Source organism: Vanessa cardui, chromosome 6, assembly GCF_905220365.1.
Source record: "Vanessa cardui chromosome 6, ilVanCard2.1, whole genome shotgun sequence".
NCBI classification, from domain to species: Eukaryota; Metazoa; Arthropoda; class Insecta; order Lepidoptera; family Nymphalidae; genus Vanessa; species Vanessa cardui.
The window spans coordinates 9,592,458-9,643,390 of NC_061128.1; the positions used below are offsets into that span (position 1 = coordinate 9,592,458).

Sequence of the window (50,933 nt, forward strand, 5' to 3'; positions counted from 1 at the left end):
TCAAATAAAAGCTAAGACAATTTAATAATTTTGTATACTTAATATATAAGTTAGTTCTTTATTAACATAAGAATTAACAACATTAAATGCTTAAATATATATATACAAATATGAACTAAAACTAGTTACTGTATAAATCTTGACCGCGTGGAATGGTGGCAAGAATGCTAGCAGCATTTCCCCGTTGAATCGCAATTCCGATCCTCTGGGCAAAAAACGAACCAGCCATCCTATCACCAGTGGAGGCAATGAGGCGAGGTGTTATACTTTTGATGAAGCTTTTTGCACCACTACTACTTAATATATTCGTTTATAAAGTAAATTTTTCACTCGCCTTAAATGTTTCATAATTCTATGCAGAATAAATTATTTCAGATATAAAGGTGTCAACAACAAACAAGCACTCGGGTTTGTTATATTTTCGTAAATTTTCTTAGGTGAGTTTAAGCCTTGAGCGCAAATTAAATATAGGTACATGTAGTGGACCCTGCACAATTATAACCTATTGTTGTTATAATCGTTATTCTAGCGCTGGACCTCATGTCAAAGTTGTATTAATATCAAGTTTGTTGAAGAGTCAGATATAGAGTAATTTCATAAGAATTATTTTTATAACATAAAATAAACCTTAGTACAGGGCAAACTGCATTCTTGAATTTGAGTTCAATTAATCTCTTTTCGTTTGGGTTACCTGGAAGAGATGGCTAATTAACCATAAGGCCGCCTTTTGTACAACACTTTAAATGCATACTATTTTAATTTTAAGATTTTATATTTTGTATGTGTGGTGTACAATAAAGAATAAATAATAATAATAATAAATTCAACTGGTTTCTTGGCGAAGTTTTCCCTCATCAGTAAGCACGAGATTAATAGTTGTGTACATTTTTTAGTCATTGTTAATATACATATATTGTCAAAATCATCCTTGAAATGCTTTATACAATAGACTATTAGATTCATTCATACATTTGCTAATAATTTAGAGTTCAACGCTATTTTTATATTAAATAATTATATAATATTTTCTTTAATTATTTCTATGTAATTACAAAATATTTTAAAATTAGTTTACAAGTTAAAATTTGTAAAAGCAGTGTATGTTTTTGATTAATATACATATGAATAAATGTTACGATGTCTATCTTATTCCTATGTAACGTTAAATAAATAAATAATGAAGTAATAATATACTTATGTTCATTGTTAAAGTAATTGTCAATTAACCACAGTTTTGATTTTTTGTGACGTCATACACACATCGTCCTTTCGTCCTATGACATTTGCGTAATTTCGACAAACATAACGACTGCTCATTCATCAAAACCGATGAAGGTGTTTAAGCTCAAGGCATTCATACATAAGGTTAATATATTATCATAAATAGCTGTGACTATGTCAGGTAATTATTTAAAGAAAATGATACGATATAGTTCATTTCCATATTTAGGTTGGTGTTACATCGTAATAAGAAACTTTCCTGGAAATTGTTTTTGGTGTCATAATATACATATATTATCTACATCTTAAAAAAAATCTATGACTTTAGATTTTACTTTTAAGATGTATGAAATGCAGAAATGCCTTAAAATAAATAAACGGATTTTCATCAATTTCAGTTTGTTTCAATAATTCAAGTGCATAAACATTTTTAAAACGTATGTAGTGTGAGTTGTTATTTTATTTCGTAATTAGTTATTTCTACATACACAGTTTGTAACTGTATATATCTACATTTCAGTTATTACAGCTAACACAGCACTTATGTTGTTTATCGAAGCATTAACCTTCATACAGTCTTCGGGTCAAATTTGACCCACTATAAAAATGTAATTTTCTCAGAAAATAAGCGTTCAAGAAGTTTGATATTCTTCAATGTACTTATATTATTGGAATAAAATGATCAAAAATGAATAAAACATAATGTCGATGAGATTTTTTTCCAGTAGAGTAAATAAGCAAAGTGATTACTTACCATTAATTTCACGATTTGCTCAGTTGTCTACCTATTGTCTTCGTATTTAAAATAAAACAGCACAAATATTAAATGCACATTTTTGTAGCAATTCTTCTAGTATTATTTCAAATTCGTTTCGTTATGAACGATATTGTTTCTTATTTTTTAACAATAACATTCAAGTAAATGAAAATCGTGTCCATGTGTGTCCATGTGTCGTGTCTATGTGGAAACCAGTCAGCGAGGGGCATTTATAAAGGATATTTAGCAATAAAATAAATCTTCTCGTCAACATTAGTCAAGTTTTTACTGGTACTTGATTAAAATGTGACATGTAAATGACCAAGCGTCGACTCTGTTTGATTGAGTTTCCAGTGTTGTTTGTGACCATTTTACAAAGTTATTTCATTGTTTTCATTTTTATTCGATTCAAGAATCTATGGACATCTATTAATAATAATGTAATTAAATTAAATAATGTTTTAATAATAGACTCATTTTATTTTATTTATAAGCTCTACTTATAAATATATAAATATACCACCTACCTTATATTCTATGACCTATCCTACACCTGTTGGTTGCCTGGAAGAGATCGCTGTGTAGCGATAAGGTCGCCAAAATTGTACGCCTGTTATATCTAGGCCATACCTTTGTCATATGTACCTATTTTTATGGTGTACAATAAAGAATAAAACTAAACTAAACTAATTGTATGTAATTATTAATAATCTTTGGCATTATCGCCCGGCTCCGATAAAGCTTTCTCACCTTTAATGAAGAAATTTTTGTGTTAATCCTGTCATGTTACTTCACTATGGGTTTTTCTATACGTATATGATAGATTTTCCTTCACTGCTGAGATACGAAATTTTTTATAATGATAAATGTAAATGAGTATATGAAAATCAGTGGATTTGAGCCTTGCTGGTATTTTTATTGCGATTCATTCCCACTGTAAAAGCCATTTACTTTCTATGTATTTCCACTGCACTTGTCATCTATTTAAGATTTGACTAGATCATACCAATACAAATCATTTCTTTGTCGATAATAAAAGCGAGCTGGCAATTATAACGCACTTTATAGCTCATTTATTTCTTTATAATTAGTCAAGTTATATATACTTCATTTACTGCCTTTAATAATAATTATATTTGCTTAAAGGTTAACTGGTAGAAAATGCCTACAGATATTACGTTTTATTCCAACAGTATTAGTCACTAAAGTATAATAAATAAAATTAAAATCAAATGTATCAACACAATCTATTTTTAAAAAACTCCTTTTTTAATTGATATGCAGATTTAACAATTAAAAGACTAATTAAAATTTGTTTATAACCATCAATCAAAAATCATCGCGCGACACAAATTTATTGCTTTATTAAGATAACATTAATATACAACGCCTAGCTATAATATGATATTAAAACATTTTGCATATACTTCCGAACAACTATTTCCATAAGAATGATACTTAAATTCTGAATCAGTAAATATACAAATAAATTATTGTAATATCGTATTTAATGACCTTGAACCAATTTAATATTAAAATAGAATTTCTTATTTCGCTAACGCATACAGCGTTTAGTTGTTTACCTCCTCGTTTAGGCTGATCGACTATCAGATGCGGAGCTTTATGAAGCGTAAAAAAAAGATGATATAGGCAGAAAATGAGCAGGAGGTCCAATTGATGTACTCATAAAGTGACTACAACTGGCTACGGACATCTGCAACACAGGGGGTGCTGCAGACATCAGTTGCGTTGTCGGCCTTTAGGTGAGATGAACCGAGCCAGGGCCGTATTTAGGGGAGGGCAACCGGGGCAACTGCCCTGTTGCCTCCACATTAGTGGGGGCCACAGTTTTCAGCAAGTTAACAAATATAAATATAATAATGTTATTATTTAATATTTTAAAAGTTACCGATATAAGTTAATAAATCATAGCTTACTGATTGAAATAAAAAAAAATTAATTCATGATAATATAATTATTAGTTTGTTCACGCTTCTGTTTGTCTAGGGCCCCCACTGCTTTGTGGCCCGGGGGCCTCCAGACCTTTAAATCCGGCTCTGAACCGAGCGGTGGTAAGTGATATACTTGTCGTTGTAATACGTGAAGTGGGCTCGCTTTTCCCTTTTGAGACAGCCTGATAGAACGGCAGTCCGGAATAGGGCAGTCCTTGCGCTACTTTGAGAATTATAGAGGAGTGCAGGATCTTTGTCTGGTAAGTGAAATTATTCGCCTGTTCTGCGTTGAATAATGCCTTTATAATTAAGTTTGATATATTTATCTCTCTTTAACTCATTTTGTATTTTTTGTTAGACTAATGATTGTCAATAACGATAGTGGATACTCAACATTATACGTATTGTTAAATTCCAGTTTAAAAAAGAGATAACGTGTTAAATCCCAAGGTTGGTGGCACATATGGAATGTTGACCTGTTAATAATTCATTGATAGAAAAATTGTTTACAAGCCAACAAAAAGATGAGGCAGTTATTCATTTATAGAACGCACGCTACTGATTTATTATGTTATGTATATTTATGCTAAGTCACCATTAAGCAATAATATATCCTTATTAAATGCATGACAAAATATGCCTAAACATTTTTGACTAATGTTAAGACATCCGTAAATATATGTATATTTAATTGAATTCGTACCTATTTATTTATACTAGTTATACCACTAAATTAAGCGCTTTCTTGCCGTACTACATTAAAATGATGAACAATTACATGATATAAATTATTATTAAGCAATAACCAAAAATGGTGTTCCATTGAGTATACAACTTATTAACAAAATGTTTTTTTTACAAAGTCGGCAACCTATTTGGGGAAACCGAAGGTTTTGTCTGTGCGATTATGGACGAAGTTATCATGACGAACAATTACCGGAAGTATATTGTAAGGGATGGCACGGTGGACATATGTCGGGCGTGTCACACTCCGGGCGAATCCCTAAGACATATTATTTCCGGTTGTTCTCGTCTTGCTAATGGAGAGTATTTGCACAGACATAATCAATGGCCTCCAAGATTATCCATCAACAACTTGCACTTTGATACGGTCATGTGGTATCAGATGTACCATACTACAGGTATGTGCCCGACCCAGTTCTTGAGAATGGTCATATCACATTGTACTGGGACCGATCTATAATCACTTAAAAAGTGAAAGTATAAGATATATTTCTACATAGAACACTATTATAAAATCTAAAAGTTAAACTCACTGATTTTATGTGACTACAGCCCGTTTTGAAATATTGGAAATATTTATTTTAATGCAATTTGCTATGGGATGGGCATACGGTCACTTGATGCTTTGTAGTCTTTGCCACCCATGGAAAACACGTTAATATCAACTGTATGCTTTCAATTTCGGTTTGTGGGTAAATATTTTGGCGAACTAAAGGTATCCTAAACGATGCAGAACATGGTTATTAAGAAAATCAAAATTATATAATAAAGTCAAAGTAAATAATTTTTATTTAATATATAAACAATTACACTTATTTATTCTAACGATCCATCCTAATCCAAACAAAGAGTGGTGGTAATTCCTTGCATTTTAAAAGTCTTGATAATCGAAGCGATATCCATGAATTATACGACAAATTGTATGAATTGCGTATGGTGATTTTATTTGATAATACAAATTGACGCTATCAGATAGCTAGTTTATACTATACAGCTAGAGTTTGAGTGGAGGAAAGCACTAGTCTGAGGGATATGAGTCTGTTTGTTACAAATATATTATAAAGATCGCTTGCCAATCATTTTATCTTTTACTTATACATATAACCTTATATAAGTAGGCCATATTATATACATTTTTCATCACAACTTTATCAATTCGACTATTGCTGTTTTTTTGGTCTAATCTGGCAACTGATTTGGAAATTCGATATTTCAAGATCGGTTATATTTTATTAAAATTTTATATTATTTGAGACATTTTCTTCTCACGGTAGAATGCGTAAGCGATCCCGTGATGCCCCCCGTAGAGACGGAGTCGGTACCGCTGGTTTTTTAGTGGGTATTCCGGTGCCTTCAGCGCCGGCGAGCCCCACATACCCCCCCGCAATACAACATCATGTGGGGGAAACGTGTAAAGCGTTTTTACAGCGAAAAAAAGACGTTTTCCTCTGAATATATATTATTCAGAGGAAAACGAGCTATCATAATTCTTGAACAATTCCAGCGAAAATAATTCTGTACTCATCAATCTTTACTGTAGCATTGACACCAAAATTATTAAAAAACAAAACTTCTTTAGTTTAAATTAAATTTCGCATTTTTCGTAAATGTTTATGAATAATCACAATAACAATACGACGTAGATATTTAAATATTCATCGGATATTTTGTTCTTATGAGATAATACGGTATTTAACAAAATAAAAAAATCGTAGTTTTATGCTAACGGTCCAATTCTTGTATCAGATAGATAACCAACCAATCTAAGGTAAATCTAAGGTTCTTTAGTTATGTTATGTCCCTTGTACTTATAGTTACACTGGCTTTTTCACCCTTCAAACTAATTTTGCGTATAAATAACTATATAGAGATACGAGCTGAGATGGCCCAGCGGTTAGATCGCGTGCATCTTAATCGATAATTGTGGGTTCAAACCCCGACAAGCACCACTATATATATATGCTTAATTTGTGTTTATAACTCATCTCGTACTCGGCGGTGAAGGAAAATATCGTGAGGAAACCTGCATGTGTCTAATTTCACTGAAATTCTGCCACATGTCCATTCCACCAACCCGCATTGATACAGCGTGGTGGAATATGTTCCAAACCCTTTCCTTAATGGAAGGGGAGGCCTTATCTCAGCAGTGGGAAATTTACAGGCTGTAACTTTACTTTTTTTACTTTACCTATAGACTACTACACTAGACTACTAGACTAGATACACTCATAAAATATATCCAGCGATAATGATCTGCTCTGCTCAGTAAAGCACCGAAATATAAAATATTTTTTTACAACAGGAGTATTTGTATATTATGATAAACATTCAAGACTAATCACGCTTGTTTCTAGAATCAAGTATAAGCATTTTAATAATTAGTTACGGTATTTAAGGATCCGTTGTAAAACACGGAAACCTTTCGTAAATTCCTATGACGTCATTCGTCATTTATGTAGTTTCATACGTTTTCTATTAATCTACATGAATTAATTTCTTATATGTAATTATATAATAACCTTTAAAGTACTTTCAAATATTAATTTATATAGAAGTAAAATTAATTATTCATTAGGTTCCGTAAGCCCCTGTAACGATATACAAAATGTGAAGAAACAAATATTTCTATTAATAAAGCCTCTATAACTTCACAAAATCTAAGTACAAGAAAACTTAAGTACACATTATTAGAATATTAAATTCGAAAGAAAAGTTTTTTTTCTATAACTTTGTGGAGTACGGAACCATGATATCTAGATAAGATATAAACTTGTCGAAGTCATTATGTTTATCATGTATATATTAATTAATTTAAAAAATATTTTCTTAAAGTGATAAATAATAATTTATTAATTATTAATTGATATGGTATCAACCTTCTGGTGTTTTGTTACCAGATTTAAATAAACGATCAAGATTGAACGGTTGAAATAATAGTTATGCTAAATATAAATATACTTATATATATTTTTTAAATTTTAATCTGATCAAAACTTGTAGCAAAAAGAAGTACGCCGTATTACAAATCGAATGGAACTTTCTTCTTATTTTCGTCGTTTATGAAATAGTTGAACAAAGTAATGGTCCTAGCATTTTAGTCATGATATGTACAGTATTGTAAATATGAGCAGAGGTGCACGTCATATTTAAATTAGTTTATATAAAGTAAATAACAATCTTGCGAAAAATATAAAAATCATTTTAAAAATTTACAGCTAAACACTGTGCGTTATAATTGTTTAAAGTGTCACGGGTACTATGACGTTACACAAAACAAAGCTTCAATGCTCAGGCTACAACAAATAATTGTTAGCCTGTGCCTGTTACGCGGCGAATTCGAAACGGCGACCTTTCGCACAGAAGTCGATTGCAGAATCTATTGGCAGCTATTGTATTTTTGTTTTGAGCGGCAGAAATATGTAATAAGTCACGGGAAAATTTACAACTAATTAACGAAGATTATTGAATAGATATAATTGTATAGGGAATGATGTCATTTTTTTAATAGAACGTCTTTATTTTTTAAATTATTATAATTATTTTTGAATATACATATGTGAATTACGACACTTTAGAATTGAATCATTTTAACTAATATACGCCAGTTTTATAAAATTGCACCTGCGGCATTTCCAGCTAGAAATTTATAAAAATATGCCTAGAGCACACAAACAACCACTTCTTATTTTACCCTCTCGAGGGGTAAATTATAAAAGACTATGTCCTTCCCCGGGACTCAAACCATTTTAAATGTCATCTAAGTCGGTTCAGCAGTTTAAACGTGAAGAGGTAACAGACGGATTTACTTTTGCATTTAAAATATTACATCTTTGTGAGATTAAAATTTCCAACATGTATATTATATTTCAAAGAACAATAAAATATTTTTTTTATTAAAAAAAACTAACACTAAACACGTTTGTACGTACGTACGTACTTCAACAAAGCTTAAAAACATATTTGAATTTTTTTAACGAAAAGTCTTTAATAAAAACCATTTGTGAAATTGAATAAGTTGTTAAGGTATTAGTTATATATGACGGGTGTAAAAATCAAACTGAAAAAATACTGACCGAAGAACGATCATAGTGGCGTGCAATTGGAGAGGCCTATGTCCAGCAGTGGACGAACATGGGTTGTTGATGAAAAATCAAACTGGGTGCTATTCCAGACTATAATCTATCACAGTGCCAAGTTTCATTCAGATTTGTTTCGTCATTCTATCTATTGGTAAGATTGTAATTTAAATGTTTATAATACTTATTCAATAATACAATGGAATAAGTTCTCAGAGTCTACGAAAAACCTGAGGACTTCCATTTTCTTTACTGTACAATTCAATATATATTTTTTTTCGGGTATAAATGTTTCCTTGGCTATATAATACAAAAAAAACAAGACGTTTATTTCAATGATCTAAAATTGGTAAATTTATATTAATAATATTTTAAACGAAAACTCTCCGAAACGCGTCTTACGTGCCCTACGCGAAATTTTTAGGCATTACAAAAAAAACGTATACTCATTTATTAGGATGGATTTAAAATGTTGAAAATTTATATTATTTTTATGTACCTACACATAACTTTTACTTTACTACGCATCAATGTATTATTATAAGTGGATCAATCCTGTGACCTTGCAAAAGTTAACCTTGCTGACCTATTTCTTATAAGACCTATAAGGACATAATCACGCAAAAATACGTAATTAACCAATTTTTTTAGAGATGTTAATTGATTATAACATCTAAAATAATATACCAATGAATGACCAATGTAAAGAAATCTAAATATTTGGTGTGCAAAGCTATATATGACGGGAGGATGCGCGCGCAGGTCAAACGGGTTGCGTCCGCGCACGGTTTGTGTTGTGTGTGAATATGCAGTGAGTGAGGACAGCTCAGGCGATATGGTGAGCCTATTTTTTTTCTTAGCTACAAGTGACTTAGTGCCTTATTTAATTGATTTTTAAGGTTGAAATTGTGTGTTAAAAAAAGTACATATTTGATATATATTTTTTAATCTACTAAGTATATTACATTTACATTTCTATGTATATTGCTATTAAATATAAACGACTTTAATAAAACGTTGAAGGTCACCATTAAAAATTATATTTTATAATAATATTATGAGAAAAACAATAAAATCTTGGTCCAATACTCTATTTAAATACCTAGAATTTTATTATATTTTATTTTACATGGATTCCAACTGTTTTGTATGCATGAATTCGATACCTTTTAAAATTGATATTTATACGCTGTAAAATATTAAAAATGTAAAAAAAATAATAAATAAAAAAAGGTTTTAAGGTCAAACTTTTCAGTATTTTATAAAAAAATATCTATAATTATGCGCATAGGAATTCGAGACTTTAATAATATATTTCTGGCCTTTTACCTGGCCTGTGGTAGACATTCGTATTTGAACCTAGGTCAACGATAATGATGGCGCTCACAGAAGATGAGCTGCATTAAAATTAATGTTATTATTGCTATTACGAATGTAAAGGAAAAACGTTTTTTTTTGGAAAAAAATATCAAGTATTCGTTATAATATATTTAGAGAACGTGTGCTGATATCGCATGCTAAGTTATTTTTGTAAGTCAAGTATTAAGTAAGTATGACAAGTGCCCGTAAATATTGGAAATTTGCTAGAAATTTACTTCGCAAAGTTTAAAGTTATATTCATTAAAAGCAGGTTTCCCAAGATATAATTGTTATTTTAATTTATTCATAAATATATATTTGGCATATGAAAACTCATTGGTGGTCGTTCAAGTTAATTATTGAAAAAAAAAAACATACATTTCGAGTATATGTCCGATCGAAACACGAATTCCCTTTTACCCAGCGTGCGATGTTCCTCTTGTTTCGCGACTGTCATTTCGAGTACAGAAAATGTCAATACACGAAACGTAATTACATATTCAAATGTAAGTCTATCTCTTCTATAGAATTACTTAAGCATCTGCCAAGTTTACGTTACAATGCTTTATATCACTTCGTTTAAACATTTTAATCGTATCAGTTTTATATTAGTTATTTTATTTTTATACGAATCACTTGACTTAGTTTCGGTTTCAAGGGTTAAGCTTAGCATAATGTGTTAAAATTTGCAAGTGTGATGCCACTCTCGTATTTAGCTGGTACGGCAATCCAATATAACTAGACAAAGATCACTATTCACTCTATTCATTCTATCAGATTACTAAAACTTTCTTGTTAGAAAACCGTTTATTTTTCCGACTCTGGATATAAACTCGTGACCTCTTTACGGCGTAGTAAATAGCAAAATTATATTACTCCTCTATGAGTTAAATTTGAAATATTCTAAGATATGGTTCCAAAGAATAAATGTATAAACTGTTTTTACAATAATAATATGACAATCATTATCGCGTACAGCGATCTATTCGTACTCAAACGGCCTACTGGATAATGTTAATACATTCTACGGCACGTCTTGTGTTTTTAGGGGCTCTTACAAACATACTGCTAAGATTATTTTGCGAAGGAGAATATGTGGATAAAGATTTTACCGATACCGTTTTAAAAATAATTTGGTTACATCGAAATTTTATCCGAGTCCACACTTAAAAAAGCTTCATAGATATTTCTTGTGCTGAATTTAAAAACAATATGCCACGTGTGTATGTCTGTCATCAGAGAAACATTTAAGACCTGGTACTATAAAAATATAGCATATATCATCGCAATCGTTCGAATGTCGTAGGTCTCGTTATAAGGTTAATTGTTGAAGTAGCGACGAAACACTTTCATTGATCCGATGTTATTCAAGAGACACGCAGATGACATCTTACAACTCCAATCAATGTTATATTCACTGTTACCTCACAACAATGCGTCAATACCTTTACGAAACATCGCGAGATTATTTTAAGTAAAATCTTGTTTTGTCAGAACTGTTGTTGGTTAAGTTGTATTTACTAAAATATTTTTTTTTGCATGATATGAATAAGAGTAATTATTAATTAATTAAAACAGGAGTCGATATTACTACTAGACGTGAAATTGTTAAAATTATGTAAAGAAAATATAGAGTCAAGTTACTAAGAGGAAAGGTTTAGGAATATGTGTGTTGTGAATGAAAAGAACTAGACACATCATATAATTTTGACAGGACTGGATCTGAAGGTACATGAAATTGTGTTTTTAAAGAGGTTTTATTGACATATACAAGAAAGGTAAAATTTTGACCGAATACAGATTACACTTCATTAAATGAAATTATAATATTTTCGTTTAAAGAGTTATTTCTCCATTCAAAATCCTCACAAACTTGTTACACTAATATGTGTATGTACTTATAAAAATAATAACTCATCACCGTTGACAGTTTAAAAACGCAAAACATGTGACTTTAATTATAATTTCATTAATTTCACAAAATAATATAAAACCGCATGCCTTGTATGTCGTTTTTAAAAAAGGGAAGTTCTCAAAATTTCTCTCATTATTATATAACGAAGACCTAAAAGTAATTATATTTTGAACGTCTGGACAGCTAGATTGGTATAAAGCTTGTACACATAAAAAGTTATACGACTTTACGATATGGTAATACGTGAACAGAAATACAAAGTTAAAGTCGTTTGACAATTTAACGAATGTTGTAATTTTGCCATAAATACTTTTGAGTATTACAAAAAATATTATTTGTAACTAAGCAAAACTCTATCCATCGTTGATAACTTTTTCATCTCACCGCTCTATATAAGTATACTGACTCGTTAAATCTTGAATTTTTTTTAATTACATTGCCTATTTTGTATCCATCTATTTAATTATCTTTGTTCGTAGAACTGGTAATGTATTTAGTACAAACTACTTCTTTATCTTCCAATATTCCACCAAACATTTTTCATCAAATATTTTATTTGGGTCTATAATTAAACTGACCCATTCACTGTTCATAATAAAATCCAATAGTACACTGTATTGATGTTTGGCGGTTGAATAATTGATTAGTAAACTGTATAATCAGCGAGGTTGTACTGTAATTACCATTCGATATAAAATTATAAATCATTTGATTTAACTAGCGACAAGAACTATATTATTATGATATTTACTAATAAGAAGATACATTTGATGTATTGATGATATATAAATTGTTATACCGGAGTTATTGCAGTGAGCGAAGGTTTAACAGATCACTGGGATGTGTGACGTAATAAAGGCCGTTGTGAAAAGGTTACAGCGACTTCGAGTTGTCGCCTCACGGACTCAGCAATTTCGATCTTTCATTGTAATTTCTCTTTAAATTACTTTAACAATAATTTTTATTTCATATTGTATTGTATCTCAACGTAAATAAGATAAATATTTACAGATAAGCTGATTTAATTGACCCTAAAATCGTTAATAGTAAATGTCATTCAGGATATTAACTTAGTTTTTTACATTTGTCGACGTCTTCGGTGAATGATTACTGGATCCACTTTGAAGAATAGTTTTAGACAGTAGATCAACTAAATGACGATTTCGTTTAAATGTCAATTACATTAGTTGACCTTTTTCAGTGAGCCTTCAACTGACAACAGTGTTGCCTCTTCTAGATTCTTTCACATAATATATCTTATTTTAACCAAGTATTTGCATCTAAAAATATTAATGACGCAATCCGAATTCTTCTATTCGTCAATTCTTCTCAAAATAATTAAAGAAGTGTTGATTTTTTATTTCGAATTAGTATGACATTATTTTAATAAGATCCTATTGGTTATATATGACTGCCAAAGCTAAGAATGCGTCGAATAAAATATAAGCTAAAAGTTGCTTGTACACACACTAGTATAATAGTGTGTCACTGATTCTAGACGCATGAATAACCTACTAGTGTACTTCTAGTCCTTTAAATTTTACGTGTCTCTGTATTTGATATGACAATACGTTTTTAAACAATAAATGTTATTAAAATTCCTCGCTAATTTAACTTTACTTTAATTTCCCATTCAATATTTTAACGGTCTAATTTATACGATTGTTATTTGTTCAAGTATTCTGATCTTTAAATTGATACAACAACCTATCCGAATTTCAGTCGTAATATATATTTGACACAAATCGATGCTGTTTTTTTTAAAGTATGGCTATAAATTCAGTTTGACAGTGCAGTAAAATTGTTATTTCTAACTATACATCGTATTGAGATAGATAAAAGTAACCGCATGACGACGGAACTCTAAAAGGTGTTTTGAAACAGACCGGCTCATCGAAAATTTCACTGATTAATTTTACCCAAACCGGAGTTTATTAATAACCGGAGAGTCTACCAGTCTTTAACGAAGTTCAAGGACGTTTAAATCCGGGAAAAGTTTATGTGAGAATTAAGGTATACTTTTATATAATTCGTCTTTTACTCTGAGCAAAAAAATATCCTATACTAGCAAATATTTGCTTAAAATAGAATTCATGTAATGTTCACAAAGGTTTTAGTACTACAATCATAAGCAAAATATGTTCACGTTGTTGTCGAATATTGACATAGAATTTTTTGTATTTTTTCCTGGAAAATCTAATGGCCAGGAATTTATGAATTACATGAAAGTTTTAAGTGGTCTCGTGTTTATGTACTATCAAAACATGCCCTTTGCAGTTAGCAATTATTATTATTAGCCAGTGGTTTATGATAATAGTGGCCAAGAGTGCTGGAAATATTGGACCAGAAATTGCTATATTTATTATTCCACTGACGAACTTACCCTCCAAAGCACATTTTTCAGCTTGTCTGTATCTTTACCTCATGTGAGTAAAATAGCAAGATGCGTTTGAAGAAATACCTATTATTATGCTCTAATTACTAAACACGTAGGATTACTAATCAATACAAGGATACAGCCTAATTTTTTTACGTATAAAATCAACCATTGAAATCGTTAACAATGATCAATACATAAAGAACATATTTTTCCTATCAATGAACACGTGGAACGTATCTTCTTCAATAGAACAATGATTTGAATACGTATCTGTGAATCTGCCTCGCTTCAGTTCAGAGCGGCAGTCTTGCGACACGGTCGATACAGTTTGTCGATTGTTGGCTGTTTGAGACTAATGGCTTCTAGATGACTACATTCACGACAATCAAGCAGAGAAAGATACGCAAATGTCCTTTATAAGTCGTTTTGCCCATTGGGCCATATGCGCTATCTTAACAATATCCATTGATATTGCTAACATAGCCTTTATGGCCTAGTTGAATAGAAAAGGATCTTAATCGGTTTTTTATTTAAAGTGTTGCGAATTAAAAAAAAAGTATATTATTATTAATATTGTCACATGTTTGATGCGGCGGTTAAGGTATTAAAGGGTACCGATCACACCTACCCCCTCATGTCCTTTTCTTGCATTGACATATATTATGAGTGTAGTATTTAATGATGATCGGTTTATTAGTTAACACGTGACAACAAAAAAAAAAAAACACGCTCAAACAAACTAGCTCGCTTTCGCATTTATAATATTAATTAGGATTACGATGCATATAATAATATGTACTATAAGTAAAATAATTCTAATTGGTCTCATTAATATTGTACTGCTGTTTGGCGTTGACAAAGTTAGAAGTCAATGATTCCTATATATCCCTAACTTATCACCAGAAACTCAATGTTTATTGATTGATTGAATAATTTCTGGTGATAAGTTTTGTATTGTTTATGTATTTATTTTAAAATTAAAGAGTACATATTGTAAGTACATTAGTATTATGAAACTATATAGCAATATTTTGCTTAAAGCATATTATTTCTGAAACATGGTTTATTCCTCAGCTTTCATTCGAAACACTTTTAGTTCAAAACACCTACCCATAAAATAATAAGTGACAGGTTTCTATGAGGTCGTTATGAGCTTGTTATTATTTACTAAACGGTTTTATTTTAATTAAAATTAATTATGTTAATCAGTTAAACTTTAAAATATACCTAACAAAATCTAATCAAAACAAGTATATATATTATATGGAACTTGATGAATATTCAAATAAAAAAAATATTGGTGTCAATGTAACGTTTTCAAGTTAAAAGTAATCGCTTATAAATTATACTCATAGTTACAAATTATTCACAAAATAGTTCTTAAACATTACGCAAGATGGCACCTTGGAGATGACAGCTGATTGATATGTAAATAATATTCAAGATGGAGGCGTATGAAGATGTCGTCTTTAATAAAATCGACTTCTAATTAAATTGTTGTAGCAATGGACATTCGGCCTATACATTATCTACATATAGTGTTTCTTTATTAAAATAATATAAGTATAATGATACCGTTCCCGACTTCGTATATGTAATATTCATCGAAAGTTGTTCTATTTCCTCAGTTAGAGTAAAAATGTTCCAGAGGTCCTTTCTTAGCGAATTCTAACGTTGTAAAATAAACCTGTATTCCAAATTCTCTAGACTCAGAAGTTTAGGTAAAGCATACAACTTCAAAAGTAGGCATGTATAATAGATAATATATATGTATATTGCATATATTCGTATTAAATTTTATAGCATATAATGAGTTTCTTAATATTCTTTGATTTATTATAGCCATGAAATTAAGCGATCAACTTTTCCTACAGGTTTTTCGAAAAGTCTGAGTAATTAATAAAACTATTCAAAAATAAATAGATTTGTTGTAACATCCATACAAATAAACAACCTAAAGTCATGACTTCGCCGTTTACTAAAACTTAAAAATTTAATGGAGACGGCTCAAACATTTGCACCTATTTTAAAATATTACAGTTCATTTCAACCACTATTATTATTATTCAAATTATTATTTTAGGTCACGCTGCTGTGTTTAAGTTTATAATTACAATACAACTATAAGTTATTATAAATTATTAATGTGAATTTAATGATGCTGCGTGCATTCAGGTGCATTGAATCTTTACATTGATGTACATAATACTGAGGTATTATAAATTGAACTAAAACTGCAATTAACGCTTCATTGTTCTACTCGTAACAACTGATGACTACATATTATTGTATTATTCAAACATTTTGTATTTATATTATGCGTGTGTCAGTAAGGCAGCTGGTAAGATAGCATCTGTGTTAAATCTGCATTGACGATTTTAATTTTTGTTGCTACAAATTTTAATGTGCTACTAATACACATTTACACTTAAAAATAAAGATGATATATATTTTTCATTTATTGTATTCAATTTAGCCATAGCTAAAGCAGCGGTCGTAATTTAGCGATGAACTCTATAATAACAGCGCGTTGATGTCTAATACTGACAAAGACCAGAATACCTTTATAAGTTTAAGTTTTTATGTATATAGAGTTGACGAAATTGTAATGGACTTTCATTTGTCGTATTTATTTTCAACTAGTATAGCATCGTTTCGAATTTATACCATAACCCTTTTTTACTTATTTAGTTGATTATATGTATACCATTGTAATACTTAATAATACAAATATATAAAATGCTCAGTGTCATCCGTAATTTCGTTGTCTTGTATAAGACATAAAAAGTCCGCTATGTCCTTTCTTCCTGGGAGTTGCTCCTTACTAATATCATCAAATTTCTTTCAGATGTTCAGCCGGGAACAAATGACAGATAGACAAATTTATTTTCGCATTTATATGTAGTTATTAGTACTGATATATATTTTCAATTCAATAAATGACTGTACTAATTTAACATTATTAGAAGGTATTATTTATTATTTCCGTCTATATGAGAATACTCGTCAAAGCCGTTTTATTTTATAATCTAACTCAGAAACCAGATTCTTGTTTTTAACATTCGAGTTTTATGAACATTTTTTTTATTTCATTTTTGATAGGTATGTTATTAACACAGCCTTAAAATATTCTTAATAGTTATTAAGGTTTATTTAATTTTAATTTTAAAAGCATTGTATATGGTTTCCATGTCCACTTCGATTGTAGTAGTTTGTTATAAGTAATATTAGAATTTTTTGTGTAAAATAGTTATGTGGACTGGCAAATTGACAATTGACTGTAAAAAATATTCCTCATATTATACCTACTTATCGCCAATGCGCCACTGATATTAGTTTACTAACCAATCGACTAAGATTTTATATCTCTTGTTCAATCAAATCAAATCAAAAAACTCCTATAAGTACACCAGTATTATAAAGAGTATTCAGATTAGTTTTTACTGGTATAAAACATAGTTTAGTAACGTTTAAGAAACATGCACAAGAGGCAGCACTATAGAGGTAGAGGAAAGAAACAGATGTATAAAGAGGTGTTCCTATAGCTCTACTCCTACTGGCTTCATTCATTATTTAAGCCGAAACACAACCATACTAAGTATGGATGTTAGGCTTTAAAATTTACGAGCACTCATCAGATAATCTGACTGGCTATGCACATAGCCCTCTTAAATATCACTTGGTGGTACAGCTTGGTGCGCAAGACCCACTGCAAAATATCTTTTATTAAATCTACTTATATTAAGTTCAGCTAGTATAGTTATTAATTATGATTAAGAGTTTATCATAATGAGTCTTAGCGTGTTTCTGTATCAAATTATATTATTTTTAACGTATCAGAGTATTGCACATTTATTAAAGAAATATTTCATCTTAATGAGTCACACAAGATGATCTTGATGTTACTCAACATCGAACTGGTGGACCTTGTGGGAGGGTATCCATCAATTTTCGGAAATCACTTTCTCAATATTGCAAAACACGTTTGAATTTTATTAATGTGACAAAATACTTTAAGGTCAATGATAAAAAATTAATGAGTTAGTTGTGTTGCGCCTAAAGAACGCAAAATTAACATGACAATTATTTTCCTGCAATGGAAATGATTATAAAAAGCAAACAGTCGATTAATAAATTAAAAATAAAGATATGAGTTTAATGGAACTTTAAATAAAAAAAAATCTTAGCAGTTACAGATTGCAGATACAAGTATACCTACGTCTTACTATAGACGAAACTCCCTCTCCATCAAAATATCATTCACAATTATTTACAACCAGGATTTCCGCAAAAACATTGCAATGCACAATATTTACTAAAAACATAATTACACTTAATAGTTCTTATCGCCAAACACATAACAGTCACATTCGAAATTAGCTTATTAATATGAAAAATTATTCAAAGATTTCAATGTCAACGCCCATACAACGCCACGAGATCATCGCAGTGCGCATAAACCGGTTAAAATATTTCACACCACTTTCGTTCTTAACACGTACATCGTAAAAGCTTGTATTTCGTGTACATAATTGTTGACAAGAATAGTTGTAGATTTAAGATATAGAAGCGAATATGCCAAAGGTCGCTGAAGAGTCTTATAAGGAAGAATAATACGGATCTTTGGGTATCCGTGTTGAATAAAAAATATCTTTACTTACTTTATAATCAGTCATGTTATCAAGTGTTTTGATTGACTTATATGCTATTTTTAAAATGTCATATTATTACAAGACTTTTGTACAAAAATATTGTCTTCTTTCTAAAGTATTTGTTTCTCATCACATGACAAAAAGTTAAAGTTTATTAAATATAGTTAACAATAAATATCTCAGAACAACAATAACTATATAAAAACTTTTAAAAAAAAATATATTCAAATATATTTTTTAAGTAACCATTCTTTATTTAAATTTGTCTTCTTAAATGCCAATACTTGATTACATACCAAATGGTATTTAAAAAAAAAAGTATATAAGTTATTATTTTTTGTTTATAAATAATACACAATAACAAAAATAAAATCAAACTTCGGTCAAGGTCAAAATAGTTTATATAAATTTGTTTCGAATTTAGACCACTTCCATATATGGTATTGATGTTATCATCGTATCCGCAACAGCTCTATTAAACAAAGATTTTAACAATAAATCAACTGGTATTGAAGAATACCAAAACACCTACATATATTATAAAATTGAATTGGGTCCTGGTGATTTTGGACTAATTTTATATAATACATTCTAAATTGACTATTAAAATGAAATTATAGATCTTTCTTAATTTTCGTTTTTTATATTAATATCGTGACATTTCCTCACGATATTACTTTAAACCCTGAGGACAGCATATATAGCTATACATACAGATTATAGTCGAGAAGAATATTATTCAGAGTTATCAATTTTATTCTGAGATAAAGACAGTATTAAGTTTTGAGATTAAATTAAATAATATATCATAAATAAACAATCGTCACCGTATTATATATCGTGTACGTCTCGTATGAAGAAAGCAGCTCTAATTGATTGTATAATCTTTGGATCCTTTGAGTGTTTAAATGGCAAGACAGACTTGACCGTGCATGCTGCTTATATAACTTTATTGCTTACCCACTTTTATCTAAATATCACTTACATGTGTGTGCAACTTTTCTGTATGCATTTTGCATATGTAGTGTAATGTACAAAAACGATATTTTCTCACACATACGTACAATTTCTTGTTTGAATTCGCTTGTCTCTTACTATTAATGATAAAGAAGCATATTCTTTAGTGGTACCTTATAAAATAGCTAGAAATAAACATTTTTTTTTTTAAATATTCTTAACTCCTTTCTTTCAATTGACCTTCTGGCTCAGCTGATAAAACACTAGATACGTATTTTGGCTCACTTATTGCTTATGCCTAAGTTCGAGTAACGAAATTGAAGAAATATACATTTAGATAATTAGTTTTCATTATCAACAGATATATTAAAGACAAAGCTGCAACGAAAATTACGGACAAATGTCAAACCAATTCAAATATTTCAACTTATAAGCTATAATCATGCTTTGGATCATTATGCCACCATTTTATTAATTATTTTTATACATCTGGTATTTTATTATTAGAAATATATTATTGTTCACCGTATTAGACATTAAGAATAGTTCTAATAAAACTGTGTCATAAGTGTGACAAGCTACAAATTAAAAAAAAAACAATTGAAATCTTGATAATTCCACATCACCAATTAAAATATTCAATTATTATTATCATACAAATGGCAAGTTAAACGTGTTCTTATTGTTTTTATAAAACGTTTATAGATATTTTATTGGATCGTTAAAACGTATTGAAGAACACATTGAAGTTTCAAGTGCGGACCGTGAGTGTCCTTATATTATTTTATATATTTAGATCTAGCGTCAACAATGACTATATCTTTATTATTATGTAAAGAGCGATTTTATACACAAATACTTCAATCTCAATGAGCATAGCCTTTGTCCGTCTCTATGCATCAAAAACAATGATTAACCTTCATTTTATTAACGTTTTAGAAGAGAACAAGCATAAGTATGTCTCTTTCACTTACACATTTATAAGGAAATTATTTAATTAATTAATGTATTAGAACCTAAAAATATTTATGATAAGATACTATCTATAAAATATATATTAAAGAAGCCTTTGCTGACAACGGTCATAGAAAATATTCGTCGCAGTTTAATTAAAAATTATAAACCTTTTTTTTTTAAAAAAAATATTTGTATTGATGAAGAAGAAAATTTTATCGTGAGAATATATTAATTAATATTTTATGTTAATTTATATTTAGTTATTTTTGAAGTCGTATATTATGTAGAAGTTATATCACGATTCCATTGTCATTATAAATTAAAAGTGAATACAGCATCTGTTAATGTTTAATTAAATTATCATAGAAGCGGAAGGCAAGATAACAATACGACGTGAATACAAAACACAACGTGCCAACACCCACGTGACGACATAATTAAAAATACTTTTAAAAAAATTGTTACTCAAATGGTAATTGAAAATGACATGTGTATTTATCTGTTTATTCAAACTTCAAATATAACATTAACCTGTACGATAAAAATATCAATATTTGTTTAGAATTGAATTTGATTAAGATTTAATAATATCTTACTAGTTGAACGTACCACATGTATACGACTTTATTTATTTGAAAATAGTTAACACACCGTTAATTTTACCCTCCAATTGGGTGAATTAAAAAGTAAACTTTCCTTTCCCGGGACTCAAACTATCTCCACAGCAAATTTCAACTAAATCGGTTCAGCAGTTGATGTGCGAAGAAGTAACAGTTAATTTCGCATTTATAATATTTGTATATATTGTGAAGAATATTCAAATCCGCTTATAGCTCAGGATCAATATCAATTTGATTTCAAAAAATCTTTAAATGTAGGTGCGTTGACGACCTCCGTTGTGAAATCACATTATTCGACGATAATGTGATTTCACAACGGTTTTGGGTTTGGGTACGCCAATCCCAGATCCCGGGTTCGATTCCCGCGCCGAGTCGATGTAGAAAATTAATTAGTTTTCTATGTTGTCTTGGGTCTGGGTGTTTGTGGTACCGTCGTTGCTTCTGATTTTCCATAACACAAGTGCTTTAGCTATATTGGGATCAGAGTAATGTATGTGAATTTGTCTAATATTTAAAGGTGCCATTTAATAAGTTAAACTGCTTATAACAATTATACACAAGTCTAAAACCACAGCAACTGCTCCATTAACATTGGTGAGAAATAAACATCCCTAATGGAACAGTTTACAAGCGTGATAACTCGCACAATGATATCCTATTTGTTATCTAAATCATATAATATTAGAAACACTATATCCTAAACTGTCTGAAACCACAGACTGACCTCTGACCTGTATCCGACGCTTTCAAAACGTTGACTTGAAAGAGATCGTCTCTAATATTTCCTAATTCTAGAAGGTCAAAGTGAATTTTTATCATCATTTGATCCTAAGCTCAATTAGAAGGTCATCAGTGTAAGCTATTAATAATAATTAGCAAATAATATTAAAATGAATATTTTTCGCAAATAATGTACCTACATAATAAGTTGCTGTTTATATACATTGTATTGTTTTAATGGATTTTCATGTTTGACAGACAAATGGCCTAGTTGAAGGCAGCACTTTGTGCAAGCCTATCTGATACGGTATTACAAACAGTAAAGATGGGTGTAGATTCGTTCTACTTCGAAGGGTGATTGAGCCAGTATAACTATAGTTGCAGAGGATATATAATACAGATCTTTGTCCTCAAGGTTTTTAGCCTTGATTCGTTAAGGGATGGTTAATATTTTTTATTTGGCCCATCTCTATGGTTAGTTGATACAGTTTACCTTCAGGTGGTCTATCGCCAACCTGCATTGGAACAGCGTGGTGTAATATGTTCCAAACCTTCTCCTCAAGCGGAGAGAAGGCCTTAGCCCAGCAGTGGGAAGTTTACAGGCTGTTGTTGTTTTTGTAAAATAAATACAGGTAAATCGTCATACCTGCCTATAGACTTTTTCAAATGGTTATTCGTGGAATTTATTTAAATGAACTTCACTTTCCAAGCGCTTTTTGTCTCTGCTTTTTGTTATTTATATCTCATTCGAAGTACTAAATGGTTCATTTAATAAAAATAGTTTACCTAGGCTGTATCGTATTATCGCGTTATTATTTTAATATTCACAGGTTAAGTCTTCATAAGTTCAATAATTAATGTAAATAAACAAACTGGATTGTCACTTAATATGCTTAGATAATAATTTATAATATTGTACACACATACATAGTAATTTTATAGTGCATGTATTTAAATAACATAATACATAAAATAAAGCAAAAAAAAACAGGGAAATAACACAAAATAGCAGTGATAATAACTCTCTGAAGATTTGGATTCCGGTAAAGGCACCAATGCTCGTACCCAATTTCAGAACACTGGAAAAAAAACAATTGACAACCTACAAATATTTTACTAGCTAGCGATGTAAAAAGATTTGATGCTGACCACTTGGGGTATTATATTATTATATATTGTCTTTCATACTAGCTTTAAGCTATAAGAGGGATAAATATAGAATAGGTTATACGATTTATTCATATGTGTAATGTGTAACACAACCAAGCGTACTTCACATACCAGTACGATTGGCTCAGTTGATAGACCTATATGGTCGTCGCTACTCAGATTCATGGCGTGAAGTTATCCTATAATTATGATTAATTACTTAAGTAAATAGTTAAAAACTCGTACTCGTTCCAAGTATAACTAATATACGAAGTATTTGAAGTTATAAACTTTACAAAATATGTCACGTATCATGTACGAAACTTGATGAACGAAAACAGTGTCAGGTGCCTAAATATTTATTAATAAAATAGTGTTACTGTTCGCGAAGTATAGCCTAAAACTTTGTGTATCATTTTAGGCAGGCTACCTGCTGGGCCAAGGTTAACGGATTTGGCGTAAAATGTCAAGGACTTTAAGGAAACTTCAGATTATAGTGACTTAAATATCAATGAAATTTCGATTACAACATAGTTTATTTAAATATAAAAAAATTAAGCAATAAGAATTCCATAAACATTTATTTTTCATTGAATCATACATGTGTTACATGGTGAAATAAATTCATTCGAACAGCCTATAAATTTAACCCTGTTATTCAAAAGCCGTTCAGCCTCATTCGTCGCTTAAAGAGATTCGGAACTTTGTTTTTTTTTTTTTTTTTTTAAATAAATATATGTACGCCTTTATTACAATATTTTAAAAATATCGATAGCAAGAATAACGTTATAAATAATATAATATTATAACGCTACGTAAATGTACGAGTAAAAACACAACCCTTATGATTTTAAAACTGTAATTTGAATATGAAAATCTAATTCTGTTTATAAATATTTATGAAAATAACATTATGAAGTGTTTGAAAGAAAAACAGTTTTCAGTTTAATTACCAATATTCGTGTTTCTGTGTTAATCTAAAACAATAATTAAAAAGTTACAGATATGGGCTTGATTATATATGATGCAATGACCATTTCCAATCATAAATATAATATAGGTCATAGTTGCATACAGTACAATGTCTTATATACATGTCTAATGATAAAGCATCCGTTGGTCGGTGTATTTCATTCCGTCGACTGATGGTCGGTATTGAGTAACATTGCTAAGGGCCTGCACGGCCATATATGGTCGCGATGACATCGAAAGAGATAGGTACTTATTCTCCACGCGTATTATAGAATTACCGACATTTCTTTACATCGTAAAGCAATTATAGCATTTCTGCTCTTCAACCGAATGAGAAAACGTCAAAAAACCTGTAGGTAATGTTTTAAATCGCGGTGCTAAAATAAGTATTTATTTATAAATGGTTCCTCACTCAGATTCGGTTTTCAAAATATTAAATTGGCGAAAATTGTTGATTATAAACTTTCATGTTATTTTTTGCTTCGAACTTTTATTAAGAAATTAAAAAAATATCTAAATTCTGAGATACAACTGCCAAATGATAACAGAATAATATCCTTTAGTAGATGATAAAATAACTACAGGTGTTTTTAACATTTTTAAAATGAAATGTGATTTGTTTAAGTTTATATTGCTTTGCAAAACTGAATACAATTGGAGCTAAATTACATCTTAAAGCATAACAATTGTCATAAAATCCATTTAGTTTTGGTGTCAAGTGGATATTATGTCACGTCAAACAACGGTAGGGATTGCTCAAGTCATTATTTATATGTCTTTGTTTAATTCGTTACGGCTTGACGTTGGCAGATTCAATTAATTTTATAAATGTAAGAAATAATTAACAGAACCGTGTATTAGCCAAAGTCGACTGTTTTAAATTTTAATTTTTTATATTCGTGTCATTAAAGTAACGTCAACATAACTCGTTTATGAAGGACCTGCTAACACAAACTATAATCGCCTAGATATTTTCCTGACGAATATTTCACATAAAACACTGTTTTTTTATGACTTGGTCTGGGTCTGTAAAAGTAATTAATTTTAATTTATGACAGTGATAAGTTGGACGAAAACAACCTTATGGCAGATAAGGGTTAGTGAAGAAACATAGCGGATGTACGTTCTGAATGTTCTGATTTTATCTTTAACGGAATTAGTTATTATACACCAAAACGAATGTTTCTTAACACATTTATAATCCCATGACTTTCAATAATGAGTTTTGCAGCGTACTACTATGTAATAATTTGGCATCTCCAACTCCAACAACATCTCCATAACAGAAATTCGACACTTAATTCTACCATTTATCAATATAATATATCACCTTTTATTGACGTTTTCGTTTCAACGCCATCTCGATGCGATAAGGATGATCCATGAAATGTCAATTTTTATTAAAAGGTTATGAAGAATAAATATTAACATTTGAAGATTTGAGGTCGTAACCCGATGACTTACCGATACATTTAAATTTGACCTTAGTTTGAAGAGGTTAATAAAATGAAAATGTTTCGCACTTTAAAACCTTGTTTTTAACTAGTATTTTAAATATCACTATAATTAATTTAAAATGACATTAGAATAGTTAAAACGTGTACCACAAACTATTTTATTGTCTTGGATATTTATGCTATTTTAATTTAAATAGTAAAGTTTACTATTTATTAATTTTATTAAAGTTTACCTTAATGCTTAAACCAATTATTCAGTTACATAAAGAAGTCTGTATTAACAACTGTATTATTTCGCTTTATAAAGACGCCCAAACTGTATTTTTTGGTTTTTAACCGATATGGTAACAAAATATACATAAGAATGTGACTAAATACTCTATGCAATAAATAATTAGTCATAATTGTTAATATGCAAAGCAAAACAGAGCTATTTTCACAACCAACTATAACGAAATAAGTCAACAATAGACACAACCCAATTCTTGGACAACCTTGCAGTGAAATGTTTTCGAACTATTTCTCTATAACTTATATAACAAATTTTGCACGATGTAAAATCGTTTTACTAAATTATGCTCTGTACCAGTTTTCTTAACATTCCGTGAAGCGTTTGTTTGTTAGTTTGCGTAATTTTGAGGTCAGGTTCATGAGATTGCATTTACGTATATTTTAAGCAAGCTTAGTGAACTGCATATATTTGACTTTGTTATGCGATAAACACATAGATTTGCGATAAAACATTGACCCCGTGCTTGTGAAATTAGCTTTTGGCAGGCATCCGTTACATCTTATGTAAGATCTTAGGTGTAAGATAACAATACAAATGGTTCGACGCACGTTCGCCGTTTTAAAATAAATAATTCTAGTAGTAATGTCGTATCTTCAGGATTTATGACTATTATTTCTCTTATATTGAAAAAGTTGTATTTTGAAAACTAGTTCTACTCACTGTCAGAAACTGATAAAATATACTCGTTTCGGTTTATTTAGTACAATACAATTAGAAATATCTTATACAAAAACGGAGTCGGATTGATTCGTATATTCTTCAATTTTGGTGACCGACTTTAGTTACATATATATTTTAAATTGTTCTTGTTGTTGTTGTGTTCCTATTGTGATTCAATCAACATTTTTGTTAATTTACAATGATGTAGTTTGAGATGAGAGATGAAAAACAATTTAAAAAAAGGCTTGCTAGATTTTTCATTTGCTAAGGTGAACATACCTACAAATCAAAAAATGATAAAAATTCCCATGAATAGCATAAAACAAATCTCATATATGTTTTTTGTTAATATCAGTCTTATGAAATTTCTAGTGAAAAACAACAAACAATATACCATGGCGCTGTTAATCAATTTGATTTTTTTTTTTTTGTAATAAAGGTCAAATATATGTTTGTTACAAAAATTGGTCTACACTTTGGAATTGTCTCGCTATTTGTAATATACTCACAGACGATGTAACATTAAAATACAACCTTTTCAATGAAGTAACAGACTTCTTAAAATTGATTTATTACTATCTGGAGGGCACGTTTGTCTTACTTTGAAGATCCGCTACTTGCCCTTTGACTTAATAGTATATTAAAAGACGTTTAGTTACTTAATTTGAGATTAATAGCCGACAGCTATGTAACATATTTGTATACAATATATTTATGAATATTTTTTCAACAGTAGCCGCGATATAACTTAAAAGTTATTTTCTCGGAACTAAAAATCGTCGTAAAACTCGACTGACAATAATCTGAGTTGTTAAAGGGTTGAACTAGTTACAATAATTAAAGTAAGGATTCACATACAATACTATTTCCATAAATAATGGCATCAAATATATGAGCCTAAAAACTTTAGGCTTTACAAAGAAAATATGACTCTTTTTTAACATATTAAATCTTTAAATTCAAGACATTTGAAACTAAGGACTGCATGATGATATAGTACATCGTAGCCAAATGTCCGGTCTCAGAGAAGTGTGGCGCAGTAAGCCCCAAAACTTCCGAAATAGAGTTGGTAGCAACGGGATATTTATAGGTAACCATTTATACAGGCACTTGTGGGTGTTAAATAAACTTCGATATGATAACTTCACCATTAAATGTTGTATTGTCGAATTAACAACTGTTCACACCTTCACCTTCACATCATTTAGCATGAGTCTCATCATGTGACAATTAAAAAAAAAATGTAAATGCTGTTACTTAGTCAAGCAACATCTTCATCATAATTTAATAGCTCTTTGTTTTTTTATTTACTCCGTTGCTTTGGATTTTTGCAAGGAATGTGGAAATAATAATTAATTACAAAATATATACAGCAGAGCGGTAAATTACAAATGTAGATGTCAATTGAACATGCGCTTCTCGTGCGCCATTTGCATATAAAGTAATACGCATACTCAGCCAACTACTGTCTAGAATCAACCCACTTATATCCTACTCATTCTTTAAAAGATTTACTGACGTGTTTATCATCAATTATGAGGAGGTGTAATATTTTTGAGTTCATTGACTTGATTAATATTATAAAAGTTAGTCTGATGGTTAAAAATATGAACAAGAAATTTTAATATACATATGTACAGTCAGGGTAAGAAAAGTTTGTCACCTTATCTATTTTCGTAGATCTATTTTCGTGTGCTCAGTATGAGCTATATATATATTCTCGATCGGTAATGTTGATTACATTACCGATCGAGAATATATGACACTGCCAGGTATATTTTGATTGAATTTTGAATTCGGTAGAAGATATAATGTCTAAATTAAATTTTAATGACTGATTACGCCATTAAAAAGATTTCATGTTGATATAAATGCAGGTGTAAGTTTAGTTCTTTAGTTACAAAAGTTACGAAAAGTTTGCGACTTGATAAAGGAATTAATTTAAAAAAACTGACGAAGGTTTTCTTACTCCGACTGTATCATCTAAATTTAAAGAGGTTAAAGTTCTAGCAGTTGTAGTAGCTAATATTATACAAAAAAATTGTCTTAAAATTGGCTTCAGTAATAAATAATGTCTCGTCATTTATCCGTATATTTATTTTTTGCGTAATCTTACGGTGCTGCGCCTGTTAAAAATATTTAAGCAATAACACATAAATAAACTTTTTCTTAACGGCAATAAATTTATGTTTTGTATTTGTATTATGTGAAATAAATTATCTCTATATTCTGAAACGTTAGCCAAACCGGTTGTCTTATATACACTTACATACTTACATTACATAACGGGTGTCATCTACCAGTGGTCTTTTAGATTAAAACCAAATTACCTAGTTAATTTATTTTGATCAGCAAATAAAAGTTAGATACATCGAAACGTGATAGTTATCCTCGCACTTTTCAATTTCTATTGATTTGGTGATTTGATTTTATTGATGGAATTATACGACAGAAAGCTTGCGTTTGGATTTAATAAATGAGCTCGCATGGTGCTATACTTGGCCATCGCATAGCCAACACACGGCCAACTTCCAGCCATTTTCTAAAAGGATATTATTGTTGCTTATTAAAGTTGATGTCAGAATTTACACATGATAATAAGAAAGGATCGCTATTGCATATTTTGGCTAAAGATGGATTATTGCAATTTCTGACGCAAGGATCATTCGTTAAGTTAGTCCATATATTTCTTAAAAATTTGTTCATCACTATATTAATAAACGTATTTAAATATACCTCACGTAACAATTTCGTCACAAAGATGATTAAATATTAATTAGTACCTATTTACTAGGATGGCAGAGCTGATTGGGTAAACTTCTTCAAATGTATGCGTATTCATTAAATATTTTGAAACACGATGCTCAATAAGAAAAATCGATTTAACATACCATTTGTCAATGTCAACAACCGAATTACCCGAAGTGACAACTACGTAAATATACATTGGTGTATTGTATAATTAGCGAACAGAAGTAAACTACATGTTCATGTTTATATTTATCAAATTATTTTTATTATATGAATTAGTAGGATTTTAAATCGCGCTATAGATGTTTTCGTTTTGTTATACCTAATATGTAAGGCATTGTTCCAAATAAAATTAGAGTTTCCTGGATCAATAGATCTTTCATTAGTCATCTAACTCTACAAATATATTTTTAAAAAAAAAACAAGAATCTATATTAATATTATAAATTTGAATGTGACTTTGTCTTTCTTTCTATCTGGCGCTCTTTCTAACTAAACCTCTGAATCGAATTTGTTGAAGTTTGGTATGAAGTAAATTTTAACTCTAAGAAAGTACAACTCAACTTTTTTGCCTTACACTAAACACTAAACACCAACACCGCGAGCGAAGCCGAAGGCGACTACTAGTTTAAAAGACTTAAAGCAAGTGATTAAAAAACCAAAAATAGCTTTCACTTCGAGTTAATTTTAAAATAAATAAATCATACATACTGAAGTAAGCTACTTACTCTGTTAATCTTAGATCTCTAAAATAAAACACACACATTTTAACAAATAACCATTCGCGCCAATCTTGACGTTACTGAACTCGCCCAAAAAGATAATATAACGGCGGTATAATGTAATCCCGCGCGCTTTTGTTTTTTTTTTTCAATTTTTATTTCTTCTAGCCAGTTATGAGGAAAAAGGGATCTTCTAAAATATGTATGGATATTTTAAATATATAATAATTAATTAGTGACTACGAGACGTTAATCATACCGGAGATTTAATTTTGGACCTTAAATTCCTCTTACTGGGGTAAAAGGAGTTTAAGGTCCCTTTTACATTAACAACATAAATAATAACAAATGTTTATTTAATGTATTATCTGTATTAATAATTTTGCGCAGGTTAACAAAAGATCAAAATCTATATTCACAATTATAGATCGTTGAAAAATTATTAATAAGTCGACATGTCGTGATGTCGATATCAATCCATAAAATTCAATGATATGAACTGGCAGCTATGTTTGACATTTACGGGTGTGTTCAGTAAGTGTGTTCCTAATAATAATTGCGTGCACGGGTACATTAAACTCAATATAAACTTAATCACAATATATACTTAATTAACAAATAATATATTTTATTCGTTTAATTAGTTTTTCATCTAATAATAAATAATAAAATGAAGTTCATATTTATGTTAAACTTTTAATATTTATAAATAAGTTAAAAATTCATTAATAAAAATAATCACATACGGAGGAAACATATTTTGTTTGTTTGTTTATTAATTAATACTAAAAACATCAAGTTAGTGTTTGTTGATTTGGATGTGGTATATTTAAAAATTTAATTGAATATAGTTGACGATATAAGTAAGGTATACAAAACCACTGTAAAATATACATTCATATTCGGGGGTAATTGTTTTTTTACTGAATAAAAGAAATATTTTCATTTTATTATTTAATATTTTTACATAATCTGCGTTTCGTCGTTCATATACAAATAGCATTCTAGGATAATAAATAAAATTACTTTTGTTTTCAACGTACGCGCAGCTGATAATGTTCACCTACCATGTGCGTGACCTTAGGTCAGACAATATTTAAACTGACGTTGCAAAATCTAGAGGCAAGCCTTGACCCGTGTTCGCGTATCATTTTTTTCTTAACTATTTAATTTATAATTTATAAATGTTAATTTAAAATTATCCAATTATAAATATCCAACATTGATAAAATATATTAGAAAAAGTACTATTACCAATTTAAAAACATGATATATATTATAATAGGCATGATGACACATTTTGAAAAACTATCTTATAATGTTCGAAAACATACATTATGAATGAATGAATATCATATTTTTGGTTTCAGTTTATTTTTAGTAGGAAAAGAGGACATTTAAGTTTTTAAATTTAAAATTCGCACCAAAACACAAGCCGTCGCCGTGGCGTCGCTAGTGACGTCACGGTTGAGTAGTGCACTAGCTAGTATAAGTGTATTAAGTGTATATCTATGCCACAGAATAAACTTGTACTCAAAGGTAACGTCATTTGCTGCGATTGATGTTTAAAATAATATGGTGAATTGCCAAAATTCGTAGTTTTATTTTATCGAAATATTTATCAATCCAACTCTCAACGAAAGAATAAATAGTTGTTTAGTACTTCATAATACAAGTTTCATTAAATCGATGCAATTGTTTAGTGATTTTCAAATACTGTCATCATGTCTATTATTTAACTATATATAATTATTGCCCCTTCGTAATACTGATCTTATTTATAATTATTAATTGATTAAGGGCCTTCATTTAAATATTAATTGGTATTCATTTGAATTACAGAGGCTGTCACTGCACATCGCGGTGGTCCTGTTCGCGGTGTACCAAACCTGCAGAGCGGACCGGCTAAACCGTGCTATCCCAAGCAATCCAAATCAAAACTATGCTGTCCTAGGTTCACCTATATCGGCGGATTTAAATGAGGATGGATACTTTTACCCTAAGCCGAAAATACCATTCCCACCACCACCACCAGTAACCAGACCGCCACCGCCACCAACAAGACCGCCACCACCACCGACAACTCGGCCACCACCTCCTCCACCACCACCAACAACTCGGCCACCACCTCCGCCACCACCACGTCCTACTCGGCCACCTCCACCACCACCGACTCGGCCACCTACTACGGATGACGGATATGTGTATGAGAAGCCTCGCATACCTTTCCCACCTCCCCCAAAATCTACACTTCCACCGCCACCACCACCCCCACCAACAACTAGACCCCCACCTCCTCCACCTCCACCGACTACTAGACCTCCTCCACCACCACCTCCTCCTACTACTAGACCTCCACCACCACCAACAACTAGACCAACCCCACCACCACCTACTAGACCTCCACCGTCAACAAATGGATACTATTACAGCACTCCGAGAGTTCCATTCCCTCCTTCAACAAGACCACCACCACCGTCAACTCCAAGAACAAGACCGCCTCCTCCACCTACTCAACCACCTACGTATTTACCACCTACTACGAGACGGCCACCTCCTCCACCACCGACAACTAGACCTCCGCCACCTCCTCCACCACCAACAACTAGACCACCACCACCTCCGCCACCACCAACAACTAGACCACCACCACCTCCGCCACCACCAACGACCAGACGGCCACCAACAACAACGACTAGGGCACCAACATACAGTACAATATTAGACAACTTCAGAACAACTGGCTATGAATATCCAACTCCTAAAGTGCCGTTCACGTTTCCAACTAGACCACCACCACCTCCGACTACGCAGAAAACTGTAACATATTTACCCCCAACGCGGCCTCCAACAAGACCTCCACCACCACCCAGTCGTCCATCAACTTATTTACCGCCACCTACGACGAGAAGAACTCCGCCTCCCACACAGCCTCCAACAAGACCACCACCTCCGCCCACTCGTCCAGCAACTTATTTACCGCCACCGACGACGAGAAGACCTCCGCCACCCACACAGCCTCCAACAAGACCACCTCCACCACCCACACGTCCATCAACTTATTTACCACCACCAACTACGAGAAGAACTCCGCCACCTACGCAGCCTCCAACAACACGACCGCCACCACCAACGCGTCCGTCAACATACTTACCTCCTCCAACCACAAGAAGGGTTCCTCCCACACGACCACCGACACGACCACCCGTACCCATAACTACGAGACCACCAACATACTCAACAATTATACCTGACTTTAGAACTACTGGATACGATTACCCAACTCCAAAGGTACCGTTTACCGTGCCAACAAGACCACCTACAACTCGCCCGCCACCTGTTTACATTCCTCCATCAACTACAAGAGCTCCTCCTGTGTATTTACCACCTTCTACAACTCGAGCTCCACCTGTGTATATACCGCCTTCGACAACTCGAGCTCCACCAGTTTATATTCCACCATCAACAACAAGGGCCCCTCCCGTGTATATACCGCCTTCTACAACACGAGCTCCTCCAGTGTATTTACCACCTTCCACTACCCGAGCTCCTCCAGTTTACATTCCACCATCAACTACAAGGGCCCCGCCAGTATATGTGCCACCTTCTACGACTCGAGCGCCACCAGTTTACATACCCCCTTCAACTACAAGGGCTCCAGTGTACATACCGCCTTCTACTACGAGGGTACCATACACGACACGGCCGCCATTCGTTCCCGACCAAGGATACTTCTACGACAAACCTTCGGTACCTTTTGTGTTCTAATCTAGTGTAAAAATGTTATTAAGATGCCATAACTATTAAATAATATTATTATTGTGATACCAAACTGAGTGCTGAGCGCAACATATTGTTGTTGTTGTTTTCATGTACGTAAATGTTGATGTATTGATTTGTTAAATCTAATAGTAAAGTTAAAAGGGATGTTGTTGCGAAATTTATTTAAACCAATGTTGCACTCCTGCTTTGTAAATGTACAAAATATTTCATTAATCTATTGATGTGTTTATGTATAAAATATATATAAATAACTATTATTATAATACTCAAAAGTCTCGAATGCGAAATCGCCACTGCCTTAATCTATTTTTAAGATTGTAAAATTATATTTTTTAAATAAAAATAAATTTTAAAATATTTCTTTTTTTTTACTTGTTACCAACTTTAACATTCTATTCTTTTTAATTTACTTAACATTTACTATTTTTGTTTAAATAATCCCAAAGTCTTCAGCAGAGACGAGAGCTTCAGAAAATATTTTTTACAGTCTACAGAGTTTTATTTTCTTTACAATTATTTAAATGACAACTGCACTTTTTTGACAAATGAATAAAAATCAAAACACATAATATTCTTTTTGATTCATCTATACATATAATGAAATTGGCGTATCTGTTTGTAAGATTAAAATAGCCCTTTTTTACTCAATACATATGTTTGCACGGTACAAAATAAGATTTTTTTACGATTTTTGTCTGTCTATCTGTCTGTTTGTTCCGACTAACCTCTGGAACGGCTCGACCGATATTGACGGGACTTTCACTGGCAGATAACTAATATAATAAGGAGTAACTTAGGCTACAATTATATTTTTTTTTGTTAAATTCAAACGCGTGCAAGTTCGCGGCTAGTATACAATAAAAGGCAGTCATTAGGACTGCCAACATGAGTCAAAATTCAAATCATTGTAATAATTGCATTTAGAATACTAAATTATTTAATTTAATAACTCATTCATTTAATTATTGACGTTACTTTAATTTATAATCTGTTGACATTTTACATCGTTTACATGATGGCTGCGCAACATCAATGTTAACATCGTTACAACTTAGATCAAGTTTGAAAAAAATGTTAGCACACTTTTACACTATACATCGTATTTTTATTTACATTAATAATTATAATGTATTGCTAATTATTAATAATAATTATATAATAATATACATTGTATAAGATTAGACCATTCCTCATCGTTTGCATGTACACAAGCCGTTTACGCGTCGCCATTCTGGTATCGCACGCATCATAGACCGTGTCGCGCTTGTCCCTGGCGAGGATGCACAAGATTGTTATCAACTAAATATTTCATTGCTATTATACTATATATATATTTTAATATATGGCTTTTATTTGTGCCAACTAATATATTCAAATAAATTGTTATTAATAGCCTGACATTTTAGGTGTGATATAAACTAAAAGTAGGTAGTTTTTAAATGTGCTAGAAGCACATAGCAGCTAGCTTTTTTATTTATAACATGATATATAGCCCTTTAGATAGTCCCCTACATTTCATTGACGTCATCCAGCGAACAGTCAGTAGATTATCATACCTAATTAAACCTCGTTTGTCAATTCATAAAAGGTAGGTTAAAAGATATACGGGAATACGATATTGACCCATTAACTTCTTTGCAATCATACTCTGCTGAAATCATAACCTTACTTCGTTAAAAAGCTTATTGAAGTTCATCCAAGTTATTTCAAAAGGAAGATGTGAATTTAAAATTAATAAATTACTTCAACTGTGCATCAAGTCGTGTTAAAGACTCATCAATCAGGCATGCTTTCAGATAATGTCACATCAAGAGGCGATAAATCTGTGATTTGTTTGGTTTTCTTTACAAAAAAACATATTGTGAACGATCCGAGTGATTTTGAATTCAATTACACAAGACTACGATTTTACTTTCAACACTTTTAATAGTTACTTTAAGCCAGTGATTTTACATTTATAAACATAAGAATTAACAACACTAAATGCTTAAATATATATAATATACAAATATGAACTAAAACTAGTTACTGTACAAATCTTGACCGCGTGGAATGGTGACAAGAATGCTAGCAGCATTTCCCCGTTGAATCGCAATTCCGATCCTCTGGGCAAAAAACGAACCAGCCCTCCTGTCACCTGTGGAGGCAATGAGGCGGGGTGTTATACTTTTGATGAAATTAGACACATGCAGGTTTCCTCACGATGTTTTCCTTCACCGCCGAGCGCGAGATGAATTGTAAACACAAATTAAGCATATATATTGCGTGCTTGCCTGGGTTTGAACCCGCAATCATCGGTTAAGATGCACGCGTTCTAACCACTGGGCCATCTCAGCATTTATTTACGTATTTCATGCGATTTGCTAATTACTCAGCTATATAGTGCACTAGTAGTGCAGTTTATCAATTTATCATACATATATCTCTAATTGTAATAAAACACTATCACATTTAAGGACATACTACCATCTTAATTTTACTTCTAAAATTCCGATAACAGTTTCGTCGACGTTCAAAACGCAATTTTTTCGCAAAACCAATTTGAATATTATAGATGAATTAAGGTTAGAATAAAGTATACGTCTCTATTGGATTGCGATAAATTTTTATTTTTTTAGTAGAATTGATGCCTAATTCTTATTTTATGTGCCATCCACGTTAAAGTAATTAATTTATAATAACTCTTAGCCGTCTTAGTCATCAGTGTGCTACAAATGGTCAGATTTTTAGTAAATGAATTAATAAAAATTGTAATAAAAACTGTCTTTACTAAGAAAAAAAGCCAATACAAACCATGTATGACCAATAAATACCTATATGTTTTATTGCTTCCCGTAAAAACATACATAATGGTATCTAAGTCTTCTAATCTGTATCTGGTATTGCTTAAAATTTTCCTATAATTACCCACACAAAAAATATTCAGCATGCTTGTAGCATATCATTAAAATAGTTTCATATTTAAATAAAATTTATTATAATTATAAAAATGTAAAAGTAAAACTATTAAATGCAACTAGGTTAACTCAATAATAAAAAGTGGTAAAAAATGGTTTTACTTTTTTTTACTAATTAATTTATTACACTTAAATATTTAATTTTTTACATATATTAAGTGTTACAATCGTGTTTAATCAATAAACTATATAAATAGGCAAAGGTAAAACAGCTCAGTACCTTTTTCTCCTTTGTATAACCTTTTAATTTTTTCTTGGTTATTTGTGATTTTTAGTAAAAGGAAACAAAAAAGAAAATTAAATTTTGTTATCTATGAATTTCAGTCTCTGGACGAACACTTTTATTTATAAAATAATTTTATCTAGTTTGTATGTTTTTTGTTTGGAAATAATATGAAAAAAAAAATTAAGCTTATTCTTAGTGTGTAATGGGAAATAACCTCATCAAAGGTCGGTGGCATATGACCCGTGCGATATGAAACTTACGAAAGTAACATCAAAAATAAAACAAACGTTTTCACTCGGTGCTAGGTGGGATTAGAGCGATGCCCGTGGCTACCACGCACCACTGCCCAGCGCACGCGAATTTGCAGTGATGTTAACTCGTAATATCGATAGTAAATTTAAATGGTGATAATATTTTGTGCACTTACGTCGATGTTTTGGCGTCAAATAGTTTTTTCATATTACTTTAATTTAAATTTTACTTACTTTTATTTTTCATTATTTGTAGGACTCTATTTGGGATATCTGAGTTTTTTTTTTTGAGTAAATCGTTTGTACGGGTCTTTATAAATTATATGTTTTAATTACATTAATTGTTTTTTGCATTGGTCTTTTTATATCTTCTTTATAATCAAATTAAAAGTAAAAGATTGTATAATTATTAATTATTTCTTTCTTTCGTTAATCAGCTTTTCATCCGATTGTGTGAAAACTTTGGTGATGCTTAACGTCTATGCTGAAGAAATTACAGCAACAAAAGCGAAAAAGATATATTATAAAAATAACTACATCAAAATTTTTTGCTACTAAAACGATTAGTAATATTCAGTAGTGTTTTTCTAAAACTAATAAAATATAAACATAATCGAGTTAGTCGATAAAAATGTAAAAGTTGACACCTCATCCCTATGCTATAAACATCTCTAAGAAAAAAAATAATGGCCGCGCTCACAAAGAATCCGGCGCATTTTTCAGTACGGACGCGAGCGACGCGCGTGTTTTATCAAAACAAGAATAAACAACGATACATTCTTTAAATCATTCATAGTGATGTGAACCAAACAACAAGATGTCGACAGACGAGTCTGACAGCATAACTAGTTCCCAAATCAGGCGTTTTGGGTTGTACAGAACCATCGATGCCAAGACCGAAGAATTTCTAAGGTTGTCTAGGAAGAGGCAAATGAGACAGGGTTGCGCATGCGCGGCTATTTCCACGACGATCACAGTTACCGTTGTAGTTGTAAGTATTTTTTTTAAATAGTGAAAGTATATAATTATCGTTTCTTTGCTAAACTAATATTATAATTATGGTAATGTAACTCGTTGTGTATCCGTATAATGACGTGTCTAATGAAATTCTCATATTAATTCTCTTAAACAATTCGTTTGTAATAAAAATCGTGTAATTTTTGTGTATTATTTTCGTAATCTATACTAATATAAATGCAAATATAATTATATCTGTTTGTTTCCCTTTCACACAAGATTGAACTCCAAGACTAGTCAAAGGCTACTTTTGATGTACCTGTGACGACAAGCCCCTAAAAAGCAAGCAAAGCCCCGGTTGACAAATAGTTATTTCCGTATTCGTTGCCCTTTCTTGTTTGTGTGTCTAATTTTTTTCAATAGATGCAGAAGAATAAAGTTTTAGAAATATTCAAATTTTCAATTATTTAATGATCTGAAATGTCAACCCTTAAGTATATGATAATATGCAGAAATGGACTGTCATAAAGAAATATGAAATTACAAAATCGAATGTCGAAAATCTTGAGGCTATCTCTCCTTATGACCACGTGTCATATGACTAGGCTCTATCTTCTGAGTAATTAAGGATTCTATAAAGGAAAATTCATGCTTTGCGGTAATGGAAGTACTTTGTGTGACTTAATTATAAAAATGGTAATTGTATAATCCGTGATGTATGATTCTGTATGCAATTTGTCACCAATGAATTAAATTTTGTCTAGTTTTAAAATTATAGATTATAATCAGACATTACTTGTTTCCGCATTCAGAAACTAATTCGATAGTTTTTTAACTTTCATATGTTAAATGATGGAAACAAAATATAGGTTCATATGTTGCAAATATTTTTGAGATAAAGATTATAATATTAATAATACACACTATGGGCATATAATCATTTATGAAATTAAAAATGTATTGTTACTCTTTATTTATTGTGTTATCTGTGAGTCAGATTATCTAGTTGTAATATTGATCACCTATATCAGTGATTTTCTCTCCTTATATGTTAAAATAATATTCAATGAATCGGAAATGCGATTCAAGAAGGCTATTACTATTAGAAATGCCACTGCCACATTCCAAGTGGTCATGATGGCTATCATTAATTGATCCGTATAGACAGATTTATCTAATTCATTAAAATAAATAATTGTTAATGAACTTGTACATCTATGACTTTAATGAACGCCACTTCAAATCTATACATATAATAAAATTGGAGTGTCTGTTTGTAATATTAAAATAGTCCTTTTTTACTCAATAATTATGGGCGTGTATACGGTAACCCGCTGTGTTTCTTTCGCCGGTTCCTCTCAGGTCAGGGTATTTTCTTTTCCGAACCGGTGGTAGTGTTACAATTGACCATCAATAAGAAAGTGTAATGCTTCTATTTTGAATAAAGTTATTTGAGTTTGAGGTTTTTAGTTTGAGTTTGTGTTTGGTACATAAGTATACCAAAATAACATTTTTTACAAGTTTTGTCTGTCTGTCGGTTTGTTCTGGCTAATCTCTTGAATGGCGGGACCGATTTTGACGGGACTTAAATCACTGGTAGACAACTGATATTATAAGGAGTAACTTAGGCTACAATCTTTTTGTTAAATTCAAACTCGTACAAGGTCGCTGGCACAGCTAGTATTATATAATAGCGCCGTCTAGCAATAACAATATTACGCATAGTTTTCAAAAATAAATGAAAACCGTAAAGGTCGGTGTATTCTTGTATACATAAAAAAATATGCTTGTTTTAAAATAATTTAATATTATGAGCTTTTTTTATAATTTCCAATAACATCAAAGTTAAGACTAGACCAAACTGCTTAGCTCATCTTGGTAGTTTCGAAAATATAAAAGCTCTCACTAACAACAGTCCATAATATAAGAAAACAAGAGCCTACCAAAAAGTTCCGAAACCTTCTGTTCTTTCTATAGGTACATACAGATTTTTATGAATAACTCACTGATTCACCAAAATTACATGATATTTAAAAAATAATTGAATTTTGGTATTGATTTGGTATAATCGACAGACGTGTAACCTAAAAGTAGTAATAATAAATTTGTATAATGAGTTATATTTTCCATAATATTTGACGCTAAAAACTTTGTTAATTTATTTATCTCGAAGCGCAATATGTTCATCGTTTATTCTTTCGATTTAAGTTCATGTTTAAAGAACGGATGAAATGCTTACGTTTTGTCACTGATCTGAATTTATACAATTCCTATTTCAAGAACAGTAAACAAGTCCATTTTCAAGGGAAGGGATGATTATTATTAATGGAAAGTAATTCATTAGATTTTAGTATAAGAAAGTAGATATACATGAACACCTGATGATAAGTAATCTTTTCTTAAAAACACTGTAAGAACAAAGTAGAAATTATTCCTTACACCGACCATGTGCCGTCAGCCGTGAGATAGATTCCAAGATAAAGTATATTTGTGTTTGTAATTACACAAACGCACTCACCCTTCAAAGCAGAACAAAGCATTAAATGTTTTGCGGTACATTAACTTATAAGTGACCAATCTAAATAAGTTTACCTTAAATCTTTTTCAATGGTTACATACCCAAAAAAAAATACATTTTAGAGAGAGAGAGAGAGAGATTATAATATATTCGTATCTAAAACGTAGGCAAAAAATGCACATTCATGCCTTTCAACTTTTCCATAAAGTAATTTATAGTAACGGTCTTTAAATTTCCCACTTTTTGGAAAGGCCTCCTCTCCCTTTAACGAGAAAGTTTTTGAGCTTATTCCATCACGCTATTCAAATGTGGGTTGGCGGATAGACATGTGGTAAAATTTCATTTCAATTAGACACATAGAGAGTACCTCACGATGCTTTTAGCACGACAACTAATATAAAGACAAACTAAGCACATAAAAAATTAGCTTCTTTAGTCTGGGTTTGAACCTGCAAACATTGGTTAAGCACGTGTTCTAACCACTGGACCATCTAGGCTCTGAAGTTATCTAGGAATCTTAAAACTACCTGTATGTATATACATAAGTGGAATTCAAAACATATTGTGTCAACAATAAATTTATCACTCTCAAAGCCTTCCTGTGTTGTTTTATAAACATTTAAACTGTTGTTTTCATTGTATTTTCTCTTGGCACATTGTTCGCGAGTTTTTGTTGCACTTGTAAATAAACGCTGTTAAATTAGCCTTGACATAATGTCTTTTTTAACCGTTAACATATGGATGGTTGATTATATTTAATGAAAGTTTAATTATCATACATTGATATGTGGAAATATTGTTGTACAAAGTAAACAGTTCAATAAGCGGAGTTTATGATTTATAGGGTGATTGAGCCAGTGTAGCGAGTAATTATACTCGAATAAAGAAAGTACCTACGACAAATTGTTTCACTATTCTATTCATTGTGATTCAATCGGGGATATGCAGCTAGTATGCTCGCAACGATTCCAAACAATCATTTCTACAGTGCCTACTTTTATTGTTCTATATTCTATATAATTCATACTCGTGTAATATTTAATATGAGAAATGTTTTATACATGGTCACTGTCGTAACCTAAGATATGAAAAGATACCTACGATTTTTGCTAGGGAATTTCTTATGGAGTACAGGTGAATACTGAAATAGAAAATGAAAAATCATTGTTTGGTGTTTGTGTATGAATTGATAATAGTTATGAAGCTTTAATGAATAAAATTCGTTACAAGTATTGTTATCGGTGGTTACCAGTGGCGGATTTACCAAAAGGCTAAGTAGGCTGGAGCCTAGGGCGGTAGATTTAAAGGGGCGGCAAATTTAGCCCAAATTTGTTATTATCTTACAGAAATAAAAAAAGAACTTATAATTATATGTATACACACTACGTCCGTAATCCGTATACTTGTCACTAAATAGCCGGTACTGACAGAAATATCACCTAGTTCATAATCATACTAATAACGGTAAAAAGCCGATGTAATGAGGACGATAGAACACAAATCATAAAGTTGCAATTTCGGAAAAAATGTAATCAATATGATTGTGAACTAAACTGACGTCTTAAATAGCAAGTCAGCAGAAGCAGCAAAAATTGAATAGCCACCTAGCCTATTAGCGGCAAATTTGTAAATCCGACACTGATTGTTACCCATTAACACTAATGTCGATGAAAATTCGGTAGATTGTATAGATAATGTTTTCGATAAGATATTCCATGGTACATATGCTAGTAATAAATACATAAAAGTTCTTGTTGTTGCTTTTAGTAACATATTGTAGGGTTAGTCTGGTAACTTAAATTTATAAATTGTCGAGAGAAACGATTAATACCTGAGATGTTTTGATTCATGTGTATAAAATAAAGCTGAAACATAAATGAAATAGCGTTATGGGTAATGAGTAAATTTCTATTCGAGAAATTTAATTACTCGTTATTATATTGCGGCTTTATGCTGATTGTGACTTAGTATAAATGTATGTAAATCTGATGACTAATAATTGTTATCAAGAAATTAACGTTTCTGTTAATATATCGTGAATATTCGAACGAGTACATCATATTGACAATTCATTGTGACGTAGCTACGGCCGACTGGACATGATAGATGAAAGTTGGCAGTTACATTACAATTGACAGTTACATTACAATTATGTTCTCACATTCATGTTTTATTGTGTTGCATATGAATGTAATTGTTATTGTTGATAAAAAACGTTTTATGAGTAATTGACGCTACTATTCCTTTTGTGTCTGTGTTGTTACTAACAATATGAATTACCTTTTTTTAATTACCAATATAGTCCGTGTTCCTAACTGCTATTTTGTTTTGTTTTTGGCTTTTCTTTTGTTTGTTGTCTTAACTTATAAATCGACTCTTCGTTATAAAAATTAAGGTAAGTAATTCTAAGCCTATTTTTAATTTTGTTTCTGTGTCTTTTTAATTTTCATAGCACTATGTGTGTGTTATTATAATGATTTTTAAAATAATAGCAATAGAATTTTAATATTTTCATTCAATTAATTTTTTTTTATATCCAACGTTTTTTGTTATTTTTTTATGAATGTAATTTATATTAATGTAGCACTTCAATATTACACATTATATTATATAACTTACCATACAATATTATACTATTTATTTGAAACACATCCTCTGATTAATCTGACAATTATAATTGACTATTTCTTTTTTGCTTTCAGAGCTTCATTCTGATATACGAATATAGCACGATCTCCGAAGTTACTTCAAAAACTACTTTGGCACCTAACTGGCTCAATTTTATGAATTCTACTTCCGATTACTTGCCTTTTGAAGTTAAATTAGACAAAGCCAAATCAGCCCTCGACCCTGCAACGATTAAATTCATTCCACTTTTATTAAAAACTTTGAAAAAACATAAATATTTTGATAATATTTTAGAAGAACCTTCCAGTCCAAATCCATTGGAAGATATGCGAGAAACAAGAGAAAATATATTTTCAGATACGAGGAATTGGATGCGAATGCCGACATCTAGGTTGTATACTATCGAATACAAAACATCGCCCATTGTATATTTTAAAAATCCAACAAGGAATATTGATTATTTTAAGAAGGTTAGGAAAATAAGAGATTATCAGAGGATAATGAACTACGTGGATAAGATGATAAGCGAAAGAGTTACTTTTGGTTCTACGCAACCAATGGCTAAACATATCTACAATATTCACAAGAATTCAATGGCAGACTTAACAACACCAATGGGGAAAGTTAAAGAATTTGAAGTAACTACGCAAAAGATACACACAGTAAAGCCAAAAGAAATACCTTCTAATGAAAAACATATCTGTAATTGCCCAAGCAGTATAAACGTAATCCTTAACAAACTAATTTCTGGCATTAGCTCTTTATTGCCCAGTTTTTCTAAAACGATTTCACCACAAAGCACAATGCCTTGTAAACAATCAGATGCAAGTGTGCAAAAAAAACCGAACGTGCGAAAAAAATCATTGAAACCAAAATTAAAATCAGCTTCTAATTCAAAAGGAACTGCAGTTGTAACATCTACTACGCCATATATATTTCAAGAAACCACCACTATTTTACCCAAAATAGATTACACGCTTAATGCTATTGTAGCTTTACTTAAACCTAGTATACAACAGAAAGGTAGAAATAGAAATAAATTACAGTCATCAAAAATCACTTCTACCGAAAACGGTATTGGCAGAAAAGACTCAAATTATATGCTAGACGATACTACAGAGGCTGTGGAAAATAGTGCAACATTATTGTTTCCTACTTCTGCGATTACTATTAAAGATTTTATTTTAAACTCTCGCCCTATACAGCCAAGCAAACCTATTTCAAGATTCCCAGTAATCATTGAAAACGAGTATAAAGACAATTTTGAAGTTACGACAAATATTGGCGAGAGTAAACATAACTTACTATTGATGGAAAGTAAAAATATTACGAATGAACATAAACTAAACTCAAATGACACCGAAGGTGAAAAAGGTCGTCCATGCGAAGGATGTAAGGAAGAAAGTAATAAATCACTAGAGAACTCAACACATTTTTCGTCAACTGTAACTTCTTATATAAATACTAATCTAAGTCGGCAACCAGATAATAAAACAGAACCTATTACTGTAAAAATTACGACCACACGTACTCGTTCTGATGGTGAAATGAATTTAAAAAATAAAACAACACTCTCTCGTACAGGGCAGGCAACGACAGAAAATGAAACAATTGAACAATACTTAAAATTAGATGATGAAAATTTGGAAGAGGAAACGGAAAAAACCTCTTACGAGGAAGCAACAGCGGAAGAGGATATAAAGAATTTAGAAAATATTTTAAAATCATTAAATAATTCAAAGGTATATAATGAAACTACGACTGAGAACTCTGAATTATATGAATGGGAATTAATTAAAATCGAAGATAAATTCGATACAAGGGAAGATATAAGATCAATGATACCTCAAAACAGAGCTAGTTATCTGGAAATTCAGCGTAATGAATGGAAACAAGATGAACCACTGGACTATGATAATAATTTGAATCAATATTTATTTGAATAAGTCCATATTAATATAAGTAATATTTTTCAATACTTCTAATAAAAAGTTTTCTTACCGTAATCCTAATAATGTGTGTTTCATTTATTAATTAATTACATTTTTCTTTAAAACGAATAAACAAGCACATTATATAAATATGAATACTTTGCTCTTAATACTTTACTAATTCTTTGATTTAATATTTCAGATAGTTCTAGTAATCTACGAATACATGATTGCAGTAGAAACAAGTTTTGTACAACAAAAGAGATCTTTTAATAAAACAAAATACCTTAATAAAGATCTACCAATAGCTGACAGGCTTGACAGGAACTTTTTTGGATTCGATCAAGATTATTATGAGAGAATGCCGCTTCTCATCAATGCTTTACAAGATATAAGCCATACAGATTCAGAAACGCGTATTCGTTCTCAAAGGAAAAAGCAATTTTTTAAAAGTTATACCATTAAGCCACGGTCAACTACTGTTTTAAATAGATTTATAAGAAAAACTAGTCCTAAGCCTTTTATATTAGAGTACAGAAGTCCATATCCAATGCCATTTTCAAAGTTTAACACTATCCCAAGCAATTGGATGGAACAATACCGCAATGCTCAAAGACTAAAAAACCTACATGATGTAGTCAAATACCTAGAAAAAACATTAAATGCCAAGTTTGGAGACATTTATCTACCTACAAGAGCACAAATTGAACTTTCAGAAATGTATGTCGGGCCCGCTCAAACGAAAGAAACCAATTTCAAACAAAAAACAGTACATAATTCTCCGCAGTCTAATCATTACACGGATCCATTACACATTTATAGGCCGAACGATCCTGGAGAAGTCAATTTATTAGCAGATGGATTTAGATTTGCACCAACATTTGTTTCAAAATATAATGAGCAAAATACAGATATTAAGTATCCTGACTCCTCGAAGCAAAGTTGCGTAGGAACAAAATGTTTAAACTTTAATAAGAATATCCCTAAGAGCGCTGATCTTTCTAGTGATGAAGAAATCATGAGTAGTACTTCAACAAAATTAAATAATAATAAACTAAAATCGCTGGTTATGTTTAACTTGTTGCCAATCAATAAGTCGAATTCTCATGAAACGCGCTATAAAAATGAAATAGATCAAATTTATATAACGACATCAAAACCTGTATTTCAATTTAAAAGAAAAACTCCCTTAAGGCGTATATCTTACAGAAGGAAAAAAAGGCCAACATCGTTTAAAGATAGAAACAAAAACAACTTTATTTCTCAAGTAAATGGTGAGAAAAATATGACTACACAATACTTTAATCATCACACTAAATTTGAAAACAATAATGAAGCAATAAATATCAATGAACCTAGCAAAAATTACTTTGATGATGCGACCATATCAAACGTCGAAGCAACATCACTATACAGCCACACAATTAATTATCCAAAAGTAAATTATTCAGATATTGAAGATTATCATATGGGAAGCTCAGGAGTAATTCCTATTGAATATGGAGGACCTCAAATATATCCTGTAGTCACACCCATAATACCTCTTTCTGAACTTATCATGTCCACTACGGAGAGAATTACAACTATTCCTCCTGATATTATACAATTTAGCCCTGAGGACGCTAAAGTTCCAGATCACTATTATAACATACGAAAGTCCGACATAGACGAAGTCACAGAAAGTGAGGTAAATGATTGGAATTATTCGGAAAGGACATTGATAAGTAATGATGAGTTTGAACCTAACACGCTTATAGTAAAACTAAGGAATATAATTGAAGCTACCTCAAAAGAAAATACAGCCGATGAAGCTTCTACTACTGAAAGTTCTGAAACAACACCAGAAGAAAATATCTACACAACAATAGAAACTTATGTTCCACAGATAAATGGACATTATAGAGACGTGAAACATAAAAATTTAATAAGTTTATTGCAAGAGAGTTCTGAAAAGTATAGAAAAAAGAGAATCGAATTTTTAACGACACGAAATCCGACATATGTTCCTATGTACGTCGAAATCAAACGAAATAGAAACATTACGGCTAGTAACCAAAATTAAAAAATTAATATAAATGAGATGTAGAAATGTTTTCATGCCCCACCGATTATGATTTTTTACTAACTGTTACGTATTTATTTTTAAATGGAAATATTAGTCTTGCACTGTATTTTATCATATAAATATTATTTTAGTTTGTGTTATATATTTTTGTTATTTACAAGTTCTTTGTGTAATTTAAATAATAAAATAAAAGGAGTAGAAAGTTAATATATGAAAAACTGAAATAAAAAATTTGTCTCCTGTTACTGAGAGGTCAAAAATATAATAAAAAATTATCCGTTGGTTACTAGTTGAAATAAAAATGCTTTATTTTTAGTTTTGTTTTCTTTCTATTTTATTAGAAAATTCATACAATCCGTTGTTGATAATGTTTTTATTTTTAGAACTCATTAGAAAAAGAAAACATTACACCTGAAAATATTATTATGTAGTAATGTTCAGTTACATAAGAAAAGACAGTTTCAAGTTTAATGAAATTGAAATTTAAAGACAGTACTCCTCATAAGATATTTTTACAATGAGTCACAACAACAACAACAATAGTCTGTAAATTCCCACTGCTGGGCTTAAGGCCTCCTCTCCCTTTGAGGAGAAGGTTTGGAACATATTCCACTACGCTGTTCCAATGCGGGTTGGTGACGAGCACGAGATGAATTATAAAGACAAATTAAGCACATGAATCAGCGGTGCTTGCCTGGGTTTGAACCCGCAATCATCGGTTAAGATGCACGCGTTCTAACCACTGGGCCATCTCGACTCTCTACAATGAGTCACGCAGAAGTGATAATATTAATATAGTAACGACCTGTAAATTTCCCACTGCTTGACTAAGGCTTCCTCTCGTTTTGGAGAGAAGGTTAGGAGCATATTTCACCACACTGCTCAAGTACGGGTTAGTAGATTTTCTCATGACGTTTTCCTTCACCGCCGAGCTCGAGATAAATTATAAATATACAAATTAAGGACATGAAAATTCGTTTGTGTTGAACGCGCAATCATCGGTTAAGATGTACGTGCTCTAACCACTGGGTCACCTCGGAAATAATTGTACACAATATATTAAAAGATGTAGTTTGCGGTAAGAAAGATAACGAGTACTACGTCGTGCCCGAAGAAGATGGAAGCAGTTTGCTTCTGATTCAGAAATAACAAAATATCCTATTACGATCCTCAAACATGAGGATTTCTACCATCCCCCTGATCCTGTTCTATTTGAGGTTCTGGCATCAAAACTGTTGACTTCCAGGCAGGATATATTAATTTAAATAATTGTATTAACTAACATGACTGTATTTTTTTTAAATGTTTAAAAAGAGTAACTACTCAGTTTCTTGCCGGTTCTTCTCAGTAGAATCTACTTTCCGAACCGGTGGTAGCTTCACTTAATTGTTAAATGATGATTAAAAAGTGCTTGTAAAAGCCCACTTGAATAAAGTAGGTATATTTTAATTTGATTTTGATTTAGACTACCTGCTATGAGATATCGATTAACTCAACACTAACATGTTTGCTATAATAATGTAGATCCAATGTAGTTCTCTATTCTTCATAGTACTCTTATATTGTAATTTTATTAATAAATTATTGCCAGTATGTAATTAACATGTCATTGCATCTATCAAAGCGTCATTTTATTCTGCAAATATTTTAATATTTATATGCCTTAAGCTATTAGAAAAGATGAGTTATTTTATGGTATAGGTTGGCGGACAAGCATATGGGCCACCTGATGGTAAGTGGTCACCATCACCCATAGACAATGACACTGAAAGAAATATTAACTACACCTTACATCGTCAATGTGCCACTAACCTTGGGAACTACGGTGTTATATCCCTTGTGCCTGTACTTACACTGGCTCACTCACCCTTCAAACCGGAACACAATAATACTGAGTACTGTTATTTGGCAGTAGAATAACTGGTGAGTGGGTGGTACCTATCCAGACGGGCTTGCTTAAAGCCCTACCACCAAGTATAGTAAATACTTCTTCTTATTTTATAATGTAGCGACATCTAGCGGAACATCTTTATATTACGGACACAAACTCCACATTAACATAGGACTATTTCCAGTAAGTTAACAGAGATGGCAGCACAATCATTTATTGTTTGAAATTTCGGTTTAACGTCACTATAGTAGCGGCACGCTATGATGGCCGTTTTGACGTTTGCCCGCTCATGAAGTTTCGTATTTAATAAATAAATACATCAAACGAGCAAATTGTTGTTCTTTATTGTCAATAGTGACGTGCAGTTAGTCATAAAATTTATCGAATGTAATTTCTAAACTACAAATGTTAGGGTACCGCGATGATAACTTTTTTTTACGACTCCGATTAAATATAGCCACTAGTGTTTTTGGCTTCTTTTTTGTATCAATTTATTTCTTGTATGTAATGTGTTTATAAATTTATTCATTCTAATTCCAATTTTTGATTTAAATTGATTTCGTTCGAATATATTACTTAAACTTTTTTTTATATTTTTTTTATTAAACCTTTTTAATTCAAAACTTGAATTAAATTACTTGCAAAAAAAACAAAGATTTGAATATATTATATCGATAATAAATTTACATTTCACATCACTTTTTTAATGTGTCGAAACGGCCATCGTATCTTGCCGCTAGTATAACTTATTAATTAATCTATTCTTTTTTCTTACCTATATGTTATAAAATCAAGGATTTTATTAATTTTTTTTTTTTATAATTTTCGCATCGTTTTACTACGACATACGCATTGGTTTACATCGACGAGTACACACATTGAAGCATCGTGAACATTTTACTTTTCCCCCTTAAAACAAAGGCGGTAAAAGTTCACCACCCAACCAACCGACCAAATTCGGCCATTGCAGCCATGGGAGAATACGCCAGCTACGGAAGACATATTGTAGTGTTCGACTGTGTATACAAACATTGATGCACTCTCATTATCTGATAGGAAGGTAATTTCAGAGAGGACGGTAATTCCAGAAGCGGCTTTAACTATAGTGCAGAGTGCGTTGTACGCACGGGCGCCAAGTTTAAGGGGTTCCAAGCGCCCTCTAATACATAATGTCCAAAGGTGCTTCTCTCGCGGCACCGGCGCCGGCGCTCCCAAAGACCCTGCGCCCGTGATACGGCCAATACCGAGCTCGCGGTAGCAAAGCAAGGCGTGCTACCATAAGCTGTGTCTTTACCATTTACTCTACACAATAACTTTTTCTTCATTATTTCTTGACATTATTTAAACCCGCACTACTTGCGCCCGCATTTCCGTTTGGAAACATAACTGTAAGTATTCCTTTGTTCAAACGGG

At 31.2% G+C, this 50,933-nt stretch overlaps 2 protein-coding genes across 2 annotated transcripts; both read left to right on the forward strand.

Annotated features, from left to right (window-relative positions):
* The first annotated feature begins 9,511 nt into the window (after positions 1-9,511).
* LOC124530557 (proline-rich extensin-like protein EPR1) lies at positions 9,512-34,453 on the forward strand. Its single transcript, XM_047104760.1, has 2 exons — positions 9,512-9,588; positions 32,156-34,453. The coding sequence occupies exons 1-2, from the start codon at positions 9,586-9,588 to the stop codon at positions 34,079-34,081; spliced, it is 1,929 nt and encodes a 642-aa protein (XP_046960716.1). The 5' UTR covers positions 9,512-9,585; the 3' UTR covers positions 34,082-34,453.
* Positions 34,454-38,243: 3,790 nt separating this feature from the next.
* Positions 38,244-47,819, forward strand: LOC124530748. Its single transcript, XM_047105016.1, has 2 exons — positions 38,244-38,521; positions 45,767-47,819. The coding sequence occupies exons 1-2, from the start codon at positions 38,348-38,350 to the stop codon at positions 47,624-47,626; spliced, it is 2,034 nt and encodes a 677-aa protein (XP_046960972.1). The 5' UTR covers positions 38,244-38,347; the 3' UTR covers positions 47,627-47,819.
* Positions 47,820-50,933: the final 3,114 nt, after the last annotated feature.

Excerpts from the sequence above, each read along its gene's own strand:
- LOC124530748 (XM_047105016.1), top strand. The coding sequence starts at position 38,348 with ATGTCGACAGACGAGTCTGACAGCATAACTAGTTCCCAAATCAGGCGT. Across the intron at positions 38,522-45,766 it reads TCACAGTTACCGTTGTAGTT|ATAGTTCTAGTAATCTACGA; the intron begins GTAAGTATTTTT and ends TTAATATTTCAG.